The sequence below is a fragment of the Euphorbia lathyris genome, chromosome 5 (genome assembly GCF_963576675.1).
Source record: "Euphorbia lathyris chromosome 5, ddEupLath1.1, whole genome shotgun sequence".
Classification (NCBI taxonomy): Eukaryota; Viridiplantae; Streptophyta; class Magnoliopsida; order Malpighiales; family Euphorbiaceae; genus Euphorbia; species Euphorbia lathyris.
In genome coordinates, this window is record NC_088914.1 from 66,496,997 (window position 1) to 66,569,085 (window position 72,089).

The 72,089-nt window shown below is 34.8% G+C and overlaps 4 protein-coding genes across 7 annotated transcripts in view; all 4 read left to right on the forward strand.

Annotated features, from left to right (window-relative positions):
• Positions 1-5,053: 5,053 nt before the first annotated feature.
• On the forward strand, positions 5,054-6,807 carry LOC136230536 (transcription factor bHLH25-like). The gene is made up of 4 exons (XM_066019617.1): positions 5,054-5,166; positions 5,253-5,756; positions 5,829-6,203; positions 6,290-6,807. Exons 1-4 carry the CDS (start codon positions 5,131-5,133, stop codon positions 6,362-6,364), a joined length of 990 nt encoding a protein of 329 aa, XP_065875689.1. The 5' UTR covers positions 5,054-5,130; the 3' UTR covers positions 6,365-6,807.
• A 13,668-nt stretch (positions 6,808-20,475) lies between these two features.
• LOC136229857 (transcription factor bHLH25-like) lies at positions 20,476-25,910 on the forward strand. The gene is made up of 4 exons (XM_066018734.1): positions 20,476-20,511; positions 20,616-20,960; positions 25,376-25,750; positions 25,836-25,910. Exons 1-4 carry the CDS (start codon positions 20,476-20,478, stop codon positions 25,908-25,910), a joined length of 831 nt encoding a protein of 276 aa, XP_065874806.1.
• Positions 25,911-29,937: 4,027 nt separating this feature from the next.
• LOC136230691 (transcription factor bHLH25-like) lies at positions 29,938-33,653 on the forward strand. 4 transcript variants are annotated; one of them, XM_066019850.1, is made up of 4 exons: positions 29,938-30,044; positions 30,136-30,507; positions 33,146-33,493; positions 33,579-33,653. In XM_066019850.1, the coding sequence occupies exons 1-4, from the start codon at positions 30,009-30,011 to the stop codon at positions 33,651-33,653; spliced, it is 831 nt and encodes a 276-aa protein (XP_065875922.1). In that variant the 5' UTR covers positions 29,938-30,008. The 4 variants fall into 4 exon arrangements, 1 of the variants encoding a protein (XP_065875922.1); XR_010689493.1 differs by lacking the exons at positions 29,938-30,044; positions 30,136-30,507; positions 33,579-33,653 and adding exons at positions 31,136-31,495; positions 31,604-31,739; positions 31,890-32,071 and having other exon boundaries at positions 33,146-33,218; XR_010689494.1 differs by lacking the exons at positions 29,938-30,044; positions 30,136-30,507; positions 33,146-33,493; positions 33,579-33,653 and adding exons at positions 31,136-31,495; positions 31,604-31,739; positions 31,890-32,071; positions 32,269-32,283.
• Positions 33,654-71,432: 37,779 nt separating this feature from the next.
• LOC136228646 (transcription factor bHLH18-like) overlaps positions 71,433-72,089 on the forward strand; it is a 2,215-nt gene continuing 1,558 nt past the window's right edge. The window contains exons 1-2 of the mRNA XM_066017095.1: positions 71,433-71,570; positions 71,647-72,089. The exon at positions 71,647-72,089 is cut by the window's right edge and continues 64 nt beyond it. Of these exons, the coding sequence (XP_065873167.1) occupies positions 71,535-71,570; positions 71,647-72,089 (479 nt within the window). The 5' untranslated portion in view covers positions 71,433-71,534. The remainder of the gene's footprint in view (positions 71,571-71,646) is intronic.

Here is a 72,089-nt window from a genome sequence, read left to right on the forward strand (position 1 = left end):
GATGGATACAATGGTTTAAGTTCATTTGGATTATGTTTTCGGTTATGATTGATTTTGATATAAGGTTTTACGTTTGATTAAATACGAGTTGGTTTGATAAAACACTTATTTGATTACAATATTTTATAAAGTTTTGCACTCAAGAATGGATACAAGATTATATATATTTTTGGTTTTTGGTTTGATCCTTTGACTATATTATGAATTTAAGTTTTGAGTGGTTTTGATTAAATCCCTTTATAAATGTATATATGTAGCTATGTTAAGTAAAATTAGTTTTTAAAGCTGATAGTTTCTTACTGAGATTTTTGTCTCACGTTTTTAAATGTTTTAATGTTTTTAGGTGAGAAAGTACAGGCGTTTAGGCGGGGTTTGGAAGTTGGCTGCTTATTGTGAGAATTATGGTTAGAACTTTGGTAGTTCAATTGTAATATAATGCGTTGGATAATTTGGAGACTCTTAAGTAATGATTATGATCTTTTTATTTGACGTCCGATGCCGATTGAGGTCGTCTAGGGTCGGGTGTGACAGATTATGACTAGGATTGATTATAAGAACGAAGGATTATTGATTGGAATTGAATTGTAAGCTTGAAAGATCGAATTTGGGGATGAATTTGGAGTGAAAAAGGAACGAATTTGAGCTAGAAAAAGAATGAGTAGGCCGAAATATTTGAGAGAAAAGTGTTGATATGTGTTGTGTATTTTTTAGTTTAATTGGTTGGGGTTTGGAATAAAGATGGAAGGGGCTATTTATAGGTGAAAAAGACTTGGGGAACACTCACATTCATGTCCACTAAACATACACTTACCCACTAAATTTGTCATGTATTCACCTTGAAGAAAATCTGATTGTGCTTGTTTAATTATAGCCCTCAACTTGACTTGTTTTAGCTTTGACCTGAAATGTCTTTGTGCTTCTGCAGCTGACTTTGAAAAATTCATACTCTCTGTGCTTGTCCTGTGATGATGCTGAAGATAGATCCAAAAAGCTGGGGATGCCTATTTTCTGGATCCAAGCTTACTTCTGATGTTCTTGCATGTTTAGCTTCTCGAATAATTTAATCAAAAGCTGACAGTGGTCACTTGTGACTTTTTCTGCACACTTAGTTGGTTAAATGGCATGTTACCACTTTGTAACCCACTAATTCATGTCTTTCTTTTTCTTTTGACTATTTCTTTTTCTGATTTTATTATTATTTTTTTCTTTTATATTCTTTTATTTTTCTTTTGATTTTTTACAATAAAAATAATAAATATAACAAACTATAGGTTATAATTATAACTTATGGTAAAAATACGAATAAATGAAATAAAATTACATTTACCCCAAACAAGTATATTATTAAAATATACAGATTACACATCGAGTTAGGTAAAAATATAAGGACTAATAAATTATTTACCCTATTAAAAATTAGTAAAAACTTTTGATTAAGTGGTTGTAAAATATGACCATTGGAGAATGATAGTATAATGAAATAAAGTTTGAGGGATTGCTGATGTGGTATGACTACTGAGTGGTTGTGTAGTATAACCATTGGAGATGCTCTAAGCATCAGAGAGGGTTTGTTTGAACTCTGATCCCTTTTCTGACTGTTGTTGATCGTTTCAGGTCATCAAGGACGATTGGAGAGTGTATTTCAGAAAGGAAGACATCAGTTTGCAAATAAATGTCTATGATATGCTTTATTTAAAAAAAAAAAAAGAACATTTCAAATTATATTGTTAAGTTATGATTACAACAAAGAATATTTATCTTAAAACAATTACAGTAAAACCTCTATAAATTAATAATATTGAAACCGTGAAATTTTATTAATTTATACAGATATTAATTAATCAACAAATTATTAATTATTAATTTATAGAATGATTTTAAATTTTTTTAAAAATATTACTAATTTAAATAAAGTTTTTGTCTAAAATCAATGAACAAATAAAGTTTTTTTTTTTGTCTAAAATCAATGAACTATATTCATCATATTTTTACGTAATAAAATTAAATGTGCATTATTTAAGTTGATTAAATTTGAAAGTTCACTATAATTATGTTAAAGGTATTCAATGTATCATAGTTAAAAAATATTCTATATATACTTGGTATATGTATTTGAGAAATTATTAATTTATAGAGATAATAAAACAATATATTTACAAAGGGTTGTTCCAAAAAATTATTATCTTATTAATTTATTAAAATTGATTATTTTTTGAACTGGCCTAAGCCGGGACCATAAATTATTATTTTAAAGAGATTATTAATTTATCGAGTATTAATTTATGAAGACTTTACTGTATTTTTACATATTGACAAAACACAACTACCTAAACCGAAACCATAAATCATATAGTGGAAATTTTACATTTTATTTTACTATTTTGTAAATTTATGAACTAAATTGACATTAACTTCATTTTTACATAGTTGCAATTTCATTGTAGGATCTATGTTTTGTCAATATATAAATATAATTAAAAAAAATGATTTGGATTGTCATTAAAACTTAATTTCAAATACTTTAGTTTGTAAAAATGTATACCACTTATCTTTATTTATAAACTTTTAAACGATGGAGCTCTGTTTGCAAATAGGGCAAACCACATGTAATGTTTTTTGTACTTTGCCCTAAAAATTAAAAAGAAAAAAAACTATCGAGGCTCTTAATTTCTCGTTTTTTTTGTGGTGCATTGAGTCTTTAATATTTTATTTGGACACATTAGATCATCTCCGATATGGGCTGTAAATATATTTTTCATAATCCGACGGTTGAAACTAGTCTCGAAGCACCACCTTCATCCGAAACCAAGACTGAATCGGCTCCCTTCCCCATCTTCTTCTTTTTTCCCTCAATTGGTCCCACCATACTAAAGCTCCCCCTTTCAATCTGTAAGCTACTAATCGCACTTTCCACTCATCCAGAATATCGACATGTTCGAAGAACCTCTCCACCCTGGATAACCAATCTAAGAACCCCTCGATATCCAATTCACCCCTGAATGAAGGTCAATCAAGTTTAAGCTTGAAGGCATCATCACTATAGAAGTTTTCGGTGCATCCTCCCGTAGCATAATTATCATTGAAATCTTGGGTTTCCCCTAACAACATCCATATTTCTATTACCAATAAATCCAGTATTTCCAACACCATCAAAGTCATCACTATCACTATCTTCATTATCCATAATAATATAGTCCGATCTCATTACCTCATGAGCCCTTAGGCCTTCTTGACGTGGGTCTTGTTGTGCGTTCCTCCTTGGTAGAGGTGAACGTGGTGGTGTGGGTTGTCTTTGCGGTTAGGATATCAGAATCTTCTCATTTATCTGGTTAGGACCTCCGACGGGTTGGAGAATCATGTTTAGGACTTCTAGGTTGAAACTCCCCATGGATGCTCTCATTTGTTCTTCCAAGCGTCTTTGTTCTTCAATTTGAGCCCGAGTTTGTTCCCTGATTAGCTCCCTCATCTCGGTTTTGAAATCCTCCATCTTATTATCTACAACTTCCATTGATTCTTGTGGTAGTCTCGGTTGAACCATTGCTAAAGAAGCATAGGAAACGATCAACTCTTATACCAACTGATACATATTCGTGACTATAGTGATGATTTTAATTAACAAAGAATATTTCTTCACTAGCTAAACTAGTAGGAGTTAATCCCAAATAGGTTTGAAACCTTGCTTCCAAAGGAAAGTTGTCTTTGATTGATAAGAAATTAGTTCATCCTTACAAAGAGAAGCTTAAATACCCCTCTACAATAGGTAGGAAAAGACCAAAAAAAACCTTACTAGGGTTACAAACTAGTATTACATAATATGAGTGAGCTTGGAGAAATTAAACTAGTGGCAAAATAACAAGCCTAAATAGAAAGATAGTAAATATATGGTGGCAAAACAGTAAATAAGTTGTGACCGACTTAGGTAGGAATTGTAGAACTTTGTGGTTGATGCAGTCCACACGGTGTGTGGTCTATTTGACGCGCCATGTAGCCTACTTCGAACCATGTCCCTTATGAGTTGTGGGCTCAGACTTGCCGTGTGAAGATCTTCGACGACATGCCCTCGTATGTCTCATACGACGTGTTAAGACAGCCACACGTCATATGGATTAATAGAAAAACTCTAGGACTTCAGCAAAAATGTCACACAGTGTGTGAAGATCTGACATGCCATGTGGTTTCTTCCCTGTGCAATCCTCCTTCAACTGATTGGCTCACATGACGTGTGGTTAAAGTGACACCTCGTGTAAGCTCCCTTTCATGCTTGGCTTGGGAATTTATAGGAGATTCCCTCATCAGATAGTCTCCCGAAAACAATGTTTCATTAAATTATATTTATATCAGTTTTACCCTTTTCCTTTGTTCTAACATCATTTACTACATTTTTGTATATTTTTTATATGTTGGTGAAAAATACCACCAGAAGATCTGATAGTTTTCTTGGAAAGATCCAGTCTCAACGCTCTAATAAGATATAATTCCATTGGTAGGAGCTATCTATAGATTCCTAATTAGAGTAGAACTACCATCCTTTGATTAATTAGGACAGAAGGACGAATTGAATAATGGAGAGGATGGGTTAAACACCCTTTAAACCAGATTTGAAATGTAAACACTAAATTGACATATGATGATGAGGACAAAATCAAAATATTGTGAGGAAAAGACAAAATGGAATAATGATATGTGTAGGGTTTTGTGTTGGGAGAGACATTTATGATAATAAAATGTTTGTATATACAATAAAATCAAATAAAAAACTAAACCAAAATGCCAATAATTTTAAGATGAAATGTCCAACTCATGTCAACAAATAATTAAATAATTAAGCTGCTGCTATTTGAATAGTGGATGAACATGAAGACAAACTTTTCACACGTGAATACAAACTACTATATAACTTGTGTTTTCAAGACAAAACCCAATTCATTAAAACTCTATCAGGTACCTCTTAATTAATTTCTTCTCCTCATCTTTTTCCTTTCTTTTCAAGCCTTAATTTCTTATATAAAAGCATATAATTTGTTCAGATTTACTTAAAAATTGGTCAATTTTGCAGCTTCTTTGCTTGAAGTAAACGCAATCAGTAATCTCCTAAACTCTTGATTTTGAGTATACAATTGAGCTGCCCCAATGGAAATAGAATCAGCAAGATGGTTTGCAGAACAGGTATGTAATGTATAGCATAGATACATTTTACTATCTAATTATGTAGCTAATATCTAATTAGATGGATAATTAATTTTTATTTGTAGGATCTGAATGATTACAGTCTGATCCATGAATACCATTTAGAGTCTCTTGCTGAGTTGACCTCAGAAAACTTGGGAAATAGAAATACCCTAAAAAGAGAAAACCTTCAACAATCTTTCTCTTCTGAGAGCTACTCTTCCTATCCTTGTTTTATTGAAACTACCTCCGAGAAACCAACTAAACTTCACAAGACAAATAGCTGGAATTCAACCATCACTGCCGATCATCAATCCCTAAAACTTTCTTCATCTACACACCTTCTTTCTTTTGAGAACCTTGCAGTTTCCCCTAACTTTTACATGAAACCCAAAGATGAGGCTGCTTCTCCTACAGGAGATATCCAATTCCAGCCAAAGCCAAGTCAAGGTTCTAATAAGAGATCTAATTGCTCCATCACTAGAAATCCTTCACATGCTCAGGACCATATTCTTGCTGAAAGAAAGCGCAGAGAAAAGCTTAGCCAGCGATTTATAGCACTTTCTGCCATTGTTCCTGGCCTCAAAAAGGTATTAATTTTCTCCTTTTTCAAACTCTTTCATTCAATTTCTTAATATGTTTTGCTTTTGATACATATATAGATGGACAAAGCATCTGTGCTTGGTGATGCAATAAAGTATCTGAAACAACTTCAGGAAAGAGTACAAGTGCTTGAAGAACAGACAAAGAAGAGAAGTGTGGAATCTGTAATTCTTGTGAAGAAATCTCATGTTTCTATTGATGATGATTCTTCTTCATCTGATGAGAATTCTGCAGATGGAGGATCTGATTCGGTACTACCTGAGATTGAAGCAAGAGTTTCAGAAAAAGATATACTTGTTCGGATTCATTGTGATAAACAACAAGGAGTTATACCAAAAATATTGAACCAAATTGAGAATCTTCACTTGTCTATCATCAATACCAGTGTCTTGCCCTTTGGAAATTCTACACTCGACATTACCATTATTGCTCAGGTAAAATTTATTAAGAACAAACAGTTCAATTTTCATTGTTGACATATAATGGATTTAATTAACATATGCATATATTCTTTTCACAGATGGATGCTGAATTTTCGATGGCAGCCAAGGATCTTGTGAAAAATCTAAGACTTGCTATCCTCAAGTTTATGTGATCACAACTAAATCCAAGATCATGTATTGTAAAGTACATTATTTGCTAAAGTGAAAACTTTAGTTTCTGGAGGAGCATGGTAGAATTTCTCGTTTCTGCCGACATCTTGATCATTTGATAATGTTAATGTTTTAGTTTGATTAGGCACTTAATCTTAAGGAGTGTGGTAATTTTTGCGTGGTGTCTTGACCACCATGTTCCATTTATGATTTATTCTTTTTGTACATGCTGTAAAAGATTCCCTCTTTGCCATCAGTTATTAGGGTTTTTTAGGGGTTAATGTTTTTTCCCCTTATCTCTTTTTGGGTGATCTGTGATTAATTTGTTGATCACATGTCATGGCGATTTGTTATATGTATTTCCGTGTATTTGTTTCACTTTTTTCTCTGATGTAATAATAAACTTAACCTGCAATTTAGATGTGTAAGTGACAATAGTACAAATTATTATTGCATCTAATACACAAGTTTATGTTTATGAATGAAATGGTTTCTTGATAACGAATCAGGTGTTTTTACAATAAAAACTATTCGTCGATCTTGAGGTAATACTGTAATTACAAATAATCAACTTGGAATTAGTCTCGATATGTTTGAGTTCCACAATTTGTATCATCTTTATCTCAAGTTGTACTCCCACAAATTGTTGGACCTAAAACCACAAATTTAAATATATCATTCACATTAATCAGCAAGCAACAGCAACATAAGGGCACGAAATATGAATAATGAACGGTTAAGGTTTTTGGATAATAATTTTAAGGGAGATTAGAGGCTTCAATATTAGACTTAAGTGTGAAACATCCTATGCCACATTCTTTCTAGTACCTCTAGTCTGCTTGTTTTTCGCAACTTTGAGCAATTTATCTTTGTTGAATGACGTATAAAACTGAGAAGGGTCAAAAGCTCGAACCATATGAAGAAGTGACCATTGAGGTAAGAATTGCAAGAAATTTATGTGCATGTACATTGCTGGATGTGCCTCCTTTGAGAGGGACCGAGGCAAATTGCCGGAGTTTAGGTAGTTCAGTTAGCAGCAGTTCCTTAATGTTCTCACCTGTTCATTTGATTCGTGTTTAGAGATTGAATTTAGGGTATTTTGGAATTCAAACTACCACTTCATTCTTAATTTTCTTTTATTCTTTGTTACGTTGTTGCTGCTGAATCTGATCTCTACTCTTTAATTCTTAGCTTAATAGACATCGAGCCTCCTAAACTTGCAACTTTTTTTCACCTCACCCCCTCAACTTAGGAGACAACCTCTCAACCCCTTCAATTTTCTAAAAACATCACATATAGCCCCTTAACGCCTACGTGGCTCTGACATGGAATAAGTTGGGATTGCACTCATTATAAGGCGCGTGAAGGTTGGCTTTAGAAACTTAAACGGTAAAAAAAACCCCTTTCTTCTTAAATCACCAACGTTCTTCTCCTCAGAAATCCTTCCTTCCTCCCTCTTTTCGATTCCTTCGATTCACCTCTTTTCTGTCTCTGACCGGTCTCCGATTCAAGTTCAACAGTAAGTATTCATCTCCTTCATCTCCTTTATTCCTCCTCTACCTTCTTCTTCTGAGATAATTCTTTTTTTTTTTGTCAATTAGGTTAGGGCTTGTGTTGTTCTTGAAACCGATTTCATGGTGGGTACTCATGAATCATGTTTTTGTGGTGAATATGTTGTACTTAAGGTTTCATGAAAACCTGCGAATCAAGGAAGAAAATTCTACGAATGCCCAAATTATGGGGTAATTTACTGGATTTTTTTATATATATTGTTACCTAGGTTGGTTGAAATTCGTAATTAATGGTTAAAATGTTCAATTGCAGACACAAAAATAATGTTCAATGGAAAAATCAATCGTTCTTAGGGCAAAGGGTATGCATAAGGGCAATTTCGTCATTTTATATTTTTGCTGACATGGAAAAATTTAATGAAAAAAATGACACATAGCATTGGTGTGGTCAACAGTCAAGCGCGTTTTCTACACGGGTCAATATTTTGGCCGGACATAGGAATGTAAGGGGCTGTATGTGATGTTTTTGGAGAGTTGAGGGGGTTGAGAGGTTGTCCCCTAAGTTGAGGGGGCCAGGTAAAAAAAAGTTACAAGTTTAAGGGGTTGGGTGCCTATTAAGTCTTAATTCTTTTGTATTTTGCACCAAAAATACACTAACCTGTAGAAAGTTCTTATTCAAATTACAAACTTTTCTAATTTTTGTTTTAACTTTTAGAAATTTGTGATATTCAGAAATATGTTGAAACTTCTTATTCAAAATTTTCTAATTAAAATGTTTAGCTTTTGTAAATGGTAATATTTTTATGGGATAGATGTAAAAATACTCTAACGAGCAATTTTATCTCTAACGTCCAAAATGATGCACTTTTATTCATAACGCTGGAAGCTAAGAGTAATTTTATCTCTAACTTGACAAATTGGATCAATTTGAGAAATAATTCATCAAACTGTTTTATCGTTATAAATCTGTTCATCTAAAATATTTTATTAAAAATTCAGCATGCATTGTGGATTGAGATAATAACTTGTGGTAGATTTTTCTTCCTATATTGTACTTGTACATTAAAAAAATCAAATGAAATTTAAAATATAGGAAAGGAAAATCTAGGAACCTAAATCTCTTTAGTTTCCCCAATCACACGTGGTACATTAAATTCAATCGCACAAAAACTTTTATGAGTAAAATTTACAGTAAGAATTGAATAAAATTTGTGGAAATAATTACAAGAATATTATGAAAAATTCAAAACACATATAAAAATACAAGATGATAATATTAATACTGGCATATCTGTGAAGAGATCCTGTTACGTCCATAAAATAGCGTTATGGAATTCAATGATTAGTGTTAAAAACAAAAACTAATGATTAGTTGTATGATTTAATAGTCTATAATTGGATTTAATCACCAGATTTTATTGGATTTAAATATATGCTTTGAAGATTATGGAAATCGTGGTTAGTTGTAACCTCATACGAACATTAATTAGATATATTGCTAGAAAAAATTAATTGCATATTTTCACTACTATTATATATAATTTTCCTGAATAATAATTTAATAACAATGCCTCCTAAAAAGGAGGAAGTGATAATTTAAACATATGTGGAAAGATCACGTTTTGGATCTGTTACTTAGTTAATTAATTTTTCATCAATTAATTAATACTTAATTATGTTATTAACAAGTTGTATATTAATTAGAATATAAGGGTAGATTTAATAGTGATGATGCCTCTTAACCTCTAAAGTTGAAAATTGATTCCTCCAAAAAAGAGAGAAAGTGATCATTTAAACATGTTGAAAGATCAGGAAGTTTTTATTTTTTATTTTTCACAACAAACCCCGTATTTGGATATATTAAGTTTGGTAAAATACATGATTAAATTTTTATACTTCTACTATTTCAAAAATTAAATTCATAATTTATTCTCTACGCATTCATTAATCTATTGGAAAGTTTTTTTGGGTTACCTTCCTACTCATGAGAACTTGAGGAGTGGTTGCTTGATTGTTTCTAGATGTCCGTTATGTCTTTATCATAAGGAGACGACTGATTATATTCTGCTAACATGTGCTTTTTCGCAGGAGGTTTGGTGAAGTGTTTCTGCTTTGTTTGAGAGGCGTTTGGTTTTGGATGGTGATTTCCAAACACTAATTTTAGATGCTGGTAATAAGAGGTTTAGTTCATAAATTGCTGAACTTTGGTCTTCAGCTATTGTTAGCACTGTGTGGACTCTTTGGTTAACAAGGAACAATAAAAAATTTAAGAAACCGGTTATTTCTTTGGTTCTTTGGCGTATTTGGAGCGCTATTCGTGAAGAGGCAAAACAAGGTCGTGGTTTTACTTGGAATTCTTCTGTGGAATTACAGATTCTTACGGAATTGAGAATTGTTAGAAGATTTCCTAAGGGTCCTCGTATTATTCATATGGTTTGGCAGCATCCTCCGGTTGGTTGGATTAAGGTTAATACTGACGCTTTTGTTTTGGATAGTCCAGGTGCTGCGGGTTGTGGTGGTATTTACCGATCCTCAAATGGTACATTTCTTGGTGCTTTTGGTTTTTCGTTTGATGTTTCTTTTGCATTTTTAGCTGAGTTGAAGGCTGCAATTCATGCCATTCATACGACTTTTGACAAGGGTTGGCGTCACCTATGGTCGGAGAGTGACTCGACCTATGTGGTTCAGTTGTTGCGTAGTAAGTCGTATAGTGTTTCTTGGGTGGTTCGACACAGTTGGATTGATTGTTTGTAAAAAATTGATTCAATTCAACTTGTCATTTCTCACATTTATCGTGAACGAAATGCGGTTGCTGATTCTCTTGCCTCTTTTGGTCGTATGGTTGATAGTTTATATTGGTGGGATTTGATTCCAGATTTTTGTTGCTCAACTTTTTTGCATGATCTTGAGTGGCGTGGTTTTTTCCGCTTCTCTTGACATGGTTTTGTTTTGAGCTTTTGTATTTGGTTCTTTGTAAATTTTCTTTTTTATTTTAATAATATTGGTTTGAGTTTGCTGTGATTTTCAGAGGTGCCAGCACAGTTGGAACGTCTGACTTTTGCGCTTTCTCGTTAACCATCCTTTAATAAAAAAAAAATTAAATTCATGTCATCATTTATTTTTTCAATTTTTTTTTTCTGAAGAATATTTTCAAATTAAACATTTGATTTTTAAAGTTTTAAGCATACTAAACTCTTGATTTCAATTTTTACATACATGAACTTACTTAATAATGGCTTCGTTAGTTAAGTCGTTAGTGAAAGACTGAATGCGGGAATTAAAATTTATGTGCTTAATATTTAAAATTATGAAAGTTTAATAGCTTTGATCAAGAAAAATAAAAGAAGATTATAGGCTTACATATGCTTTATGCCTATATAATGATAATTTTTTTTTTATTAGAGTGACTCAATTTTTTATAGATAGGTTAGATAACCTAAAATCCTCAATTAGTATAATTAATATTACTTGTATAAAATATATTAGTCCCTTTATGTGTTAGCTTAAAAGTGGACTTCCTATTAGTTCAAATATATGAAACACAAAGTTATTTTTATGTCTTTTTTATATTTTATTTCATTTTCTTCCATCATTCGACATTGGACATGTATATGTATTCAAAATTTAATTATTTGTACTTTTTTAAAGATAATAAGATGATTAAGTACATAAATAATATTCTTCAAAAAAAAAGTACATAAATAATAAAGCGAATGATTAAGTATGTGAACTTTTATGAGGTGGTTCAACGGTATCGTTTTTTTTTTGGCTTATTATGGCGTGTTCTGATCTATATGACAGATATTGGGAGGTGCAGTTCGTTCATATTCTATAGGAAGAGAGCAGGACAGCTGATTGGATGACAAACTACACAAAGAGTTTGAGTTTAGGTCTTCACGAGTGTGATGCGTCTCCTACAGGCATCCAAGACATTCTTTTTTCTTCTTCTGATTTTTGTGGGTATGAGCTTTCCAGAATGATCCGTCTTTAAGGGTCGGTCTATTTTTGGTGTTTCCTCGGAGTTAGCCCCTCCATTGTAACCAAAAAAAAACATTTGAACTTTTAAAGTTGTAAGGATTGAACTTATTTTTAATTTTTACACAGATATAGCTCTTCATTAATTAATAGAGTTACTAAAGAGGATTCAATTGTTTCTTGTAGTTCTACAGAAGCATAATACAGGACACTGAGATATGCTTCCTATGAGGTTCATTGGCTCATGTACTTGTGCAGTGAGTTGGGTGTCCTTTATAACATGCAACTTTCATATATTGTAATAATTAAGGGTGTAAACGAGCCGAACCGAGATCGAATAGGGAGAGGTTTGGCTCAACTCAAGAAGTTCGTAGATCAGGCTCGGCTCGAGCTTAGAATTTCGAAGATTGGTTCGAATTCGATATAGGTTCAGCTTGAGCTCGAAGCTCGTCGAGTGGCTAAAGATGATGAGGACTTAATATGAGCTAAAGCTGACTCACCGTCTAAATGTCATAAATACAAATCTAATAAATGTTGTTATATATAGCAAATTATTAGAAGCACCCGGTTCTCAATGTCAAATGGAGGACCTTCATACATATTTTGACACGTGTAATATGGATCCACATATATTATAAGAGGTCCCACTATTTTAATTATTACGTGGGGTCACAATACATGTGTCCAAATGTGAATTGATGGTCCTCTGAGTGACATAGAAGACCAGATGCTTAATATAAGAACTCGTTATATATATGATCAAATCTAATAAGACTTCTTCTCTTCCCTTAGATGAATCATGAACACGTTAACCTTTTATATTTATTTTTTAAAAATAAAAAATACCTAATAGGATGACTTTTCTCCTTAGATACTAGAATCTTAATTCTAGTCCTTTGAAAATTTAAGATTTATAGTTATTAATTCATTGGATAAGGGCCAAATTTAACTCTAACATTTTAAGAGGGTGTTTGGTTCAAACTTCGGAATCGGAATTGGAATCGGAATCGGAATGCCTATTTATTTCTTTTGTTTGGTTTCACCCGGAATCGGAATTCAATTACTTTTACAAGTGTTTGGTTCGAATTTTAGAATCGGAATTAGAATACGATAAATTTAAAATTAATTAGATAATAATATATTTAACAGGTAATAAAAAATAAAAATATTAATAATTAACGAATCTAACTTGATTTGTATTATATAAAATATTAAAAAATAAATTAGTAATAAAATAATATTTCACAGTATATTATATAGTAATATAAATTTGTAGTGAATAGAAATAAAATCATAAATAAAAACCTAATTAACATATAAAATGAATTAAATTATAAAGAAAAAAACCTCAACACCATCACCACCATGTCTGATCGTGGAAGTGAGGAGATTATGGGGAAAATTTGTTTTTTAATTCATTTTTTTTAATCAATTTTGATTAAGGAGGGAATCAATTTTGATTAACATGTATTAAGGAGGGAATGAGTGATTCCATTGTTTAAGGGAATCACATTCCCATTCCATAATTAAATTTGGTCAATCAAATACTCTAAATGGGAATAAGTCATTCCCATTCCCATTCTTTGATGCTTTTTCACCCAACCAAACACTCCCTAAGAGATGTGCAAATTTAGCTCTAACGTAGGAAATGATCCAAATTTAACCATAATGTTTTCAAACAAGATCAATTTTAGTAACATGTTACTCTTGCGGGTGCGGATTTCAGCTGTTGGAATAAAGATCTATTAATTTTCAGACCCACCATAAAAAAGGTTAGATCTCTCGCTTAGATACACTGGTTTTACTATATTCATTATGAGACTCATTAATGAAAAGGGTGAGTCTTTATCTTACAAGTGGCAATATACTTCGTGAAGCTATTGTGGGTGGTGCTGAGATAGGTATATCTTACTCTTTTTATTTGAAAATATTATTAACATTAGGGATTATGTACTGATCTGATTCATTTTTTATTTGAAAATAATATTTGCAGAGATGGTAAGAATGTTTATGTACATAAGAAGATTGATTGAAAAGATAGTCAATCAGTTCATGCCTATAACATGGGAAGATTTCTTTAACTTATTGGATATATGTGATTGAATGTTATCTTATTGAGTGTGTGCATGAAGCTTGTATAAGCTTATATGAATATGTATGTGCATGAAGCTTGTATGTAAGTTTGTATATTGGTATGAACTGACTAGTAAAGAGTTGTGTATGAAGTCATATATACACAAGTTAGACAAACAAGTTAGCTGATTATTATGATCTGATTTCATTCACTTGAATAAGTATGCTGCAATTAAATAAATTGGTATGAAACTGGCTAACCTTGTATTTTTGCTGAACAATTTGGAATAGCTAAATCTTGCTGGAGCATGGCTGCCAGCGAGATTTTATCAGTTGATTCCCAGAAAGAGGGCCACAGTATCGAGAGTCCTTTGGCATTCGTGGTTCTTCAATAGTTATTAATACTTTTGATCTTCATTGATGACATATCGCATACTTAATCACAAAATTTGCTTGTTAGTGTCAACTACTTATTGGGCTACTCTGCTCACTGTAGAATCTAGGCTCAATCAATGTTTATTGATGTAATGGGGGGTATATATACAAACAGCCAACATGTATAATTACATATATAGACATAACATAATATCTTAATTATATACAGTCTATCATCCTCCCTCAAGTTAAGCCGGGGTAGAATAAAGGTTTAACTTGCGAGAAAAAAAGAGAAAATCGATCCTTGGAAAGAGGCTTTGTCAAAACATCAGCTACTTGATCATATGTAGGAACATGAAGAACACGAAGCAAACCCTTAGTAACTCGATCACGAAAAAAATAAAAATCAACTTCCAAATGCTTACTGCGTTGGTGATAAATAGGATTTAGAGTCATATAAGTAGCAGAAAGATTGTCACACCTTAATTGGGGAGCTGAAGGAACAGTGTAACCAATTTCACGAAGAAGAATTTGTAACAAACCAAATTAAGATGCACCAGTGGCTAAGGCACGATATTCAGCCTCAGTGGAAGATCTAGCAACATAACGTTGTTTCCGTGAGCTCCAAGAAACTAGGTTTCATCCCAAATAGATTGCAAAACCAGTAGTAGACTTCCGATCATCTAAACAGCCAGCCAAATCCGCATCAGTGTAACCATGAAGTAACAAGGTTGAGTCTTTGTGAAGAAATAATCCATGAGTACTTGTCCGAGAAAGATATCGTAATAGACGTTTGACAACACTCCAATGAATAGATGTAGGGGCATGCATGAATTGAGATAATTTATTCACTGCAAAGGAAATGTCAGGTCGTGTCAAGGAAAGATACTGAAGGCTGACAACAACACAACGATATTCCGTGGGATCAAGATGGGGATCACCACTTCCAAGAAACAATTTTTCCTTTGTGCACATAGGTGTGAAGACGCCGTTGCAACCTTCCATTTGAGTGCGATGAAGGAGATCAAGGATATATTTTTTCTGACTCAAGAATAAGCCTCGAGAGCACCACATGGTTTCCACACCAAGAAAATAAGAAAGCTTTCCCAAATTTCGTATAGCAAACTGCTTTTGTAATTCTGAAATAAGACCATTAATAACTTTGGTTATCATTACCAAGAACCAAAATATCATCCACATAAATGAGGCAAAAAATATGGAATGAATTTGTGCAGTAAAAAAATAGGGACGTGTCTGACTTTGAACCTATGAAACCCAAAGTGTGTAGCACATCCGTTAACCGTTTATGCCACATTCGAGGTGCCTGTTTGAGACCATAGATAGATTTTTTCAATAGACAAACATGGTCTGAGTGCTTAGTATCAATATAACCTGGAGGTTGTTGCATGAAAACTATTTCCTCTAAATTTCCATGGAGGAAAGCATTTGATACATCCAACTGAGAGACATCCCAATTTAGTGATACAGCCAATGATAAGAGGAGACGAACGGTGGTGGGTTTTACAACAGGACTATAGGTCTCAAAATAATCAACACCAGGTCGTTGGTTGAATCCTTTTGCCACTAATCGGGCCTTATAGCGGTCAACAGTCCCATCAGGTTTTTGTTAACACGAAAAACCCATTTGCAACCAACCAAGTTTTGTGTATGATGAGGAGGAACGAGGATCCATTGTACCAAAAACTTGGAAATAAATGGTAATTTTTTTGTTCTTATGAAACTATTAATTTGTCAAAGGGTACTGAAATGATGCAATATATTGATTTAATATATTTTTTCTTCAAATTGAACAACTGAATACAGAATAATGAAATGCAGGATATGAAAATTAAATTCTGGAAAAATAAATTAATTTATTTATAAATAAATTAATTATTTGCATCGGTCCTTAAGTATGGCCGATGCAAATGATATAATCATTTGCATCGGCCCTTAAATATGGCAGATGCAAATAAGGAATCATTTGCATCGGCTGTTGTAAGGGGCCGATGCAAATGATTGTGTCATTTAACATACCTCACATATCATTTGCATCGGCCCCTTATAAAGGGCCGATGCAATAGAGGTGGCATTTGCGTCGGCCCTTAAAGGGGCCGATGCAAATGACCACCTCATTTGCATCGGCCAGGGGCCGACGCAAATGCATTTGCGTCGAGGGCTTTTGCATCGCGCTGCGGCCGATGCAAAAGGCCTTAACGACCGATGCAAATGGTCCTTTTTCCACTAGTGCAAGTGTCATTATCAATGAATGCATTATATTCATTGGTCATGGCTTGACACCAAATTGAACATTTAGATGCTTCACGAAATGATGTAGGTTCTTTAACATGGTTAAGGGCTCGTGGTATTTTAGGTTTAAGGGAACCTGTTTGAGATCGAGTAATCATACGGGTAGAGGGAGTGGAAGACTTTTGTGGAGCAACATTATTGAGATTTGGCACAGGAAGTGAGGGTGTGCTGTTGGGAATTAATGGCAGTGAACCAAATGAAGTGAGGTCCACGTGAAGAGATGGGAAATTTGACATTACATGAGATGGTTGGTCAATGTGTAGGGTGTCCTTTTGTGAGGAGATAAGAGGCGTGGGAGTGTGTGGTAGAGGGTCAGGAGATAAAGTGGTATTTTGGAAAGGTGTAGGGGATGGTGGATCTTTAAGGAATTTGTCAGGTTGTGAGTAGGTTGGAGAAAGTGGAACATCACGTGGTGGAGATGAGCAAATAGATGAGACAAGATTTGGGTTGGTAGTATTAATGACCTGATTCAATAATTTTGAAGATGGAAAATTATTAACATAATCTTTATTATTAGAGATAAGATGGGTAGGGATATTATTGACGGGATTCAATAATTTGGAAGATGAGAAATTATGAACTGGTGGAAAATGAATAGGCAGCGGTGTGTTTGGCGTGGTGGATTGTCGGGACGTCGAGGACTGCTCATCAGAAAACTTTGAAAATGGGTATACCTGTTCATCAAATAAAACATGACGTGAGACAAAAAATTTGGACAAATAAGGATCAAAGCAAATATAACCTTTGTGGAGTCTGTCATAGCCCAAAAATACACATTGCCGAGACTTATAATCAAATTTATTTTTTGTGTTAGGTTTGAGCCAAGGATAGCACAGATATCCAAAAACCTCAAGAAAATAGTAGTCGGGTTTTATCCCAAATATTTTTTGGTATGGTGAAAGGAAATTAAGTTGGGCAGTAGTGGTTCGATTAATCAAATAAGTAGCACTGGCGAAGGCATACGTCCAAAACTGATTTGGAATATTAGCACGATGTAATAAGGCTAAACCGTGTTCAACAATGTTTCTATGTTTTCTCTCAGCACTGCCATTTTGCTATGGGGTGTAGGGACATGAAATACGATGGGAAATACCATTAACACGAAAATAATTTGATAAGGCCATAAATTCACCACCACCATCAGATTGAAATATTTTAATTGGGCGATGAAAAAATTTCTCCACAAGAGTACGAAATTGAATAAAAACATCAAATACATCAGATTTACGTTTCAGAAAATAAATCCAACAATATTTGCTATAATGATCAAGAAACACAACATAATATACATAATTATCAATTGACGGAGTGGGAGCTGGGGCCCCATACGTCTGCACAAATTAGGTCCAATGGACCAGTAGAGACTGAGTCAGACAATGCAAACGGTAACTTGTGGCTTTTACTAAAACAACAGGAAGAACACATTGTACGACAAGGGTTTGAAACTTTAATATTATTGAATTTAAGTAACCGTTGAACAATTGGAAAGGAGACATGTCCCAAACGATCATGCAAAATGGATAAAGAGGCTAAATTAGCTGAATTTGATTTAGACGAGTCTAAGCAAAGCCAATATAGCCCATTGTTACTCTGGCCGCGAAATTTAACCTTCCCCGTTGCCAATTCCTTAATAATAAAAGAATCAGAAAAAAATTCCACAGAAACAGGATTAGCATTAGTAAGAGCATAAACAGAGAATAAATTATTTACCGATTGTGGAACTAAAAGAACATCACGAAAGTTGTAATTACAAGAACCAATCGAAAAGGATGAATTACCAACTCTAGAGATAGAAAGTTTAGAACCATTTGGATGCCGTTAGGGTTAGGACCCACTTATCGCCCCTTTGTTCGGTCTATCGAAGTACGTCTTGAACCCGTAAAATTTGATGATTTATTTGGTCTCCTTCTCAGTGAGGAACGACAACTTGAAAGAGATAATTCAGAATTGATCCCTCCTACTGCCATGTTTAATTCGAGAAACTCTAATGCAAGGGGTATAGGTCGTGGACCTTGAGTTAATAGGGGAGGCCGAAATTCCACACAAAGTCGTGGAAATAACTTTGTTGTTGCTGATTAAACGAAGGTGTAATGCCGGGAGAGATAACACCGCTGGTTTGTGGGGAATAATTTGAAGGAATAAAAGGAATGCTGTTGATTATTGAATCTGTCATGGAAATTGAATTGAGGCCTGTAGTAGAGAGAGGAATAACAGCAGATGGAATTGCTATTGTTGACATAGTGCTTGATGTTGGTGGAAGAATACTGGTAGTGGCAATAGTGCTGCTGTTGGGAGAAGTTGACATGGTAGAGTTAGTGTTGTGTGTTTATTCGCTCTGATACCATGTAGAATCTAGACTCAATCAATGTTTATTGATATAATGGGGGGTATATACAAACAACCAACATGTATAATTGCATATATAGACATAACATAATATCTTAATTATATAGAGTCTATCACTCACAACTTGATTGGATTTTAGGGAAATATTATTGGGGTCTGATCGGTAGAAAATTGATATTATCATAGCTCCCTTCAATCCAAATTTTTATTTATAATTTTAGTTTAAATAATTATCATTAATGAGATGAAAAATCATTATACCCACTAAACACATTAATGAGAAGATTTTTACTCGTTTTAAACATTTTAACAGGATACTTTTTTATCATTATGAACTTTTTTTAAGGAGAATATTTTAAATCATTACAAATACTTTAATGAAAATATTTGCTTATAAAATACTTTACCCTCGTTAATACTTTTACTACCCGGCCTGTTGAACCTTTGGCTTTTGCGGCGATACGAACGTATTTAAGTAATTCTGTAAGACCATAATGAAAACGCAATTTTTGTTTTTCTTCTAAACGAATACGATATTGAGATTTTTTATCCGAGCGTGATTGATTTCTAAGATCGCTCCCAGATATAAGCTGGTTTTTTTTTGTCACTACTCATTAAGAAGATATTAAAAAGGATTGAAATCTATGTGACAAATTATTGTAATATTTATGGATCGAACGTACTAGTACACAAAGAATTAACTTGGAAATAGTTGGTAGGAGAGTTCAATGATTAGTTGTAGGGTGTTTAGACTATGGATTGTCGTTTTGTTGCCTTTGACTATGAATTAGATCTACTCACCAGATTTTATTCAGATTAAATACATGGTTTGAAGATTATGCCAATCTTTGTTGATTATATGAACATTTATTATATAGCAACTCCAAAATTTATCTACTATTGTATTTTCCTAAATAGCTCAGTGTTCATGCCTCTAATATATAATTGTTTCCTTTTTTTTTTTATGGAGATGTAATTTAAGCATATCCTTAGTGTTTTTTTTTTTTTTTAAATTACAGATATAACTAGATTTAATGTATCACTGAAGAAAACTCCTATGAATATGATATATATATATATATATATCTTCAATTGATAATTAATTAACTATGAGGTTGTATTTAATTAAACCATGACATGTTAATGATCATCAAAAAATGTGATTGCGTATATGATTAGTAATGTTACAAAATAGTATATACATTTCATTTCACACATCATCAGAACTGAAACAAAAAATAATACTTTTGCATATTTCGTCATCAGCAAATATGAATGTTTTAAAGAGAAATTGAGTTTTATATATTTCTAGAAGTTTTTTTTGGTAGAAATATATTTCTAGAAGTTGAATAGTGGATGAAGAAGAATAAGAAGAAAAGGTTTTCCCACTATTATAAAGCCTATTATTTTATTATTTTTTTAGCAAAAGTATAAACTTCATTTCTGGTTTTTGTTTTTGGTTGAAATTAGGGTTTATAGAGCCACCTAATTTAGTTGATTGATCTAAATCCGGCAGCTCCCTGATGGATATAGGATCACCGATATGGTTTCCACAGCAGGTATATATCTATGCATATTCTTTGATTAATAAATATCTAATTAATGTTCAACTAATCATCAATTTAATTAATTGTTGAAACTTATATAAGTTGTTGGTTTACAGGAACTGGAGGATTATAGTTTAATCCATGAATACAATATGAAGTTTCTTGCTGATTTGGCCGTAGAAAGTAGTTTAGAGAGAGATGACAAAAAGCTTGATCAATCTTTGTCCTACCCTAGTTTCAGCCTGCACAAACTTTCTTCTGATTCACAGATTCTATCTTTCGAGGCCCCTTCGGCTTCTCCTACAGTCCAGACTTTATTTTCAAAGCCAAGTCATATTAAAAAACCTTATCACCCTATCAATTCACATGCTCAAAATCACATACTTGCTGAAAGGAGGCGGAGAGAAAATCTTAGCCAGCAATTCAAAGCTCTTTCTGCCATGCTTCCCACACTAAACAAGGTATATATTCTAACCTTATCTTCTTCCTTTTTCCATAAGGCTGCCAATCATTATAAATAGTACGATTTTAGTTCTTATCACTCCCTTCCCAAGTGTTAGGGAATTAGTTTTGTTAGAGTTGTTGTTAGGGTTGGCGCAATGGTAAAAGTTGTTGTCGTATGACCAAGAGATCAGGGTTCGAGTCTTAGGAACCGCTTCTTACCAAATAAATTGGCAGGGTAAGGCTTGCTCCCAGTACACCCTTGTGCTGGGACCCCTCCCCGGACCCTCGCTCAGCGGGGACGCGTAGTGCACCGGACCGCCCTTAAAGTTGTTGTTAGGGTTGGAGTCAATTGCATAGGGTCAGCCATAAAATTCTGTCAAAGGAACTATTTTGAACCAAAAGGTTAAGGTGTAATGGAGAATACAGTTCCTATTGGATTAGGAATTATCAACAGTTCGGTTGGACTAACAGCCCCTATTGATTTAGGAATTGTTTATGGTACTAGCAGGCCGTATTGGATTAGGACTGAGTTTTGGATTAACAGCCCCTTTGAGCTTTGGATTCCTAGTTAATTTAGGTTTGTGCTTCATGAGTTAACAAAGTTTGTCTTCTACTACTTTATGTATATGCATATTAATTAATGTTAAAATAAAGTGTCTGAATATTTCAGATATATTCTTGTTATATGTGCTAACTAGTTTTTGGCCCGTACGATGCACGGATTCATCTTAATATATAAATATTAATAAAAATACAATCTAATAATTACAATTAATGACATAAATGTGTTATATAAATTAAATATTATTATTTGATTTTCACATTTACTTTAAATAATATTTTTATAGATAAATATAATAATAAAATAAAAACTAATATATTATATATTATATTATATTTTTTATCAGTAAAAAATGAGGAAGTGACACGTCAGTTCCATCGTTACTGTTTTATATTATATATAGATATATATAGAATTGGAGAGATTTTAGGGATTAATTTAAATTCTGTAGTACTCTTAGATATATAGGATAAAATAATCTTTTTATAGATAAATATACATAATAAAATTAAAATTAATATATTAAATTTTTTATCACTAAAAAAAAGGAGGAAGTGACACCTCAGTTCCATCGTTACTGTTTTATATTATATATAGATGATAGCCTCAATGGTTTAAAAACTAAAGATGCTAATCTATGACTTCTTTCTTTCTTGGTTTTCGTTTTCCTTTTTGAATTAAAATTCTTCTAAAAGAGCATTATGCCGCGAATGTGTTTCAAGGGTTTTATGTAATGGCAGAAGAAAGGTCTTATGCGAAATTGGGGTATTGTTTCTCTTCAATATTTTGTGTTTAAAAATATATTCTTCACATTATTCAAAAAAAAAAAATATATATTCTTCACTACAACAAACAACAACAATAAAACCTTAGTTCCAAAATGATTAGCATCGCCTAACATGAACCATCATATAAAACCGTGAAATCAAGTCGTGTTAGCGATATAAATTCTCTCCCTCCACTCCGTCCTATCCACTACTATATTTTCCTCAATCCCCAATAAACTCATATCACTGTGGATCGCCCACTTCCAAGTTTACTTACGTCTTCCCCTACCCCTCACCATTACGTTTTTCCTTATTTTATTTTCAATAGATGTAACCCCTACTTTTGTCCTAATTATTTCATTACTCACCCGATCCTTTCTCGTATGCCCACACATCCATCTCAACATATACGCATCTCCGCCACCGACGTCTTATGAATGTGACAGTGTTTCACTGCCCAACATTCCGTACCGTATAACAATTCAGGTCTACTTGTCGTGCGGTAGAATTTTCTCTTCAATCTATTAAGCATGCCGGATCACAAAAGAAACCCGTAGCACTCTTCCACTTCGACCAACCACATTTAATCCTATGAGCATTGTCTCCATCTTCTTCACTGTTGTAAATAATTGGAGGTTTTCGACTTATGGATTCTTCATTTAAAGCTCCTGATTTAAGATAATATCAGAGTGATTCAACATGCAAAAACCACGTATGAAAAATTATATAGCTATGGAAGTTAATTTCTTGGGTTGTTTTGCTTAGGAAATCTAAGGAAGAAAAGCTTAGTAGAAAAGGGTTGATTAGTGTTTCCTTCTGTTGATAAACGGAGTGGAATTCATTTTTTTCTCTTTTGGTAATGGTAAATATACTAGCTTTTTCTATATATTTCTTCTATCCCATTTTAGATTCAATTTTCTTTCTCTGGTTCTCTGATATTTCGACGATCTTTTTTTCCTCCAATCTTCTTAGTTATGTTATGTTCAATTTGTTTGTTTGCCTCGGCAAATGTATGGTTGATGTTTTGGTAGATGAAATTACGCACTAGATGTGTGTTAGAAGGTATACGGTTTTGATCACTGGATCTTAATATAAAGTGTGAATATTTTAAATATTTTTTTTTTGTTACAAGATGATAGTTAAGATTCAAGAATAACTTTTATTATTGTATCACATATCATGTAGATTCCAACCGTCGCTCATTTGGTCTAAAAAGCTCCAACATTTTAAGAAACTAATTGAATCAAAAGGTGAAACTGATAGTTAAAGCTCAAAAATAGCGTTTATTATTATCTCAGACAAACTCTTACTTAGATTCTAAGTGTAGTTTGGTATTCCTTGACCTATGAATTTTGGATTTCATATAGTATAAATCGAAAAATATTTTATCATACAAATGTATATATGTATGTGTTTATTCAATGAATAATAGAAGTGGAGTTTATTTTCACACCAAGTTGAATGAAGAATATTCATTTAATCTTAAAGCAAGAGAAAACAGAAGACGATATCATCTTAATAGGCTTAATACATCATTTGACCTCTGAACTTGTCCAAAAAAACTTGATTGACTTCCTAAACTTTCAAAATATCCTGATAGCACCATCATCATGCATAAAATGTTTAGTTAGCCCTTTGAACTTGAATAAAATATAATAAATTGATCACTCCGTTATAAAAAAAGGTAAGTTAAATACAGAAGATATATTCTACGCATCTTAGAATGTTATTAAATAATTTAAAAATAGATTAAAAATGAAGTTATTACTTGCTAAACTATAAAATTTGTCTTCTCGAATATTAGAACCGCACACCCTGATCTTGGTCGTTTTAATTTTTTAAGACACGTGGAGGCATTTAACTTAATTTTTTTGCAATCGAATAATCAATTTATTACATTTTATGCAAGTTTAGGGGCTAACTGAACATTTTATGTAAATTAAGGGGCTATCAGGACAATTAGAAAGTTCAGGAGACCAATCAAACTCTTTGGACAAGTTCAGGGACAAATGATGTATTAAGCCCATCTTAATATCATGGGATGGGGAAGTTGAACTTTTTCACTAAGAAGTAGTCCTTATATGCTATCAAATTTTATAAGCTATAAACAAGCTTCCAAAGCTAAAAAAGAAAAAAGAAAATAGAATGGTATGTTGTGAAACACATTTAACTAGGCCTTTTTCTAGTATATAGGAATTTGTAGGGAGGTCAAAGTAGTTGATATAAACTATCAAAACATATAGGTTCCAATCAAGTTTTCAAAGGATAGTATGTTGTCTATTAGCCTACCAAGACACATACTACAAAGTCTTTCTTCGTCCGAGGTCTTTTAGGAAGTTAAAATAATTCATAGGAGGTATCAAAACTTAAAGGCTTCAATCCAGCTTTAGAAGCTAAAAGAACAGACAGTGCCGGAATAATAACATGTTTTGATATTAGGTTAAGGAACCATAGTTAAAATTCAATAGTAATTTTTATATTAATCCTGAAATAAACAATCATTACTTTTTACAAATACACAGTTCACCCTTTTGGGTTAGGAAAAGTTAAAATAATTTATTTTTCCCAATTAAATCTCATATTTTTCTCACGAAGATATATGAATGAGTTTTCTCCTCCTCCTAGACTGTCTCTTTTGTGATATTATCATAAATAAATAAATAAATAGCTTCGAACAACAAATAAAACTATTGAAGGAAAAAGTTTAATCTAACATTTGTCTAGAAAATAACTACAAGCATAGTTTTTCTTATTGACTAACCAACACACCAAATTCAAGTTTTAGGAGTTTGAAAAGTTGAATCTTTGAAAAGCTCGAGCTAATAGTTAAGGCCAATCCCGCTATGTGTTTTTAATTTCACACATTAATGAGGTTGCTAGGACTCGAATCCTCGACCGTTTGGTCCTGGAGGCTCTGATACCATGTCATGGAGCCGATTGAACTAAAAACTTGAATATATCTTATATTAATCTCTAACATTAATTAATTCATTTCGGTGTCTCCAAGTATTCTATTTTTTTCCCTATTTTTTTCCGACTATAATATCATGAAACTAATTGATTCAAACTCAAAAAACATGTTTTTTTTTTTGTGTGTGCATAGAAGGATAAAGCTTCTGTGCTTGGTGATGCAATAAAGTATGTGAAACAGCTTGAAGAAAAAGTGCAAGTTCTAGAACAACAGACAAAAAAGAGAAGTGTGGAATCAGTAGTTCTTGTCCAGAAATCTCATGTGTCTAATGATGATGATTTTTCTTCATGTGATGAGAAATCTACACATGGAGGTTCCTTTTCGGCACTTCCAGAGATTGAAGCAAGAGTTTCAGAAAAAGATATACTTGTTCGGATTCATTGCCATAAAAAACAAGGGGTTGTAGCTAAAATATTAAATGAAATTGAGAATCTTCACTTGTCTATCATCAATACCATTGTCTTACCATTTGGAAATTCCACACTCGACATTACCATTATTGCTCAGGTAATTTTTAGAAACATCTTAATTAATTATTATTATTGTACAATATAGTTGAATTAATTAAAATATGTATATAATGTTTTCACAGATGGATGCTGAATTCTCCATGGCGCTGAAGGATCTTGTGAAAAGCCTAAGACTTGCTTTCCTCAAGTTTATGTGATCACTAACTTCAGTTTCTTTGTGCTAATACTTTGCCAGTAAATTCGTAAATGTAAACCTCTTTATCTGCCGAAGTTAAAACACTAGTTTCTGAATTTTTTTTTCTGTAAATATGTCCGATTAGTACTAAGTGATATTTAGTATTCCTACAGAAAAAAAAATAGGGTTGTGTTGGTGTTGTATCCTTTACTTATTAGTATTCTTGGTTATAACTGTATATATATTCTGTTGCTTTAAACATGGATTGTTCACTGCTTTATCGTATCAAATTTTCTGCTATGAAAAATGCAGCTCATGTTGCTTGGAGACGTCATAGGATACTCTATTAAATTAATTTTGCACAAATAACAACAAAACAGATTATTGTAATGATAAAATTACAGAAACAATGTCTTGAAAGTAGCACATAAACAAACACATATGTCCAACCTAAGTATTGTATTAATTTTAATGGGCCTAACGTAACCCATAGTGTCAAAAAACTTTTTTGGGAAAATTACACGTAAATTCATATTCTGAAAACTATTTATAACTATGTCAAGTCATAATTTTGAATAATGTCAAACTAGTAAAATCAGTATTTTTAATATATTTTAAGAATTAAAATTTATAAATTAGAAATCTAGAATATATTTTCTAAGGTTTATGATTTATGAATTGGAGTCTAGATTTTTTAAATTATGGTGTAAATCATAATATATAGAGAATAATAACATATTAAAAATTAAGTTTGGTGATAGGATTTAGTTGTAATTTTGTATTTAATTATGATATTCATGTATTTGACTCTTTCTTTAGGAAATAGTGGTAAGGAGAATTCAATGATTAGTTGTAGGGTGTTTAGACTATGGCTAGCTCTTACTCTTTGTTATAAACCTTTTTAATGTAAAATTAATGATTTAAGTTATTTTAGAGGTTTAAAAAAAAAATATTTGAGAGGTTCTTACTAGTCAAAACTTAATAGTGGAGCTTTGAAAGAGTTTATTGTTCCAAAAAGTTAATTTTGAAAAAACGAATCTTTTCAATTAACTTATTAGTCAATCTCTTTTGAATGACATTTCTATCATTAATGATTACACTTTAACCCCAAAGAAAGGTTTACAAGTCTTTAGTTATCATTTTATACAAACAGATATTAACAAACAGTTAAGTTTTACTAAACAAGTTTACATAATCAGCAAGTCAAATCAGCTAACTAAAATGGTAATCAGCTAACTGCTAATGGCCTTGTATGGCAAAGAACGGTTAGCTGATTATATTAGCTGTTAGCTAATTACCTTTTTTGTTACCTTATTTGACTTGTTGATTGTATAAATTTTTTTAGTAAAACTTAGTTGATTGCTAATAGCTATTTGTATAAAATGACAAATAAAAACATTCCTATTTTATTTTTTGTATTTCTTTTCGGTCAGTGTTTATTTATTTTATTGGATTTCTTTATCCATTTGAATTGTATTTGTTCTCCATTATTCTACTATTTATATTTTTTTCGGATTTAGCAAGAGCGGAAATGATTTATTTTATACATGGATCAATATATCTACGTGGTTGCAATAAAAGAAATGACTCAGATCAAATGTTCGGAAGGGTCTAAATGATGAAGATTGGATTACAATTGTTTTTCTGTGGATTTGGATTTCAATGAAGTATATGTTTTATTGTTTTTCTGTGTTACCTTTTATAACTTTTTATACTCTTTGTAGTCATTTTCGTTCCATTGTAGAATTTGTAAGGTTTTTTACTTTTCCTGTTTCTTATTATACTTGTTCTTTTCATAGATAACGAAGATATATGCATTTTCATGAAAAGAAAAAAAAAGAATGGTTTCCTCCTAAAGATGAGGAACTAGTGTAATTTAAACATATCATTAATTTATTTTTAGTGTTCTAATTTCAAATATCAGTATTTAATTAGAATGTTAGTATATTTTAATAATGTTCATCAAAAGTGTAATTGCGTATGTTAGTTGTAATATTACATTTTAGTTTTATAATATTGGATTTTCATTTCACACGTGATCACATCTGAAACTAAAAATAATAATTTTGCATATTTTAATCATTACATCAGCAATTAAGAAGGTTTGAGAGAGAAATTGAGTTTTTATATATGCTCTTCTAACTTCTAACAAAAAAAAAAATATATGTTTGGATCAACCATAATCCTACAAATTTATCAAAGTGTTTTGATACTCATCTCAACTAGTTTAAAATATAGTATATTAATTCTTCAAATTTAAAGAAAAAAGTTGCATAAAGAAAGTGTATTGTACGTGTCTTACAAAGTACGAGGTTCTAATAATAGAGGGGTTAAATATATCATTGGTCACTGAATTTATACAATTGTCTTATAATAGTCACTTAACTTCAATTTGTCTCAATAAAATAACTCAACTTTGAGTTTTGTCTCAATTAGGTCACTCTGACGATTTTAGTAATTATAAAGCTTCATAATGATGACATAGGTGACACATCAGCACTAGTCAACTCAACTTTTGACCGAAACGAAACATGATATCTACGTATTCGTCATCTGGCTATCACTTGTCGGTTATTTTTATGAAGAAAAACAAAATTTAGTTTTTTTTCATAAAAATAATCGACACGTAGCTGTCACATTTTCTTTTAGTCAGAGATCTGAGATGACTCATGTTGACGTGTCACCTATATGATTATTTCGATGCCTTTTAACCACAAAAATCGGCAGAGTGACCTAATTGAGATAAATTTCAAAGTTGAGTGATTTTATTGAGACAAATTAAAGTTGAGTGACCATTTTGAAACAACCATATAAGTTCAGTGACCAATGATGCATTTAGCCCAATAATAGAGATGATAAGTTTTATAATTGAACAAGTAAGAACTTTATTTTTAATATTGTTAGCAATATTTTCGTAATATTACCAATTTCAACATTATTACATGTGGATTGAATGCGTGCGTGATAGGAAAATTAATTCCCAATTAATTTGGACGGTTAAAGTGACTAAAAATGCAGGCAAAAACTTGATTTCTAAACGAAACGATTGACGAATGACGTAAAAATTGAAAAAGTTCCTATTGGATTCCTAGTGGCGTTGTACAAGCTTTACTAGCATTATAATGACTACCAAAAATTAAATAAAAAAAACTTAAATGCGAAATTCACATAATGATTCAAGAAAAAAGTCAATTTTATTAATATGATAGGTTATTTACATAGTTGTTCATAGTGTTGATGAGATATATAAGCGATTACAATCAAATTTATATCTATTACAAAATAGCTAAATCGATTGTGATGCAAATTTAAAACAAAATACGAACAACAATGGAAATTGGAATACAGAATTGAAGAACAAAATTGAAATGCTTAAATAAAATTGAAACGAATGGTCAATTGAAGTGATGTTGGTACGACAGGCACGTACTTTAATTTCCAGAATTTATTTCTTCCTTTATATAGATCCGAATTAGGCCCACGAACACATCCCTGATTCCTCGAGATGTCTAGTTTCTGGAATATTCGATGAAAAAATTCGTTTGCTTAATAAACCCAAATGGTCAATTAAAGTAACATGGTGCTGCTTAAAAAAAAAAAATTCCTTGCGGCCTCCACCTTTTCTCTTCCCTTTCTTTGAATTGGAAGCCAGAAGGACCCTCGCGAAACACTCCTAAACTTGAGCATGTACAATACATTTATATCTTACTAAAATTTTAATCAACAAATTGTCTTGCAGTCAAATATAGTAAAGTACGGTACCAATTACTTTAACAATTATATTTTCTAGAAGAATAAAAATATATTTATTTTTTATATTATCCAATTTTAAAAAGAAAAGATGCTCCATCATACTTAATTTAGTAATTCGATGAGCAGCTGAAATTTGAATAGTCGATGAAGATGAAGAAAAAGTTATCCACTATTACAAAACCTATTATTTTTATTATTATTATTATTCAATTCCCCTCTCAGTGTAAACTGGAGGACTTCATTTCTGGGTTGAAATTAGGGTTTATATAGCCACCTAAATTAGTTGATTGATCTAAATTTGGCAGCGCCTTCATTGATTATGCAAACGCAATCAGCATTAGTATATATTATTAATTAAGCTTCCCTGATGGATATAGGATCATCAACATGGTTTCCAGAACAGGTACATATCTATGCATATTCATTGATTAACAAATATCCAACTAATTCAATTTAATTGTTGAAACTTAATCCAACTTGTTTTTGGTTTACAGGAATTGGAGGATTACAGTTTAATCCATGAATTCAATATGAAGTCTCTTGCTGATTTGACCGTAGAAACTAGTCTAGAGAAAAAGCTTGATCAATCTTTGTCCTACCCAAGTTTCAGCCTGCACAAACTTTCTTTTAATTCACAGATTCTATCTTTCGATGCCAAACCACGAATGTCCGAGCCTAAGGATCACGAGGTTGCTTCTCCTACGGGAAGTATGCATTTCCAGAGATTGATGAACTCAAAGCCAAGTGAAGGATCTATAAGAAATCCTTCACATGCTCAAAATCACACACTTGCTGAAAGAAAACGGAGACAAAAGCTTAGCCACCAATTCATAGCTCTTTCGGCCATTCTTCCTACCCTAAACAAGGTATTCTACTTATTACATTTACACAAATGCTATTATTAAGTCTTCATTATCAGCTTAACCTTTTAGGTTTGATTCAAATGGTTCCTTCATACGTTTTTTAAATCAAATGGTCGAGGCATCAAACCCGAAAAGCACTCTCATTTATATTGTCAAAATTTCAATCCGTAGATTCTATGTTGTATATGTGCGTATATGTGCAAGACATGAATGTAAGATATATGATTGAACTTAACTATCACTTTGGATTTTTAGTTTAATTGATTTCATGACATGGTATCAGAGCTTCTTAGACCAAACAGTCTAGAGTTCTAGTCCTCACAACCTTATTAATTTGTGGAATTGAAAACACATGGCGAGATCTGTGTTGTATACGCTGCAAGCCCATTGGGCATTTGCGAGTGGGATTTATGGAATTGATCAATGAACTTGCAAGACAATTCTTCAATCGGATCACAAACTCAACATTATTGAATGTTACAAGTATATGTTGTACAAAAGGAGATTTTATACCGTGCTATTGTAGTTCCATGTAGGATATCCAAATGGAACTTATATCCAATACAATGAATACACGTTTATTCATTAATACATTTCAGCTGGGCCCACGTTAAATTAGAAAATAAAAAATTAAAATTAAAACTTGCATTGTTTCCTGTGTTTGGTACGTGTTTAACTCAATCGGATTCTACCTTTTTCCACCCTACCTCCGGCAACTGTCGTTGCAACCTTTTTCTGCCTTTTTACCTCCGGTGACTGCAACTGTCGTTGCAACCTTTTTACCTCCGGTTCGTTGCTATCTATGGCGACTTCGTTGCGTACTTCTGATTCTTCTAAACCAGCCCAATTTTCGAATCTAATGGCCGAGGTAGAATCGACCGGAGGAGTCAATCCGTGGCCAACCGAAGTTTGACTGTTCTGAAGAGGTTCATCTCCGATCATTTTGATTTCCAGAGTGCTTACACAATTGAAATCAGGCTTGAAATTAAGGGTATATCGTTTTTCAGTTTTTAAATTAAGGGTTTCTACCCTTTCAGGATTTCTCAATTTCTTTCTTCATGTATGTGTATTCAAGAATCTTGTTGTTTTGTTTTTACAGGGTTCTGTTTTGAGCGGTGCATTAAATTACCTCCTTAGACAACTGGAAGACGAATATGGAGTACATACGTTCTGGCCTTCTAGTTGGAAGTAAAGTGGGCACCTGTTGATTTTCCAAAAGAAATTGAAAGAAATTGGTATGGTTACTGTTTTTAACATGTTGAGTTGCATTTTTGTGTCAAGAAATCTTATGAACTATGAAGATTTAGAAAATGGAGATATGAAGTGGCTTTTGAGTAGAATATTAGAGGTTGCTTCAACTCCTAATTTGTCTGATTTGTATCCAGTTTTTGGTAGGTTTGATTTGCAAGGTTTGCAGAAGAAAATTAAGGAATTACATGAGAGATGTTTTGAGATTTTTGAAGGTATTGTTGAAGAAAGAAGAGTATGCAAAGGAAAAGATAGAGATTTTCTTGATACTCTCATCACCAATGATTCATCCAATGATCAGATCAATGTGCTACTTATGGTTTGTTTTCTCTCCTTACTGAAGATCATGCCCAAACTCACAAAACAGTTTGATTAACTATTACTTATGCTTTCCTTTCATTAGGTGATGCTTGAGAGCCATTGATATATAATATTGAATATTTTTATATATAATTTGTGCCAAATTTTGTGAATATGGGAAAAGCTTTACATATAACAGCAACATTAAAATTGCAGTGGCAATCAATGGTAGATTGATAACTCATGCTCTTTTTCACATTGGAATTGAAATGTCTTGTCTTGTGTTTCCAGTGGAGTAGCGAAGAAAACATACATGCTCACAATAAAACAAAAACAAGATCGACTTATAAACACTTATCAAGCATCTATATAATAAGTAGACAAATCAACGAGCTTCATAAACAACGAAATTTATTCTCCTTCTCTCACTGTTTGTCACCGAGTTCGATTGTAATTTTGATAATACCTCAAACTCGGATGAACGTGCAGTTGTGGACTGCTAGAAACAGAAAAAAAATCAAAAGTTTAATTCTAATTGAGATAATACCTGGAAGCCGGATGAAGGTGCAGTCGTTGGCAGCCGGAAACAGAAAAAATCGAAGAAAGCAGGGAAAGTCGGATTGAAGGTGCAGTGTTTGGCGGCCAGAAACTGAAAAAATCGAAGAAAGAGGTGAAGTCTTTGGCTGCCAGAAAAAAATCGTAAAAAACAGATGAAGAGATTGTTTTGCAGTTAAACACAGGGAGTGGTGGGAGGAATCGGAAATTCTGTTCATAATAGAGTAAATAATGTAAAATTAAAATTTAATTTTTTTATTTTCTAATTTAATGTGGGTCCAGCTGAAGTGTATTAATGAATACACATGGATGCATTGTATTGGATATAAGTTCCAATTAGGTATCCTATATGGAACTATCATAGCACCATATAAAATCTCGTACAGAAAATAGATAGTAATTATAACAAAAGTAATAATTTCTTATAACTAAAAAATATACAATGATTTGTAATCCAAATCTTTATCACTAAGTTTCAATTGATGTTTTAAAATACATGCTATTCTTTCTTTATTTTTATTTTTTAAATTTTTTATAGAAGGACAAAGCTTCTGTTCTTGGTGATGCAATAAAGTATGTGAAACAACTTGAAGAAAGAGTGCAAGTGCTAGAAAAACAGACAAAGAAGAGAAGTGTGGAATCAGTAGCCCTCGTGAAGAAGTCTCATCTGTCAATTGATGATGATTTTTCATCATCTGATGAGAAATCTATTGAGATTGAAGCAAGAGTTTCTGAAAAAGATATACTTGTTCGGATTCATTGCGATAAACAACAAGGAGTTATACCAAAAATATTGAACCAAATTGAGAATCTTAACTTGTCTATAATCAATACCAGTGTCTTGCCCTTTGGAAATTCCACTCTCCACATTACCATTATTGCTCAGGTAAATTTTTAGAACAAACAGTGTTAAAAAATTATTATTGGTTGTTAATGGAATTAATTAAAATATGCATATAATGTTTTTGCAGATGGATGCTGAATTCTCCATGGCAGTCAATGATCTTGTGAAAAACCTAAGACTTGCTTTCCTCAAGTTTATGTGATCATAAACTTCAGTTTCTTCATGGTGTAATACTTTTTCTAGTAAATCCGTAAATGTAAACTTGTTTATTTGCCAAAGTGAAAACACTAGTTTTTGATTTTTTTTAGTATGTAAAAATACATCTGATTAGCCAATTAATACATGAATGTGTCGAGCCCTTGGATACAAAACCTACTCCAACTCTTGCTTCTTGAACCGTGTGACCAAGGAAAGACTCTTATGCAAGTAATACTTCTACATATTGATAATACTCTATGAAGCACCGATATTTCTCGGAGGTCAACGTACGCGTATCTGATGGTCCGAGTACGGGGACATGATTAGGAAGTATCCTTTTTTCTTTTTTCTTTTAAATTAGGGGATACGCCGGGATATTTTAGGGGTTTTTTTCAAAAAAAAAAAAACTTTGAAAGTATAGAGTTTTCTTTAAAATTTAGAAAGTGTGAGGATTAAAATTAAATAATCTCACCCCACTAGTATATACATGCACAAAATTGAGATTGAACCCTAAAAAACTGAAATTGAGAATCTCTTTGTGCGAGCGATACAATACCCTAAAAAATTGAAATTCCTAAATCAGTTGTCTTCTTCCCTCATCTAGTCGACTTGACTGTCGATTTCTTTTGTTCTTGGCGATTTTTTTTGTGTTTTTATAATGACCTTATGAATATGAGTGATTTATATATTTATGTATCTTTTGAATTTTTCATTATAAATAATATATATTATTAATTATATAATTTACCATATCCCCGCCGTACATGTATCTTATATTTTTTAGAAATATGGTTTATCGTAACTGTATGTATACGTATTGGTGAACCTTATATATACTTATCACCCCCTCCTAGTACAAGTTGTACAGGGCGAGAATGAACTCTATGTTTTTCATGTAAACATTGAAAACATCCCCGGACTAAAGGCTTGATAAACACATCAATTGTTTGAAGATATAACACGCCACAAGCACCTTGGAGCAAACCTGAATCCCGTACAAAATAAAAATATATCTCCAGGTGCTTATTAGAATTATGAAAAATAGGGTTAATGATAAGATACATATTACCAAAGGTATCACAGCACAAAATATGAGGAGAAGACAACGAAAAGTGAATCTATCTCACCAACATTTAAAGCCAGCTAATCCCAGCGGTAGTAGAGGCGATGGATCAGTACTCAGTTTCAATACATGACTAGGAAACAATCTTCTACTTACATGAATACCAAGATAACAACGAGCCTTATGTATGCTAAAGTATGTACACATCTAGATATTACGTTCATAGTTGGAATGCTGGGTAGATATTTGAGCAATCCTGGTCATGACCATTGGAAAGTAGCGAAAAGGGTATTGCGTTACTTATAGAGAACAAAGGACTGCATTCTCACATACAGAAAAATCAGATCAACGGGAGATCATTAGGTACATAATTCTAATCATATTGGATGTCAAAATACCTTCAATCCACTTTTGGTTAGATTTATCTATTGCATTGAGGAGTTTTTTTTCAAAAGTGCTTAGAAAAAAAGCTCATTACTTCCTCCACAATGGATTGTGGTTGCGAAAATTGTGGTTGCAAAAATTATCACCTGGCCGTATATTCTAAATGGTATAGAAACACCACTTAAGATATATTGTGACGCTAAATCGATAAAAATGCCGTCGTGCTTTCGCAAGCTAAGGAGCAAGGTGCCGGAAGAAATTCTACCAATACTAAATCATATAATATCTAGTTATTAGTGAAAGAATTCAGATTAGTCAACTATCAATAGAGCACATTTGGACTAATTTCATGATAGCATCCACTCACTAAAAAATTACTGCCTAAGGTCTTTTTCATATGGTATTATGGGTCTAACCCATTTTTGTGGCCCATTTATTATTATTTTTGGCTTTTTTGAGAATGTTAGGTTAAAATGTATTTAAGTGAATGAGTTGCCATTATTGAGACAAGTGAAAGAAGAAGAAAAGACACACAAAAGAGAGAAATTTGTTTTGTTTTCCCTTACATCAAGTCAGTTCACATTTTTGTGGATTCCCGGAGATTGAACCGTCGAATCTTCATGATTTGTGGCTAGGAGCTTCTAGATATAATGTTCATTGTTTTCACCGTTGTGATTGTCATTTGGAAGTTTGGAAAGTCTATTATTAATATACGTATTCCTTCTCTTTTATGGTATTTGTGTACATAAATATAATTCAAGTTATGAATTAACATAAATACATTTTATTTATAATAAAATTACAATATTAATGCTATTCAACAAGTTATGAATTAACATAAATACATTTTATTTATAATAAAATTACAATATTAATGATATTCCCAAGTTGTACATCATTACTTTATTATAAGTTTTCACAAAGTTCAACTTTTCGACTACTTTTCTTTTCTTTTTTACTAATTGTGTAATTTTGTGATGACATTTGTTGATTCTGTTATTGAGAGAGCGAGATAATCCAAACTCAATTGATTCAGAGATGTATAAGATAAAGATTATAACTTTATTTTAATATTATAGGAATGTTAAGTGTGTTGAAAATTAAGAGAGCAATGATGAATATGTTAGTAAATCATATTTTAATCCTCATGATTTGGGTGATCAATAGTGTTTATATATGTGTGTTTCTAATGACTTGGTCCGAAGTGGGTGGTGCCGGGTGTAAGGGGGGGTTATCTTTGTAATCACACTATGTAATAATGGGGAGAGAGTGACTCTAGTATGTCATGTGGAACTTTGTAATAGCCATTTTTCGTAGAACTGGACTTGGTATAAGAAACACTATAGGAGGGAGTGACCTGTCACACTGGACTGTCACTGGGTTGTCGGTATTCTACCATCTCTAGTAGTTGCCCCCTACTACTACGGGATGGGACCTTTGGTGTAACACTGATGCTTATCTATGAATAACATCATCTATGTATTGTTCCTTCTTTAGTGTCCTATATGTTATCCATGTGTGTATATGATTGAGATGGTTGCCCTTATGTTGATATCGTATGTATGCTATTATATTCACTATATGTGGTTCCTATCTAACCCTTGTGTGCGATTCTTGCAGCTAGAGTGATTTAGTTCCATTGGCTGGCTTACTTCGAGGAAGATAAGTAAGCACCACACGGGCCCAAACAATTGGCCCCGTGACATTTGGTATCAGAGCTAAGTGTAACGATACTTGGGAGGAACCAGGATGATTGCAAATTCTAAATCCATGGATGCCATCGAAAGGCTAATTGAGGATCTCGAGCTTGATAATCTCACTGCAGCAGTGGTAGAGAATTGTAGGCAGATCGAGAGTGTTGAAGAGGCAATTCTAAGACTCGAAAGTGAAATTGGAGAAGGCCGGGGGGCCAGTACTGAAGAAATTTTTCTACGTATTGATAGCCTTGAAGAGGCAATGTCGAAAATCCAATACGGAGATGGAAATAAAAATTCGGCAGGGGCCGAGGCCTTGAGGGCTAATATAAATCCGACAGAAGCCGAGGCCTTGAGGGCTAATATAAATCCGACAGAAGCCAAGGCCTTGAGGGCTAATATAAATCCGGCAGGGGCCGAGGCCTTGAGGGCTAATATAAATCCGGCAGGAGCCGAGACCTTGAGGGCTAATGAAAATCCGGTAGGAGCCGAGGCCATGGGGGCTAATATCAAACTATTCCAAGCCGTTATGGTTAATGCTGATATCTTTAGGGCAATGATAGCCCGAATAGAAATTTTTGAATTCGTGATGACGAATGCCAAGGCTATTCGAGAAGTAATAGCGAAAAATAATCCCCATACCGGCCAACCACCTGAGAGTGGTATGGCTCGAGGAAAAGGGAGAAACACAATTAATGAGAATGCTCATTTTGCAGGAAAAGAAGAGATAAATAAGCTCAAAACGGCCATGGGCCACGTCGAAGCAGATCATAAAAAGTTATTCGAGGCAGTGGAGAAAACTCGAGATCAAACAGGGATGGGTTTGATGCCCTCAGACAGGAGTTGAACGAAATGCAGAGGAAGGTGGAATCTATGTCCCCAAATGCGGGAAGTCATCAAAGGTCCGCAAAAATCAAAATTCGAGACCCAAAACCTTTTGTAGGAATTCGGGACTCCAAGGAAGTGGACAACTTTTTTGTTCGACGTGGAAAGTTATTTTGCAGCTACAAAGACAAGCCTAGATTCGGATCGACTAGCAGTCGTACCGATGTACTTAGAGGGCAACGCCAAACTTTGGTGGAGACACAAGACCAGTTCAGGGTCAGTAAACACGTGGGAAGACTTCAAACGAGAGTTAAAGCCTCAGTTCTCTCCTGTAAATGTACAGTTCTCAACTAGATATAGGCTAAGCGAACTACGACAGATTGGCAGTATCCGAGAATACGTTTGAAGTTTCCAAGCTATTACCTTAGAAATTCCAGAGATGCAAAAGGAAAAAAAGTTCTTTAGCTTCACGAAAGGATTGAAACCTTGGGTTCAAAGTGAGGTGATCATAAGGGGAGCCACAGATCATTCATCAGCAATTGCAGCAGCTGAAAGCATAGAGGATTTTAGTAGTAACATGAAGAGGAAGTTCCCTTTTGGGGCAGACTCAGACTCTAGAACTAATAAATGGAGCAGACCGTGGAATGGAGGAGGTGACAGAAACTACTTCTCACCCAGAAGTGAAAGGCGACCGTGAAACGCCAACAACTCTGAGCGTCGACCCTACCTAGGAAACTACTTAGAAAGGAGAAATCTTCCACCAAGGACGACAAGTCCCTACACACAAACCCAAGGAAACCTTCCACAAAGGAATCAGTCATACACGCCGAGGCTGATGACATGCTTCCTTTGCACATGATCGCACAAGGCAGCGGATTGCCCAAAGAGATCATCTCTAGCCACACTACTTACGACATGGGAAGAAGAGAGTGTCGTAAGGGAAAGAGAACGTGAACCTTCAGAACCCTCAGTAATGGGATCCCTTCGATTCATGGGAGCTCTGGCAAAAAAAATAAAGGAGACAGGAGACAGTTCAGAGAAGGGACTCATGTATGTAGAGATAGTTATCAATGGCAAGAACACGAGAGCCTTGATCGACATCGGAGCAACTGATAACTTCATAACAGACACTGAAGCCTCCTACTTAGGACTCCATGTGTTAAGGGAGACAGGGATGATTAAGGCTGTGAACTCATCAGCTCAGTCGATTAGTGGAACGGCCCAATATGTACCTTGCAAATTGGGACCCTGGACGGGCACGATAGGGTTCACAATAGTACCTATGGACGACTTTGATGTCGTGTTGGGGTTGGAGTTTCTGAAACAAAGTTTTGCAGTACCCATAGCGTCAGCAAGTTGCCTTCTTTTCATGAACCAAGATCCGTGTGTCATACTGGTAACGATGAGCACAATCCGAGAGAAGAAGTGCATCTCGGCAATACAGTTCAAGAAAGGTATAAAAAGGGGGGAACAGTCATATAAAATTGTCCCTAAAGGTGACGACTCAGAAGGTAATGTCATCGTTCCCCGAATACTGGAAGGAGTGATGAGGGAGTTCCAAGACGTCATGCCAGAGACGTTACCACAAACATTACCTCCACAACAACATGTTGATCATACTATAGATCTATTGCCAGGTATGAAGGTCCCAACAAAAGCCCCATATCAAATGGCTCCCCCTGAATTAGCAGAGTTGAGGAAACAGTTAGATGAATTGTTGAAGGCAAGTTTCATCCGACCATCAAAGGCCCCATATAGCGCCACAGTACTATTCCAGAAGAAAGCAGATGGAAGTCTGCATTTATGTGTTGATTATCAAGCACTCAATAAGATTACTGTGCGCAACAAATATCCAATTCCTGTAATATTGGACCTGTTCGATTAGCTCAGTGGAGCCAAATACTTCACTAAGCTGGATCTACGTTCCGGGTATTACCAAGTCCGAGTGAAGGATGAGGATGTACCAAAAACTACTTGTGTAACTCGGTATGGATCCTTCGAATATCTTGTTATGACTTTTGGACTAACGAATGCTCTGGCAACTTTTTGTACTCTAATGAATCAGGTATTCAGGGACTATCTTGACAAGTTTGTGGTGATCTACCTAGATGACATAGTCATATACAGTTCCACCCTCAATGAACATCAGGAACACTTGCGACTAGTTTTTCAAAAACTACGGGAGAATCAACTCTTCATCAAGTTATCCAAATGTGCATTTGGTCAGACGACTATCAAGTTCCTTGGCCACGTCATAGAGGAAGGGCGGATATTCATGGACAAGGGCAAAGTACGAGCTATAATTGACTGGAAAACTCCTACGAATGCAACAGAATTGAGATCCTTCTTAGGACTGGCTAACTATTATCGGAATTTCATTAAAAATTACTCAGAGACAGTTGTCAACCTTACAGATCTGCTGAAGAAAGACAACAAGTGGGAGTGGACGAACCAGTGTCAAAAAGCCTTCGAAAACTTAAAACAAGCCGTAAGTGCAGACCCTGTGTTAGCCATCCCGGACATGAGCAAGCCATTCGAAGTTCGCACTGATGCATCAGATTTTGCCTTAGGAAGGGTCATAATACAAGAGGGTCGAGCGATAGCTTTTGAAAGTAGGAAGCTCAACAATGCAGAACGATGATATTCTACACATGAGAGAGAGCTACTAGCAGTCGTGCATTGTCTGCGAGTCTAGCGCCACTATTTATTGGGATCCAGGTTCATGGTGAAGACAGACAACATAGTGGTTAGTCACTTCCTGACTCAATAGGGATTGACATCTAAATAAGCACGATGGCAAAGTTTGTTAGCAGAATTTGACTTTGTACTAGAGTATCATTCAGGGAAAATAAACTAGGTTGCAGATGCATTAAGTCGAAAGTCAGAACTAGCAGAGTTGACAAGAATATCATCTCTATCTAGAAGTCAACTATCATCCCCACTACGACAACAGATCCGAGAAAACCTACAGAAAGATCCACATGCAACTATTATCATCAACCTAGCAAAGCAAGGGAAAACCAGACAGTTATGGATGGGCGATGACTTGTTAATAACAAGCAATGAAAGGGTTTATGTACCAACCGCTGAAAATATGAGGAAGACACTGATGAAGGAATGTAGTCCCGGTAAAGCCCCCAGACGGCGTATGACACACTATGGGCAGGCCATCCAAGGTGGCATCGCATGCTAGCTCTCCTCCAGCGAAATTATTACTGGCCAAGGATGGAAGATGATGTGAGAGAATATATAAAAACCTGCCTCATTTCTCAGCATGATAAGGCCGAAAGAAAGAAACTTGCAGGACTGTTGCAGCCTCTACTAGTACCAGGCCGACCGTGGGAAAGTGTCTCTCTCGACTTCATCTCCAGCCTCCCTCGAGTGGGCGACCTCGACTCCATCTTAGTGGTGGTTGACAGGTTTTCCACATATGCAACTTTCATTCCGATGCCAAAGTACTCGACCGCGGAAGTGACGGCACAGGCTTTCTTCAAGCAGTTAGTCAAATATTGGAGAATCCCAAAGAGTATTGTCAGCGACAAAGACGGTCGGTCTGTGGGAAGTTTTTGGGCTGAATTATTTCGAATCTTAGGATCGAGCCTCGATATGTCCACTAGTTATCATCCTCAAACTGATGTTCAAACAGAGCGATTTAACAGCATGCTGGAAGAGTACCTTCGCCACTTTGTTAATGCCAGTCAACGAAATTGGCCTTCCTTGTTGGATGTGGTGCAATTCTGCTTTAATAGCCAGAAAAGTTCTGCTAATAATAAATCACCTTTTGAAATTGTTACAGGTCAACAGTCGTTGGTGCCTCATTTAGTTGACTTCCCATATACAGGAAAAAATCCAAAAGCATACTTATTCACCAAGGAGTGGAAACAGAACGAGGAGATTACTAAGGCGCATTTGACGAAAGCATCAAGGAGGATGAAGAAATGGGCGGATACAAGCTGACGTCCACATGAGTTCTAAGTGGGAGACATAGTCTTGCTCAAACTTTAACCTGAACAACTTCACTGCCTACGTAACATAGATAGAAGACTTGTCAGGAAGTACGAGGGACCTCTACCGGTCCTAGCTAAAGTGGGACCTGTAGCCTACAAACTGGATCTCCCACAGTGGATGTTATTCCACCCAGTGCTCCACGTCGGCAATTTGAAACAGTACCATCCAGATACAGTAAATGATCAGCGCAACAAATCAAAATGACCCCCGATCATAAAGAAAGCACCTGCCAGCAAAGAAGTGGAAGAAATCCTTGCAGAACGCACAGCAACGGCATGTCATCGACGCCCTCACACAGAATACCTTGTCAAATGGAGAGCTCAAGGAATAGAAGAAACAAGTTGGGAGAAAGCAACCAACCTCCAACCTTTCCAGAACAAGATTGAAGACTTCATCAAAACTCGTTCGACAGGGATGTCGAACCTTTGAGTGGGGGAGAGTGTAAGGGGGGATCATCTTTGTAATCATACTATGTAATAATGGGGAGAGAGTGACTCTAGTATGTCATGTGGAACTTTGTAATAGCCATTGTCCGTAGAACTGGACTTGGTATAAGAAACACTATAGGGGGGAGTGACCTGTCACACTGGACTGTCACTGGATTGTCGATATTCTACCATCTCAAGTAGTTTCCCCCCTACTACTATGGGATGGGACCTTTGGTGTAACACTGCTGCTTATCTATGAATAACATCATTCGTGTATTGTTCCTTCTTGAGTGTCCTATATGTTATCCATGTGTGTGTGTGATTGAGATGATTGCCCTTATGTTGGTATCGTATGTATGCTATTATATTCACTATATGTGGTTCCTATCTAACCCTTGTGTGCGATTCTTGCAGCTAGAGTGGTCTAGTTCTCTTGGCTGGCTTGCTTCGAGGAAGATAAGTAAGCGCCACACGGGCCCCGACCATTGGCCCTCTGACACCGGGTAGAAGGTCTTAGCAAGGAACGCCCCTAAGAGATGGTGATGGGGCCAGGAATGAACTAAATCTCACATCGAAATTCGAGAGAGAGTGAATGTGGGTTGTTAGTGATGTGTGTATTCAATATATATATAGGCATCCTGTCAACTAAACATGAGCAGACGAGTGGTGGAAGAAGTCGGATCAAAGGGGCAACACACCGAAACAAAGAAAAGACCATTTATGTGAAAGTAGATCCCACACGCGTGTGGAATGGTGAAAGAACATAAGAGAGTTCAGAACCAATCCCACACACTATGTGGGAATTCCACACGCCGTGTGGACTACTAAATCACCGGCTAAATTTCGACTTAAAAAAAGCCCACACGTCGTATAGCTATTCCCACATGTCGTGTGGACTTTTAAAAGAGCCTTGCAAACCAGTCTTGCCCCACACTTTAGCTTCCTTCTAATTATAACTTTTCCACCCCTTATTTAGAACACATGTCACTCCTTATTTACAACTCATGCCACCCATTTACCTCTACACCATTTTACTGTTTTAAGGTTTATATATTTAGTTATGTATTTACCTTTTATTGTAATCTCATTTTTAGGTTTTGAGATGATATCTATTTCTTTGTAATCAACTAACTTTTATCAATCGAACTTATATTTCTCTTTGAGAGCTTGTGTTAGGGTTCATCCCTTCTACAATGGGGATCATTGATTCCTAACGGTTTAGCTCGTGAATATTGAGATTCACTCTTTCTAGTTTAGCTAGAGAATAACCTTTTTGTTGATTTACGATTAAAATCAACTCGTTCATCACTTATCCATATCATGTAGACGTGTTTTAAAGCCGTGAGACCCAAGGTGTTTGGTTTGGACCAAAGCGGACAATATTTACATGGTATTTGACCAGGTTATTACAATTGGTATCAGAGTTGTCTCTCCATGTATGATATGTAGTTCATGAATGGACCAGGTGAAAGCTGGTGGGGCCCGCAGCTTAAAAACACATCTATATATAATAAATACACACATTCCTAATAAGTTGCAGTCACTCTCTCTATTTTTGATGTGAGATTCGGCTCATTTCCATCCCTATCACAATCCCTTAGGGCCGCTATTATGTTAATCATTCTGCAAGAGTCATTCATAATTTTGCTAAAGCTACCTATTTTAGGTGGACTTATGGAGAGATCTTGTACACCTCCAAATTTTATTGTTCAGTCTTATATTCTGATTCCGTTTAATATACGGGTTTTTTAAAAAATAAAATAAAATATATAAATACTTCTAAAAAGAAAAACCAAAAATGTCATTTTAGATCATTTCTTTATTAATATCCCATACGTATGAGTTGTGGCTCAATTGATAATGAAAACTAAATATATTAAAAAAAGCTTTGAGGTTCAATCTCTAATTAATTTTGTAGAAAAAAAAAAGCAAAGTCTTAATAATTGTAACAAATCCTTGGACACGTATGTTCAAAAACAGAATTATATATTTAGTTGAACATTTAACCATGTGAATCATGTGATCCAATATTAATTGAATCAGGTCAACCGTTTGTGTCTTATTAGAAACGGTATATTACACCCTTGGCCACTAAACCATAACAATTTTAATAATATGACTACTGAATTTTAAAATTTAATAGAAAAATTATCGAATTTTACACTTTATTACATACATGACTACTAAATTTTAATCAACGCCTCAAAGTGATTGTTGACGGTCTCAAAATAGAACAATACCAAGAATTATTGATATAATACCAATGATATTCTAAAAACTTTAATTTTTGAAAATTTTCGTTTTAAGGTCATTTACGAGTTGTTTAGTTAGGAAGAGAAAGCGAACCTTAGAGAAAAAGCTCCAAAAATGATAGTTTTGGAAAATAAAAAATATACCTTCATGATAAATTTTGTTCTGAACAATTTAATTCTTGAATATTTTCATTTTATGATCGTTAAGAGTGATTTTGGGGAATTAGTTAAAGTTGGTCACGGCTGTAATAAAATTTAAATTTCAATGGCTTTTTATTATATTTTAAAATTCAGTGGCCATATCGTAAAAATAGGTAGAGTTCAATAGCTATGAGTCTAATTTACCCTATTAGAACTTATAAAATGCACTAAAAAAAAGTATAAAATGTATTAAAAAATGCATAGAGATCGTGGGAACATATCAAACGTGATTTTGGACCAAATTATTATATTATCTTACATTAAGTCATCAAACTTTCTAAATTTGGAGAAACATATTTCCTTATTATTTGTCCTTTTCTCTATTTCCTCTCAAATTATTTTATCCCATCATTTGCAAAACCTTGACATAAGATGGATTATATTATATGAATTTGGTGTCACATTAATGTCATCTTCCTTCCTTCCTATAAAAAGATAAAATTCAATAAAAATCAACCTATGCGATATTCTTCTTTCGTCTAACATTTGACATTCATCACTTAGCATTCAGATCTCTGTTGTCTTCTAATTAATCATTATATTTCATTAAATATTTATAAAAATCATAAATTAGAAGTATATATACTTCATATATGCTTTGAAATTTTATTTGAGATCTCAATTATATTAAGTCCTTAAATGTTTAGAACAATGTATGCATTTTCACCTAATGTATCTTTCGAAATTAAATATATCAAAGAACCGATTGAATTAAAAGTTTATGTTGACAGTTAAAATTCAATAATAGTTTTTAAATTACTCTCTGATTTATCCTTTTATATGAATGTCTCCTAAATTTGAAGCATGCACAATAGAAGCTTATTTAACCGTGTGTTTTTTTAATTCAACCAATTAATGAGGTTACCAAGATTCGGGCCCTCGATAATTCGGTGTAAAATGCTCTAATACTATGTCAAGTAACCGTTTAAAGCAAAAGGTTAAAGTGATAGTTAAGGTTCATAGTTTTTATATTAATCTATCACACATTAAAACCTTGTTTTGTACCTATTATTTGTCAATCCTTCCAAAAAAAAAATTCTAATTAAAAATAATTTAATTTCTAAACCACAAAGAGTTTTGATGCCATAAAACAACATCATAAACTTTAAATAGCTTCTTTTAGGAACAACTTGCAGTTTCTGCCCCCCAACAAATTTTGAGGAAGAACTCTCTAGTTATAACGACAAGATAATCGAAGTTAAGAAGTGTCGATCTTGTTCAATCCAAACTCGAAAACGTGAACACTATTGCTGTCAATGTGACAACCAAGATGGTTCCCTCGAGGAGAGGGAACATCTGTGTTTCCAAAAAAAAAATTGGTGGGAGTTAATTTTAGAGTATATATTTCAAAAAATCTTATGTGCTTTCACGGATTGTCAAATTAGTATTTAAAAAAGTTTGTTTGAAAGGTAATTGAGCTTTTTGTTTTGCTAAAAACAATGATCTTTTAGTTTGACACTATAAAAATGAATGTTAACGACCTCAAAATGAAAAATTACAAGAATTAAAATTGTTTAGTACCACATTTACTATATGATAACTGGTCACCTTATTCTGATTACGTGTCCAAAGTGCCTTGGTAATCCGACGTCGTAGGTAATCTACAAAACAGTAACGTAAGTCAGACAGGACCTGATTGGCAAACCCACTCCAATGTCTAAGTCAGTTTGTGATTAGGACCGAATTGAAGGGTATGAACTAGTTTAGAGATGGTAGTTAACGTACCGTACCATCTATTAGTACTTGTCTATTTATAGGATTTTTTATGTTAAAGTTGTCGCCTCTGTAAGAATCCTTATGAGCTTAGGATTTCGTATCCTTCAAGGATTCCAAAATCTTAGGACGAATCCTTTATCTCATAGGATTCTGGAGGCTTCCTTTTTAACAGAAAGCTGAAGCTCTAGTCACTTGTACTTAGGTCGCTACGTTTGTATTGTGGGCTGATGTATTAGAATCATGGGTTGTTGTGGTGTACATGCTTTTGCGCTTTAAGAAGGGTGGAGCTGACATCATGCATGTGATGTGATTTTGTATTATATCAAATGTCTCTCTCCCCCTTTAGCCTTTAGAAATTCTTTCATGATTTAGTTGGTAAAAGTGGCTTTGCATGACCTTTTTAGATATTTTATCCTCGTGTCTTTGAAGTTGTGATAATTCCGCCTATCTCAGGATTTTATTATGCTGATGTGTCTGACTGGGACTGGGACTAGAATCTTGTATTTGCGACTCATTTGTGAGAACACTTTTTTGAATAATGAGAAACTTTTCCCTTTTCTTCGAGTCTTTTCATGTTCTTTTTCAAACGTTTTAGATATCCTTCATCTTTTTCTTCATTTTATTCTTTTTGTCGTTTTCCACCTTCTTCATTTTTGCCTATTTTTTTAAGAGTTTACAAACCTTTGATTTTCTTGCTTCTGCATCACCCTTTCTAGGCCAGAAGGCAGCTGCTTCCCCCCAATTAAGTAAGGTCTTCTTTCTTTTTCATTTTCTCTCAATCTCCTCTTTTGCATAATGGTTTGAGTGAGTTCGTCTAGTGGTAAGGGGGAAAAAGCCTCAGCTAGTTAAGAAGAGCCAATTTCACTCATATTCAAACTAAAAGTCATCACCTCTATATAAAGGGGTCCAACTCTGATCATAACTCATGATCTCTTTAAGATTTCTTCTTCTTTTCTCTCTAGATAAGAACTGGCTTGATCATCGAAATATCCCTCGTTAGGGATCCGACCAAATATTCTTTTGTCTTGCAGGGAAAAATATCATATTAGATCAGAGCCCCAACCATTTACATCAGTTCATAACACAAACATCTAGATCTTCTCAAACTAACATCAAGATCTCTAGACAAACATAATTTCGTAGCAATATACAAATTTTAGTTGTTATGAGACGATAGTTTCGTAGCAATATCATACGACATTTTTTATTATCGTTTCTGTCATTGTAGATAAGTTAAGACGATAGTTTTCCTCTTTGTTACTGTCGTTTGAAGGTTTTTCAGATGACGTTCTCTTTAATTTTTTTTGTCTTGTGTATGGATTTCACATGACATTTTCATTTAATCAATTGTCACAAAAATTAATCAAATTTGACTACGTTAATTGTAAGACGACATTCTTATTTTTTGTTTATGTCATCTTAACGTTTTAGTCATGACAGTATTTCATTAACCTGGTATCGTGTCACGCGTCATAATATGACATTTTTTTTAATTTAGCGCTCATTCAATATTGCATTAGACGCCAGATTTTTTTTTTTTTTTTGCCAATTGTGTCGCATAACCTGTAACCCTTTCATGCACCTGTACATACTACCATTAAAATTACATGATAGTACTACTCCAATTATAACAAAGCTATAAACTTCATACATAACTTAACGTATCCACTATTTACATAATATATACACCTGTTGTGCACAATATATACACATAGAACCAGTGGGATATCATTGTACGAAAATGTGCACCAAAAAATACCCAAAATATGCACAACAACTGTACCACAAACTGATAATCATATTGTACGAAAACAGTATTACAACACAATCCATTGTCACTTCAAGTGAAGCACATGATCTGCCCATTCTTTGCGGAGTTCATCCAAATCCGAATGGTTGTAACTCAATCCACACTTGTTTATCCACTACAAAATATAAATGTTTTACTATTAGGAATTTGCTTTATAAGTGATAGCTAGAACAACTGCATAGATCTCAACACAAAATTATGGTAATAAATTATGGTACCTTTGCAACAAACTTTAAGTCCTTATTCATGACGATCTCTCTCATGTACATCATGACCCAAAAACCACATGTTTTATCATCTCATTGCTCAGGTATGCCCTGTGGCACGAAATATGGTTAGACCCCAAAAAAGACAATATACACTTGCTCGTGTAACTATAAAACTCACTAGAAGCGGTGTCATCTTCAGCTTGGTCTTCGTCACCTTCATTGGGTCTTTATGAGTATAGTATAACTTCATCGCACTGCAACAAATGTGACAACATGTATGTATATTAGGAACTATTTGAATGCGTACACATTAGAGCCATTTTGTAACTTACTTGCTGACAACATCCGTCCATTCTGTTGAATTTGGCAATCTCCTTTTTAATGGATCTAACCAATATGATCTTTTCTTCTTAATGTCAACATCGGTCAGAGTCCAATGTGATATGCAAACAATAGCCATTTCAGCTGTATCAATATTAGATAATCAACTGATAAACACACAGTACAAAGTATTCATAGTTACCCTGAGTTGAAAGGAATAAGGAATAAAGAATTAGCACCACCCTTTTTGAACTGATCCATCAACTCCTTCGATCGGTCCGTTGGAGTTTGCTTAGTTCCAATTTTAAAAGTGGTACATGGATAAACAAATAACACCTTTTATTCCATTCGTGCTTTTTTCAGTACCTGGTATAGATGACTAGGCAAATACATGTATAAGTGTTGATGAAATAGATATCCAAATAATACATTTGTGTATTTCATTCATGTACCTCATGTAATATGTAATTGTTCCCGCGGTCAGCTCAAGTAGGTGTGCCATTGCATATAAATTTGTAGGCATCAATGCTTGCAATCGTTCTGCGCCGAACAACTCAGGTCCAAACGTATTGTTTATACATTTAGCTCCATCCATATTGCTTATTGCTTAATTGCACAACTTCATCAATGGGCGTGGTAAATTTGGTGGCAGCTTAACGAAATCAACCGCATCAGCCTGACTGTTTACTTTCTTCAATGCCTTCTCAAAAACTTTTGCCGCCTTGTTCGACTCTTGATTGCAATAATTAAACAAGCATAATACAACCAACAAAATAATCGGAACACAGAATACAACCAACGAAATAAACGAATATTATCTCAAAAGATTTGACACTACATAGCACCTTTGGCCATGCTACAATACACCCCATTACCTCCCTAACAACTTCTATTTCACCTTTTATCGCGTATGGCGGACATGCAGCTCCATCATCAAATGACACAATCTCCACTCTATAATTGTCTTTTCCCAGTGGTCGCCCATAGATTGTCTGCTTTTCTGGGTCAATGTCTGATTATAGCAATCTGCCATGGGAAACAATCTTCCCACTCTCTTCCATTGACAATGCAACCTCTATGTCAAGTACATTGTCCTGATTCAACAATTTCAAATACAACTAATTAACTAAGTATAAGTAATAAATTCAACAAACTGACAATCATTTTAACCGTTTACCTCTGAGATCATTGGATTCTCATATCTTGTGCCTTCACCAACAACTCCCTCTTCTATGGTATTAGAGACCTCTAATACCAACTTCTTCTTCGCGACAACTTAATAATTCCCTAATATCTCCTCTCTATTGACATCATCTCAATTACAACTACCTTCTCCTGATTTGGCATTGTAAGTTGTTGGTGCAGCTGTTGGGGATTCCTCAGTCGTAATCCCCTTGGACACAATTGATGCTCGTAAAGTATATAGCAATAAATAGGACAAGTGAATCCTATCGCAACAAGTAATATAGTGCTTAAGCACAAGATCGAACCACAAGGACTATTTATCACAACTAGTCGACCTAAGGTAGGAAACGTAATTGTTCGGAAGGTTGAATAAGTTGTGGAGTGATTAAGGAGATAAATTTCTAAAATAAAAGATAAAAGCCTTTGACAGGGGAGGATTCGAATTAATTGATGAAACAATCTAAGATGGGGACTCACTTAATTGGATTCCATGTATGATTTACTGGGATTCAGGTTTATATCCTAATGATAATTGACGGTAATCACCTAATTAACCACGTGAAGATGGCCAATCTCATGTAGTCTATTCACATGCATTTGGTTGACGGCTTGATTAGGCATATAACCTAGGTCATGCAAAGCATTAGGTTCATTAGTGATTAAGGCTAAAGCCGTAGCCCAGCCACTAGACCGCACTCCTAGTGGTCTCTAGCGAGGTCAGATTATGCTAATTCGGATGAGTTAGTTCCTTGGTCAGGTAACTATCTATCTGTAATCCTATATTTGTCAGACTCAAGGCATTAGGTTCAGCATTGTCAGGCTAGTTGATCATCATCGAATCTCATTCTAGCAAAGATCCTATTTTTGATAAATCTAGGACATTAAGCTTGCCTAATCTAATCAATTGGAAACAAACCCATAAACCTGAATCCCTAATCATACAAGGTTACGCAATCAATCTCATCCCCATCCCAGATTTAGATGGGGATTAGTTCATAATTAAACCAACCAAATAATTAAAGCGCACATTATCAACATGAATCATCATTAATATAAATAAGCACAGAGTAAGAGACAGATTAAGGAATTAGAAATCTAAAACCCGGCTTGTCTGATTCTGATTACAACATGGGGATAAAACTTTCCTCTCCCAATCTTCAAGAAGCTCCAAGTAATTACAAATCAAAAATATAAAAATATCCAATAGCAAAAACTGATACAAGTAAAAAGGAAAAAGGGGAAAAAAGTAGGAACCCTAACAAAGATGACATAATGTTCTATTTATAGTGCAGGCTTAGTTAGGGGCAGTTTGGGCATTTTCCAGGTCAAAATTCGCGCCTTGGGAGTGAGGAGACGCAGGGAAATTGCTTCCCAGCGTCTCGTCTCATCGAGACAAAAGGTGTCTCGACGAGACAAAAGGGTGTCTCGTCGAGACACCACGCGATGGTTGATAGGGGTATTTTACCCCTATCTTTTAGCGTGATTTACGGTTCAATTTTAGAAGAAATAAATAAGTTTAATTACAAAAATAGAGTGTTTTAATAAATTAACGAAATAAAAATAAATTCCGTACTCTCGGTTAATTTTCCGTTTTCCGTTTTTTTTATTAATATTAGTAAATAAAATGTCAAGCTAACTCGGCTCCCGAGAATTGTATTTCAGGTACGAGCAAGAAGTGAAAATCCACCCATACACGCGAGGCGTGAAACATTGGATCAGAAATAATTGACTTATCCACAGGCACCACGTGGGATCCAGTCATCAATACGCGAGGAGTGTACCACCATACGCGGGGCGTGGAACATGTGTCAGAAATGATTAACCTAATCCTGAAAGTCAGACTGCACGGTCTCCCTGAGTCAACTATCCATACGCAGGGCGTGTTTCAGCTACGCATGGCGTAAAAGACTCAATTCAAGCAATAAAAACTCAGAAACTCAAACACGCGAGGCGCATCCCAGACTACGCGGGGCGTGTTTGAGACAACAAGATCTAGAATTGGTCCACATGCAGGAGATTTCTGACGGAATGGGCAAACACGCGGGGCGTTCCACACCCTACGCGAGGCGTATTATGGGATTTCTGCACAAAATCATGTTCCTCCATGCTGCACTTTGTGAAATTACAAATCTACCCTAGCTTGATGTGTATAAATAGGAGTGACTAGCACTCATTTCACATCATCTTTTAGACCTTACACCTTAGACATCTTGTAATATACACCTTCTTGAGATTAAATTCTTGTCATTTGTAGTTTAGATTTTGTTTTTAGGCTTTATATAGCCAAACTCTTCCACCTTGAGAGCTTGTTCGTTGATTCCTGCATCCCATCAAAGTTCCGCTCCATCTCCGTGCACCAAGCTCGAAAGCTCCACCATCCAAGTCCTTAGAGACGGCTTTGAGTCCGGTTAGCTAGTTCCGAGGGTGGATTCTTCCCTTTACACTTGCTAATTAGCTTGCACTCATCCTATGTACTAGGCTTGGTTGTAATTCATATTTACATTCTCCATATTTATAATTTATGGTTCATAATCTTCTTTTCTATATATGTGTTGATGTTTGTTACTTGTTTTGATATTCATAATTGATTATTGTGTAGGAGAACGCGATTTTCGACGCCATTCGGGCTATCCTTAGGGATTCATATAGGTGTTGCCTCACCAGAAGTGACAAACCGGAAACCGTAGGAATTGACAAGCCACGGAACTTACGTGCCCTGATTTCTGGTCCCAAGCATTAGACACGCCTTGACTAGGAACCACGTAGTCTAAGTACTTCACGGGTCGGTTACACTACACGTAGTCGTCTTTGCAAGAGCAAAACATCAACCGTATATGAATTAGGAGTCGTTATTTGTCATATTTATATCTTATCGCATCCACATCATTTCATAGAGTTTTGTTATATAAATTCGCCTCACCCGTAGTTAGGAGTAGTTTGTAGTTGGTCCCCACATCAACCTCAAAGTATTCACCGCTTAAATAACGTATAAAACCGAGTCGTTTAATACTTGCAGTTATAAATCCCGCGGATTCGATACCCGGTCTTAACCGGATTATTACTTGATACGACGGGGTACACTTGCCCCTAAATAGTGACGTCTAGTAAAGATAGAGCATTTAGAAAGATCACATCCATAATCGTAACACACTTATCATCATACATATTTCGTCGTTAAAGAAAAACACTACACTAGCCGTCTCCGCATCAATGGTTCCCTTTGGGAACCATCGGCCTGCCTCGTCTCGTCGAGACAGGCTGTGTCTCGACGATACGAGGGCCTGTCTCGATGAGACAGGCACTGTCTCAGCGAGACAGGCACTAAATTGGGAATAAGTCCGGTTTTTCTTCGCTTTGGTCCATGGGCTTCTGAAATTTGCTCTAATAGTCCCTGACGAATCCCAAAAGTACTCCGACGGTCCCTGAATTGTCCAAAAGTGCTCCAAAAGGCACGGGTCTGGTTCAAAAATGCTCAAACAGTTCCAAAAACACCTAAAAACATAGAAAATGCCATAAATAACGAGAATTGCCAATTTTAACTAAAAGATAACAAAACGATACTAAAATTAAATGGAAATAAAGCAAAAACAAACTAAAACGATCCTAAAAACAATATATAAATGGGAGCTATCAACAATTTTCTCCATTCGATCTAGTTTTTGGACCATTTTCTCTTCAGACTTCTTTAACTCCTCTTGATACATCTCATGCAGCTTCTTCAATTCTTCATCATGTTTCCTTATTGACTCTTCCTCCCACTTTTACCTTTCTTTTGCAAGCAATTCTTGCAACTCCTCAGCTTGCTTCTTTCTTCCCCTCTTCTGACCTGGTAGCTTGAAGAATACTACCGGCTTCACAACACCCACTCCTCTAACCCTGCCACTGTGTTTTGGATTCCCTAGTACCTCGGTTAGCACATCATTACTACCATTGGCTTTAAACACACCTTCAGCCTCCTCCTTTTCCAACTTCAACTATGCAAATAAACATATATACATCAGTTATATATGCGTTTTTTTGAATTACATTGTGTATTTGAATAAATGCTACTTACAAATTTTTTAACAGCCTCCTCTACTTCAGTGTCCTTAAAATTTCCCAGTTTGTCTTGCCTTATCTTTATCCAGTATGTCTGCCTGCTGATTTTTTCGACTTCCTCCTTTGATAACTCTGAGGTCTGCCACATAGTACAAATAATATCAATAATCATACAAATCCGAATTCTGAAAAATACACAATAAACGACCATACCATTTCAACCCGGATTCCTCTATACCCCCTGCGAGACAGGCGGTGGTTATACTTGTTCTTTTGCCGTTTGGATATCTGCACTTCACGGATTTCCTAAACAATACAATCATATATGTGTATTTGTAAGCACAGCAGATAAAAACTAACAAATTCAGATTAAAGCATATACGTAAATCAAATGGCAAACCATGTGCTGATTTGTAAGCCGAACAGATACAAACTGATGTCATTACTCCTTATTCAGGAACTGGTAGTCATCAGGAACCTTTTGCAAGACTTCAACATCGTCCTTGTATGGCATGATATACTTGGACGTAAGTAAAGACTTGAAGTTCCTCCATTTGGTTGCAGCAGAAACCAGGACCTCCTTCTTTTGACTCGGTGATAGCACAAATAACGACTAAAGAACAACATACAAATAACCTATAAAGAACAACATACAAGTAACATCTAAAGAACAATATAAAAATAACGTCTAAAGAACAGCATACAAGTAACGTCTAAAGAACATCATACAAATAACGTCTAAATAACAGCATACAAGTATGGGTATACCGTAACAGATTTCTAAAGTTGTCCCTTTGCATCAAACGACACTTGTCTCCAGTCTTTGTACGCGATGGATATCCTCGTGCATGCCAACACTCCTATATAGGATTGCATCCACCCAAACTCTTTCCCAATCGGATCTCCATAGCAATTATACTTAATGTTCATCTTCTTCACATGAATCATGGCTTGAGTCAGCCACCCCATAGTCACGGTCTCATGTTTCAGCAGTTTTAACCCACGAGTCACATTTGTGACTTCAGGTTCATCGATTACAGCTGACGGTTCAGAGGCAGATGATGTCGATTGACGCTTACTGAGGGTTGTGATCGTTGTATCGTTATTATTGGGTGACCCTTTACGTTTTCTCCCACGCGGATTTCCACTCTTTCGTTCCAATGACCTCTGAGCAGCTTCTTTTATTTTTATTTTTTGCAACAAGTTGTGCACGCATTTTTTATGGTGCTCCTCTCGTATTAGAGTTGGGTGCCATGATGATATTCCTGAAGTTGCATCAATTAAACATATATGAAGGAAACTTGTAGGTACATGACATTAGAAGTATGCACAATAACTCAAATCAATCACATTATAACCAAAGCAAGTAAACACACAATAACTCAAGTAAATCACATTGATTTCATCAAACATCATTTATTTCAAAGTGTACAAGTAAATCCAGATTGACATACATGGTATAAGAACAAGCACACAAACAATTTCATCATAATTTCACTTATTTGAAGGAAAATTAGGCTAAGGTATAGCAGCGGAAATATAAAAATTTTAGCCTACTTCCTTTTAACCATAGGATCCGTTAATCGTTATTTCATATAAAGAGGGATAAGAAGAAATACCTTTTGAAGAACAATCTACCGTTGTTAATGAAGCGCCCACAACTCTTCTCCGAGTTCCCAAGCACGAAGTAAAACATGGTGAGGTTAAGTTAGAATCAACCGTATGAGATGCAACCAAAATAGATTGCCTCTAATTAACCAACACAAGATCAAAGAAAAAGGAGATAGATGAAATTAATCGATCGATGGAAGCCGTATGAATTCTTGTCCACGAACTAAGGGAGTCGAATTCTCTTTCTCTCTCTTACTTGCAAATTTCGAAAATCACAAAGGGGAGTGGTATATGGCTTAGTCGAAATTCATGTAGTAGGGGGGTATATATAATCACTTGTATCTAAACCCTAGTTAGATAGGAATAGGTTACTTAATAGGAATTCAATTCGGAATAGGATTCCCAATTATTATCTCATTATATATCTAATATATCTAGGATAATAATAAATAACCTAATTGATAATAATAGGAGTATATTAATCTAATTAAAACTCCTAACTTAATTATCTCTTAATTAATTTAATTCATATTCCTAATCAAATTAAGATTAATGGAATTAAAATAATTCCTTACTAATTATATATAAATTTCGGCCCCCCTTAATTAAATGGGCCTTACTGGGCTCAATTGGGCTTCCATCTATTAATGACATCCATCTCTCTTTTGGTTCCAAGTCTTATGTGTGATCCATTAGGTTCTTACTACTTCTGGCCGTATGCAACTATTAAATTAATTTCTTCAAGAATTATATTTAATCTTTGTATAACGGAATGATGTACTGAGTATGTTATTGGCAAGTCTGTAATCATTCCCCCAGAGTCCGTTAAGAAGACAGGTTGATTCTGTCGTTAACCTTTCCGTATTAGTTACAGTATAATTCGATCCTTTATCAACTACATCCTTGAACTGAATCTTATGACTATGGGTGATGTCAAGTCACATATAGCGAGACGTTCGTTTTACTTGTATAGGCCGAGTCAACTCAAATAGATAGGTTAAGTGAAATCTGTATTTCTTACTCTTAAGATATCACCTTGCAAGGATTTAGAGTCGAGTCTTCCACAAGCGATCCTTGGATGTATCTCCCATTAATCGAGAGTGATAAATGCTCAATCCAATGTATAACTACCCTGATATTACCTCCTGTGACACCCAACCTTTGCTGTTCACACCCCAGAGTCATCTCTGTTAAGGATCGTGAGACAGCAGGATCAAAGTCTCACATTCAGTAATTCAGGATGACCAATTAACATTCCTTTGAGTCTGAGGATTAGTTATACCTATTAATACCAATGAGATGAACAGGTGACAAGGATGAATCTACCCATCCTATTATCTCAAATCGGATCCCCAATCCTAATGAACGACGTTTCATCGAATCTATGTAACTGTCCAGATATCTATATATATGAAGCTTGTGAGATCAACTTTCTGTCGGACAGAAGACATTGTTACATACAAGTCTCAACAGTGATATATCAATCCTAAACACATCACTTGACTTGGGGTGGTTTTAAGTTTATTAGTTTATTATAAAGTTTTGTCTCACTTCATGCTTGTATGAACACTTTATAATCACTTTAAACAAACTTACGGATTTCCTTTTATTAGACTTTATTTAGTGCTTAAAAGGGATTGCCTTTATATAGTTATAAAACATATATCTCATTAAAATAAATGATATAAAGAACAATTCATTTACATTAAGTTTGTATCCTAGAACAATTGTCTATAGGGCACTAAACCCCAACATACTCCCACTTGGACTAAAGCCAATTGTTTCTAAAACTTATCCCAGTAGAAGTTAAATGACGATCATGTACTTTCTGGGTTAAAGGCTTTTTCAACAGATCTGCAACGTTGTCCTCTGTAGGTACTCTTTCTATTCTCACATCTCCTCTAGCCACAATCTCTCTTATGATGTGGTATCGCTTTAGGTAGTGCTTGGATGCATTATGAGACCGTGGTTCCTTTGCTTGCGCAATGGCTCCATTGTTATCACAGTACAGAGTAATGGGATTGACAATGTCAGGCACCACACCTAGTTCTGTAATGAACTTTCTAATCCAAACTGCTTCCTTTGCTGCTTCCGCAGCAGCGATGTACTCTGACTCGGTCGTAGAGAAAGCTACGCTTCACTGCTTGGAACTCTTCCAACTGACCGCGCCCCCATTCAAGATAAACAAGTATCCTGATTGGGATTTAAAATCATTCTCATCTGTGAGATGACTAGCGTCTGAAAATCCTTCAATTTTCAGATCTCCTTCTCCATACACTAGGAACATATCTTTAGTCCTTTTCAAGTACTTAAGAATGTTCTTGACGGCAATCCAATGCTTGTCTCCCGGATTCCCTTGGTAACTACTCGTTACAGATAACGCGAACGCTACGTCAGGTCTAGTGCATAGCATAGCATACATAATCGAACCGATCATGCTGGCGTACGGGACTACAGCCATGCGTCGTTTGTCATCATCAATTTTAGGACATTGATGATTGTTTAACTTTACTCCATGTAGCATGGGTAAGTTACCTAGTTTCGATTCAAGCATGCTAAACCGATTTAGCACATTTTCAATGTATGTAGCCTGTGAAAGACCAAGCAGTCTTCTCGATCTATCTCTATAGATCTTTATACCAAGTATATAAGCTGCTTCACCAAGGTCTTTCATTGAGAAGTTACCGGATAACCATACCTTTACCGACTATAATAGAGCAATGTCATTTCCCATTAACAGTATATCGTCCACATATAGTATGAGAAATGCTATAGAGCTCCCACTTGCTTTCTTGTAAATGCAAGCTTCTTCGCAATTTTGTTCGAAACCAAATTGTTTTATGGTTTCATCAAAACGCTTATTCCAGCTTCTAGATGCCTGCTTGAGTCCATAAATGGATCTCTGAAGTTTGCAAACTTTATTTGCATCCTTCGATATGAAACCTTTAGGCTGCATCATGTATACATCCTCAAGCAGGTTTCCATTTAGGAAAGCTGTTTTCACATCCATTTGCCAAATCTCATAATCGTAGTGAGCGACAATAACAAGCATGATTCTGATTGATTTGGACATAGCTACAGGAGAGAAGGTTTCGTCATAATCAACACCTTGTTTCTGACGATATCCTTTCGCTACCAACCTAGCCTTGTAGGTGCTAACCTTTCCGTCCATGTCAGTCTTCTTTTTGAAGATTCATCTGCACCCGATGGGTTTTATCCTTTCGGGTGGATCAACCAAAGTCCACACTTGGTTAGTATACATGGAATCCATTTCAGAATCCATGGCCTCAATCCATGCTTTAGAATCTGGACTAGTAAGAGCCTCTTCGTAGTTTTTGGGTTCGTCGTCTAACACGGGAACCTCATTATCATCTCCCACTAGAAAACCATATCTAACTGGGAGTTCACGAACTCTTCGTGATCTACGAATAGGTGCCATTGGAGTCTCATCTAATGGGACTACTTCGGGTACCTCAACCGCTTCTGTTGTTTCAGTCGGTGTTTCTTCCTCTTGAACTTCGTCGAGTTCAATCACGCTTCCCTTTTGTGTTTCTTCGAGAAACTCTTTCTCTAAGAAGGTTGCGTGCTTGGATACTATTACTTTCTGATCATCTGGATGATAGAAGTAATACCCTATGGTTTCCCTAGGATATCCAATGAAGAAACATTTATCAGATTTAGAATCTAGTTTGTCGGACGCAATGCGTTTGACATACGCTGAACAACCCCATACTCTCATAAACGAGAACACGGGTTTCCTACCAATGAACAATTCATATGGTGTGGAACTAGCGGATTTAGTTGGTACTCGGTTCAGGGTGAAGAGGGCAGTTTCTAAGGCATAGCCCCAGAACGTCTTTGGAAGTAAGGCCATGCTCATCATGGATCGTACCATATCTAATAGGGTACGGTTCCTCCTCTCGGATACACCATTGTGTTGTGGTGTATAGGGAGGTTTCCATTATGAGCATATCCCACATTCAGTTAGATAATTCAGAAAATCATCCGAAAGATATTCGCCACCTCGATCGGATCGAAGCGTCTTTATTTTCTTTCCTAATTGATTTTCCACTTCATTCTTGAAGCATTTGAACTTGTCAAAAGCTTCTGATTTGTGCCTCATCAAGTAGATGTAACCATATCGAGTATGGTCATCTATGAAGCTTATGAAGTATCTGAATCCTCCTCTTGCTTGGACCGACATAGGACCGCATACATCTGAATGAATGAGTCCTAGAGTGTCTGATACACGCTCACCTTTATTGCTAAAGGGTGTCTTTGTCATTTTACCTTTTAAACATGATTCGCATGTTTCCAATGATTCGGAATCGATTGGATCTATAAGCCCATCTGAATGTAGCTTTAGCATGTGTCTCTTGTTTATATGGCCTAAACGACAATGCCACAAGTAAGTTGAATTATCTAGCTTATGTCTTTTGGTATCAATTGCAAAAGCAAGAATTTTGTTATCTAACACATAAATCCCATTTTGTGAAATTCCTGAAAAATAAAAGATCGAATCTTTATAAAAATTGCAACTCTTGTCTTTTATTGAAATATGAAAACCGTCGTCAACAAGACGGCTAATAGAAATAATGTTACGAGACATCTCAGGAACGTATAAACAATTCCTTAATTCTATTACAAGCCCAGAGGGCAAAGTTAAAACATAATCTCCAATTGCGAGGGCGACAACTCTTGCTCCATTTCCTACTCGCAAGTTTATGCTTCCTTTCTTTAGTTCCTTAGTCTGATTTAGCTCCTGCATATTTGTACAAATATGAGATCCACATCCGGTATCAAGTACCCAAGATTCAGACTGTGAAACTGTATTTATTTCAATATAAAACATACCAGATGCTGAAGCACCGTTATTTTCCTTCTCGTGGAAGGTTAGGTACTCCATGCAGTTCCTCTTCCAATGCCCCAAGTCACCATAATAGTGGCACTTTCCTTTGGACTTCTTTGGTTCCTTTCCCTTCGTTTCGGTGAGCACAGCCCCCTTGCTTTTATCAAGATGGTTTGGATTGGGAGAGACCCCTTTCCTTTTTCTCGATCCTTCAATAGAAAGGGCCAGTATCTCCTCGTTTTCTTTTATAATGGGCTCGGCTGACTCGAGCATATGTGCAAGCTCTACAAGAGAGGTTTGCAAGCCACTCATTTGGTAGTTCATTATAAACTGTGAGTAACTCTCGGGGAGGGACTGAAGAAGTAAGTTTTCACTTAGTTCATGGTCCATCGCATCTCCAATACTAGAAAACTTGGTGATAAGGCTGATCATCTTTGCACAATATGCCATTACAGATGTGCCCACCTGCATCTTGCTTTTATATAACTCCTTGGTTATTTCGAAGCGTTCGCACCGAGTTTCATTCACAAATAACTCTTTGAGGTGCTTGACCATGGAATAGGCATCCATATCTGAATGTAGTTGCCTTTTAACTTCCGGTGTCAGAGATGCAAGTATGATGTCTCCCGTTTGATCATCATCAGATTTATGCTTCAAGTAAGCATAGAATTCTTGGTAGGAGCATCATCAGTTGGGTAAGGGGGTATCGGTGTATCAAGTACATACCCTTTCCTCTCGAACTTTAAAACAATTTTGAGGTTACGAAACCAGTCGGTGAAGTTTGAACCATTCAATTTGTTATCGGTAAGGGTGTAACGCAGATCGTGTTAGTCATGATTTTAAGAGTGTGTGTTTAAACAAAACCTGAGAGTGAGAAAGAGTAAACGTATGTCATTCATTTGCTTTAAAGTATACCAATCTAAAATTATAGGCCTTTTAATTTATTTCAGATTGCTCTCACTATTTTGCCAAATTAATAGCCCTCCATATTAATTCGAAGAATTTCACAAATCCTTTAGTGAGCTAGGATCCTAACTCCTGAGATTTCGCCTTGAGTTTGCTCAACAAGCTAGTCTCATTTGTTAGGTAGATTCATGTAATCAATCACATCTCGAATGTGACTCCTAGGTTATTGGGTTACTAACCACATTAGTAACTAATATGCTATTCACATTAATCCCAACTATATTGCCCATTAGTTTATGACAACATGAGTTTGCTCATCCAATTATCATAATCTAATTTAAGTATTACCCCATATTCATGAAAGAATGACTTTCGATAATTCAGGTGTTACCATAAGACCCCGAGCTTGAGTTTGCTCAACAACCCAAAGGCCCCCAGTACTGCCGGCTGAATTATAATATTAGGGAGGGGCAGCCGATTTTAATAACTTGCTTATTTACTTAACTTTTTAACGAGGGATTTTATTTAGGTCTCATAATCTAACTTAGTCTTGATTTGCTTTAGCATACATCAGACACATACATTCACATACATTGGCGTTATGGACATATCATCTAAATTATTCCGTCGAGCCAGAGACGGAATAAAAGGGCAAACCTATGGAAATACTAACTATTACATATTTCTCTTTAGGTCCTCCGTCTTCTCCATGGCGCCTTGAAAGTACATATTAATTTCTATACTACTATAAGAAAACTTCAATTGAATTGAAGGGAATCAGATGAGAGGAGAAATTACAATAGATAGTAGAAAGGCAGGACGCGCAGGCCCTATTTCAAAAATACCAAAAGACTAAAAGAGGGTCCAAATATGTCCATAACTCCAAACATGCATAGACTCAATTAAATAAATTTAATTGGTTGATTACATAACCGGCTTATGTAATATTTAGGTTAATCACATTAACTCGTCAAATTAACTTTCATCCAATTTTACTTCTAATCGTTTTGTATCTTTATATTAATTCTTAGATTAATATAACCATATAAAACGTCGATTATGCATGTCCCAATTATTTTGATTTCAATTCATTTAACACTTTGATTTACAACTTGGTAAAAACAAACTTTTAAACGAATTTTCATTCGATAATCAAAACAGAAAACTATTAATTTCCGAAACATATATTTATATATACAAATTATATTCAAGCTGATTTTAACGATTAAAATCAAGTGGTATTCGGGCCGGGGGCCCGAAACCGGGCTGCTGCCGCGAGGCAGCAGCCGCGCGACAGCGGCTGGTCGCGCCGTGAGGCGCGACCCGAGCCGTTGTCGTATTTATATTTTTTTTTATTAAAACATATATATATATCAGATTTTAAAACGGTTTTAAAAACGATTTTCAGAAATAGGAAAAAGTATAATAGATTTCCGTTTTATCTTTTAGAATTAATAAAACTAATTTTATTAACCTAACTATAAAACTAATAGATTTTGTTATAATGATTATCAACCGAAATAATTAGGAACATACGCATAATCTATTTTAATTAACAATTAACTAAAATTTATTTATCTTTAGAATTAATTAATCAAACAATTTGTTAATTAATCCTAACCATAAATATTTATTCAATCCTATTGAAAAACTTCTAAATTTTCATATATGAAATAACGGATTTAACGATGGCTCTGATACCACTGAAGGAAAATTAGGCTAAGGTATAGCAGCGGAAATATAAAATTTTAGCCTACTTCCTTTTAACCATAAGATCCGTTAATCGTTATTTCATATAAAGAGGGATAAGAAGAAATACCTTTTGAAGAACAATCTACCGTTGTTAATGAAGCGCCCACAACTCTTCTCCGACTTTCCAAGCACGAAGTAAAACACGGTGAGGTTAAGTTAGAATCAACCGTATGAGATGCAACCAAAATAGATTGCCTCTAATTAACCAACACAAGATCAAAGAAAAAGGAGATAGATGAAATTAATCGATCGATGGAAGCCGTATGAATTCTTGTCCACGAACTAGGGGAGTCGAATTCTCTTTCTCTCTCTTACTTGCAAATTTCGAAAATCACAAAGGGGAGTGGTATATGTCTTAGTCGAAATTCATGTAGTAGGGGGGTATATATAATCACTTGTATCTAAACCCTAGTTAGATAGGAATAGGTTACTTAATAGGAATTCAATTCGGAATAGGATTCCCAATTATTATCTCATTATATATCTAATATATCTAGGATAATAATAAATAACCTAATTGGATAATAATAGGAGTATATTAATCTAATTAAAACTCCTAACTTAATTATCTCTTAATTAATTTAATTCATATTCCTAATCAACTTAGGATTAATGGAATTAAAATAATTCCTTACTAATTATATATAAATTTCGGCCCCCCTTAATTAAATGGGCCTTACTGGGCTCAATTGGGCTTCCATCTATTAATGACATCCATCTCTCTTTTGGTTCCAAGTCTTATGTGTGATCCATTAGGTTCTTACTACTTCTGGCCGTATGCAACTATTAAATTAATTTCTTCAAGAATTATATTTAATCTTTGCATAACGGAATGATGTACTGAGTATGTTATTGGCAAGTCTGTAATCATTCCCCCAGAGTCCGTTAAGAAGACAGGTTGATTCTGTCGTTAACCTTTCCGTATTAGTTACAGTATAATTCGATCCTTTATCAACTACATCCTTGAACTGAATCTTATGACTATGGGTGATGTCAAGTCACATATAGCGAGACGTTCGTTTTACTTGTATAGGCCGAGTCAACTCAAATAGATAGGTTAAGTGAAATCTGTATTTCTTACTCTTAAGCTATCACCTTGCAAGGATTTAGAGTCGAGTCTTCCACAAGCGATCCTTGGATGTATCTCCCATTAATCGGGAGTGATAAATGCTCAATCCAATGTATAACTACCCTGATATTACCTCCTGTGACACCCAACCTTTGTCGTTCACACCCTAGAGTCATCTCTGTTAAGGATCGTGGGACAGCAGGATCAAAGTCTCACATTCAGTAATTCAGGATGACCAATTAACATTCCTTTGAGTCTGAGGATTAGTTATTCCTATTAATACCAATGAGATGAACAGGTGACAAGGATGAATCTACCCATCCTGTTATCTCAAATCGGATCCCCAATCCTAATGAACGACGTTTCATCGGATCTATGTAACTGTCTAGATATCTATATATATGAAGCTTGTGAGATCAGCTTTCTGTCGGACAGAAGACATTGTTACATACAAGTCTCAACAGTGATATATCAATCCTAAACACATCACTTGACTTGGGGTGGTTTTAAATTTATTAGTTTATTATAAAGTTTTGTCTCACTTCATGCTTGTATGAACACTTTATAATCACTTTAAACAAACTTACGGATTTCCTTTTATTAGACTTTATTTAGTGCTTAAAAGGGATTGTCTTTATATAGTTATAAAATATATATCTCATTAAAACAAATGATATAAAGAACAATTCATTTACATTAAGTTTGTATCCTAGAACAATTGTCTATAGGACACTAAACCCCAACACTCCTGGTCTGCATATGGAACTGTACAATCGGCGTCAACATCATCGGAGGTAGGCACATTCAGTGGTTGTTCATCAAATATCATGTTGTTCTCATCATCATAATAATCATCATCAACCATATCAGCTTCATCTTCGTCATCACATTTGAAATATTTATCCGGGCACGTCACGACAACCGACCATGCAGGATCCAATAGGTCCTCAATGTAAAATATTTGCTTTACATGGGTAGCCAACACGAATGGATCATTCAAATGACCAATTCTATCCAGGTTGACCAAAGCAAAGCCTAGCTCATCTACTTTGACCCCTCTAGCTGACTCAACCCAATCACACAGGAATACTGGAATCCTAAAGTGGTAGTAGTCCAACTCCCAAATCTCATTGATACGGTCATAAAATCCATAGTATTAGGCCTTTTATCCTTTGCGCTTGCAAACTGTATAGCATCAGCAACTAAGAAGACACCACTGTTTTTGAACTGATCTAGTAACGTCCCGTGCTTTTGTGTTGAAATCAACGTCGTTGACATGATAACCCTGATATGTAAGAACGTGACTATTCGGTCCAGAAGCAAGCCACCTCAAAGTCTCAAAAACAGCAGACTTGTCAACTCTTATTTCATTTGAAACCTGACAAATGAAATCATTTATAGTTAGTACGCAACAACCCATTACTTCAACCAGAGATGCATAAATATCAGCAATTGAATTCATGTATAAATTACCCTGTTTTTAAGCCAATCGGGAAATGTCTTGTTTTCTTTATCTCTCATCCACTTAGGAGTATTTTTTTGGCCGGGATAACTAAACTCTAAGAACTTCATATGTTCCCTGCAATTCATACATATTTCATAGATAAGCAATAATTACTTATTCTACAAACAAAAAAAAAGCAACTTGACAACACGATAATCCTTACAGAAAATAAGGTTGTACATCTTCATGTTGGGGTTTAATGTCCTATAGTCAATTATTCTAGGATATAAACCAGCTGTAAATGAATTGTTCTTTTATATCATTTGTTTTAATAAGATATGGTTTAGGCAATTACTTTGAAGAACTAAATAAGTCAAATAAAAGATAAATACTTAAGTTTATTTAAAGTGATTATAAAGTGTTCATACAAGCATGAAGTGAGACAAAACATTATAATAAACTAATAAACTTAAAACCACCCGAAGTCAAGTAATATGTTTGAATAGGGATTGACATAATACTGTTGAGACTTGCATGTGACAATGTCTTCTGTTGTGAATAGAGAGCTGATCTCACAAGCTTCAGATATGTAGATATATGGGCAGTTACATGGATCCGGTGAATGACTTCATTAGGATTGGGGACCCGACTTGAGATAACAAGATGGATGGATTTATCCTATGTCACATGTTCATCACTTTGGTATTAAAAGGTATGAGTAATCCTCAGACTCAAAGGAATATTAATTAGTGATTCTGGATTATGGAATGTGATACTTTGACTCTGTTCAAACACGATCCATAACAGGGATGACTCTGGGGTGTGTGCGGGCAAGCGTTGGGTATCATAGGAAGTAATTATGGAATAGTTAATATTGGATTGAGCATTTGTCACTCCTTATAAATGGGAGATATGTCCAGGGATCACTTATGGAAGACTTAACTCCAAATCCTTGCAAGGTGATTGATTAAGGGTTGAAATAAAGATTTAACTTAATCTATCTATTCAGAGTTAACTCGGCCTGTATAAGTAAAAGGAACGTCTCGCTATATATGACTTGACGTAATCCATAGTCATAAGATTCAGTTCAAGGATGTAGTTGATAAAGGATCAAATTATACTCTACTTAATACGGAAAGATCAATGACGGAATCAACTTGTCTTCTTATAGCTCTGGAGGAATGTTTACGGTTCTGCTATTCACAGTTCGCGCACTCATTCCGTTATACAAAGATTAAATATAATTTTGGAAAAGTAATTTAATGGTTGTATACGACTAGTAGCAATAACAACCTAATTGGTCACACATAAGACTTAGAGCCAAAAAGAGGAATGAATTGTAATTGATAGATGGAAGCCCAAAATAGTTTTCAAGGCTCAATAAGCAAATAGGGGGGGGGGGGGGCGAATTGTGCATGGGTTTTGCACATGTGAGAATTAATTTATTTTAGACAATTATGATTAGATTATAATTGTGGTTAAATTAATTATAGGATAATTAAATTAGAAGATTTAATGTGATTATGTTTCTTCTAATTATTATTCTATCAAACAACTAAATATTATCTTTATATTTAGATATAATTATAGATAATATTAATAGAGTATTATTTAGAATAAAACTCTAAATAAGTAACCTAATTCTATCTAACTAGGGTTTAGATACAAGAGGCTATTTATACCCCCTTATAGGAGAATTTCGGCCAACCCTAATCCACCGGAGAGATTGAATTTCGACCCCCTACCGTAGAGGAAGAAATTGCTCCGCTTGCTTCCATCTGATTAATTCTACCTCTTCCTTTTTCTCTTTGATCTTGTGTTGATTTGTTAGAGACAATCTTTACTGATTGTTTTCTTTTGGTTGAGACTCTGACTGATCTGTTCTTGTGTTTTTCTTTGTGCTCGTGAACTCGGAACTAGAGTTGAGGGCACTTCGTTAGCAACGGTAGATAGTACGTCACATAAGGTATTTTTTTCTATCCTTCTTTGTATGAAATAATGATTAACAGATCTTGGTTTAAGGAAATAGGTAAAAAAAATTGTATTTCCGCTGCCCCATGATTGCCTATTTCCCTTCACTTCACAGTTTTGCAAAACTGTTAAATGAGCCTTATGCAGTTGTTTTGTGTCCACCTGTACAATGGTCGGGGCAGATAAAGACTTGCATCCATTTACTAGTCCCTTCATGTTTCTTCTAGGAAGCCCCATAGTTGCAACATCTCCATTACTCATATGCTCTTGAACAAATTCTACGGCTTCTTCAACAATGTAGCACTCCGTAATGCAACCCTCAGGAAATTGTCGATTATGAACCATTCCTTTAAACACTACCTCTCAAAGGGGTACATCCATCTATAAAATACCGGACCACACAACTCGACTTCTCTTACAAGGTGTAGGGGTTAAGTGAATTATTATGTCAAAAAAAGATGGTGGGAAAAACTTTTCAAGCAAACAAAGGGTATTGACAAGCTCACTTTAGACTTTGTAAAGGATTGAAATGTCGATTACTTTAGTGGAAACAGATTTAAAGAATAAGCAGAATCGAATGATGGCAATTCTAACAGGTTTGTCCAACACTGAACGCAATGCAATGGGCAGGAGCAACTGCATTATAACATGGCAATCATGAGATTTTAAATTGCCTATTCTGGAATCTTTTAACGAAACTAGGTTATGCACATTAGATGAAAAGCGAGAGGGAGTCTTCATATTGACAAATGAATTACAGATAGTCTTTCGTTCTTCCGTATACAAGTTGATCTGACTCATAGGCAGCTTGTCTCTCTTTTCACTAGATAGGGTCTCAAGTCAGTACAAATTCCCATATCAATCATATCATTTCTAGCTGCAACTCCATCCTTTGTTTTACCCGGTATGTTCACTACTGTCCCAAGAATAGACTCGCAACAATTCTTTTCAATATGCATTACATCTAGATTATGTCTGAATGGAAGGAATTTCCAATATTCTAGTTCGTAGAATATAAACTTCTTCTTCCAACATGGTCTAGACTCAAGGTCACCCTTATACGGAACAAATTTCTCTCCCTTCCCACTAGCTTTGGGCAAGTATTGAGCTCTTTCATATAACTCCTCTCTAGTTAATGGTTTAGGAGGATCATCCTTTTGTACAGTGTTATCAAAAGCAGAAGCTTGCTTCCTATAAGGATGGTTTCTTGCAGTCCACCTATGAGTCCTTGTATAAGCCATATTTTTATAATACTTCAACCTTATCGGTTTGGTCTGGAAATGCATATAGGACATGCATTGTACCCTTTAACAATGCTCCCTGATAAGTTCCCATAAGCGGGAAAATCGTTAATAGTCCATAACAAGACCCCTCTCAACCTAAAGTATTCTCCTCTCACTACATCATACACCCGATTAATTACATCATCCCACAAGACTTTTAGGTCATCTATTAAAGGCTGAAAGTACACATCAATATCATTTCCAGGCTGCTTGGGTCCGAAAATTAAAAAAGTTAACATCATGTACTTTCATTTCATGCATAGCCATGGCAGAAGGTTATAAACAACCATTATGACTGGCCAATAAGAGTAGGTGCTACTAAGATTGCCAAATGGGTTAAAACCATCTGAAGATAGTCATATCCTAAGGTTCCTAGGTTCGCTACCAAAATTTGGTCACTTAGTGTCAATCATTTGCCAAGTTGGGGAATCAACTGGATGTGTCATCAATCCATGTTTTTTTCCTACCAGTCGAGTGCCAAGTAAGTTCCTTAGCAGTAACTATAGACTGAAACATTCTTCTAAACCTTAGGATTAGTGGAAAATACAATAAAGTCTTAGCTGCTACCCCTACCTTCTCTGTATTATCCCTAGCTAGTTTCCACCTAGAGACATTACAAGATAGACATCGTGTACACCCTCATTAACATCTCTATACAAAATGCAGTCATTAGGACATACGTCAATCTTCTCATATTTCATCCCTAAAGCATGAAGAGTTTTTTTTTGCCTCATTGGCAGACATTGGCATTTCATTTCCATCAGGCAGAAGGGTGTGAAACAACAATAAAATGTCGGTATAATAAGACTCGGTCATACCATATTTAACTTTCAGATTAAAGGTCTGTATTAAACCATTCATCTTGGTGGATTTAGTACAACCGGGATACAAAGGCTTGTCTCCATCATGAACGAAATGTATAAATTCATCTGACTCTACTGAGCACTCATCTTCTTCTAAATCTTTCCCTATGTCATGGTTCATTTCAACTGTTTCAGAACCCTCACTTATATGATTTGTGTCTGCAATAGAACACTCACCGTGCCATACCCAAGTTGTATATGTTTTCATAATTCCATTACAGATTAAATGATCATTAATGAAGTCAATACTACCACCTATGAGGTTACAACATTTGACACAAGGACAAAAAATATAGTTTGGGTTTGTAGCATTATCATTTGCAAACTTCAAAAACTCTTGTAAACCTATCCTAAACTGTAGTGATCTCCTATCAGCTACCATCCATGATTTATCCATCTTGAACAAGCATAATCTATAATCAGTTTTATTCTAACTAATAACAATAAACACATACATTGACAAACAACAAACAACAAACAACAAAGAAACCCAATATGTAAATGTATATGCAAGACTATAAACCCAGCATCAAAAGTACATGAAAGAATCGTCCAATGCAAAAACAACATTGTCAAAAAAACCAGCTAAACATAAAAAATAAACAGATATACTAAAACGAGATAAAAAAAACCTTATTTCAGAATGTAGATACCTAATGTTAAGCAAACAAACTTCGAATTATAGAATGAATATGCAGTGGATTAGGTCACAACTAACATGCAAATACTATAATAATTTCAAGAACTAATCGTTTGCACACAGCATAATGACTTAAATAAACCCTAATAAAAACCTTACCGAGATGAAGAATTCATGAGGTCGAAGACGATTCACCCGATTGACAGAACTAAAACAGGAAAACAAAAACTAGCTGCCAAGACTTCTTAGAAGCGCTCTGCCGCTACGGTCCGTAACGAGAACATTCTGAAGGTCGGCAGGATGCACACCACACTCATGATGACTCAAAGAAACGGTGTCTGTGAAATTCTCCATCTAGTCAGCTGCTTGATGATAACCTCAAATTAAAAAATTCCAAGAATTAAAATATGTTCACATTATATATTTTACATACTAACGGTAACAGTTCATTATAATTTTATCAAATACTAATAATTAATCAGCTAATAACAAACAGTTTACCACAACAAATAGCTAACTACAATCACTAACTGCTAACAGCAATAATAACAACAACTATATTAATTGTGGAACCAAACCGACCCTTAATACAAGAGAATAAGACTCTTACTTACTGTTCCCTCTCTATTGTGGTAAAGATAAAAGAATTTAAATTAAGAACTAAATTAAGAACCAAACCAATCATATATATTTTCTTTTTGAATCAAGAACTAAATAATTCATCATTTTTAAACACATTAAACGAGTAAATAGGCAGCACATTGGAATAATTAAAACTCAATACACCTTTCATTGAGAAAATTAATAATATTTCCTCCTTAAACAACAAGCAAAACAAATTAAGTAGTTATAATTTGATTGAATATATTGATTAAAACTTATACGAAAGAACAACGTTCATCTCTAATCATGTATCTATAAATGGTCCTCACCTTTACCAAAAAATTTGTATGTATAAATTGTGCATTCAAAGGAAAAAAAAAAAAAAAGTGAAGTGTTAAATCAAACATAGTATATTCTCTACAGCTTTGACTTTAGGTGAGGTAAGCAATTAAGATAGTCATGGCCCTGATGGAAACCATATAAAATACTGAACTGTAATTGGCCAAAACTGAAAAGGGTCAAAAAACGAAGGCCACCAAATGAACAGTAGATGATTTTATTTGAAGAAAAAGGACAATCCATTTTCACACGTGGTCCTAATAAGTCGGAATTCTCTCATTCTTCTTCAGTCGCCAAACCGCGTACCGTACCCTCTCTATAAAAATCTCTTCTCTTCTAGACTTTCAGAAAGCTTCCATCTTTATCTCTTCTGGATACAAACTTCCATTAATTTCAAAAGCTTCTATCTTTAGTTGCTCCAATGGAAATCACATCGGCTTTATGGTTATCTGAATTGGTAAGGATAATCAAATTGTTATCTTTAACCTAATTCTGGGGCTTTTTTTCTAATGATTTTGTTTCTATGATTATAGGGAATGGAGGATCCTTCTTTTAATTACTATCCACACCAATTTACCCCTCTTGATTACCCAATTGATGATCTTGATTTCGAGTCATTTATGAATTGTCCAGCTATTCAAACATCTCAAACCGTTCTTGAAAGGCCAAAGAAGCAGCAAAAGACTAATAGTTGGAACTCTTGCACATCTGATCCAGTCACTTCACAGGCTGCTACTCCATCTTCTCACATTATCTCTTTCGAGAAATCGTTGAAAACATCTCCAGCTACCCATCAACAACACTATGGTTTAAAGCCCAAGAGTGAAATTGAATCTAACAATTTGTTTGCTGATAATAGTCCATTGGATGGGAAGTTTGCTTTAGCCTATTATGGACAAGGTTCCAAGAAAATAGCAGCAGCTGGATCTGGTAGGACTCCTTCGCATGCACAAGATCATGTTATAGCTGAAAGAAA

Excerpts from the sequence above, each read along its gene's own strand:
- LOC136230536 (XM_066019617.1), top strand. The coding sequence starts at position 5,131 with ATGGAAATAGAATCAGCAAGATGGTTTGCAGAACAG. Across the intron at positions 5,757-5,828 it reads TTGTTCCTGGCCTCAAAAAG|ATGGACAAAGCATCTGTGCT; the intron begins GTATTAATTTTC and ends ATACATATATAG. Across the intron at positions 6,204-6,289 it reads ACATTACCATTATTGCTCAG|ATGGATGCTGAATTTTCGAT; the intron begins GTAAAATTTATT and ends TTCTTTTCACAG.
- LOC136229857 (XM_066018734.1), top strand. The coding sequence starts at position 20,476 with ATGGATATAGGATCACCGATATGGTTTCCACAGCAG. Across the intron at positions 20,961-25,375 it reads TGCTTCCCACACTAAACAAG|AAGGATAAAGCTTCTGTGCT; the intron begins GTATATATTCTA and ends GTGTGTGCATAG. Across the intron at positions 25,751-25,835 it reads ACATTACCATTATTGCTCAG|ATGGATGCTGAATTCTCCAT; the intron begins GTAATTTTTAGA and ends ATGTTTTCACAG.
- LOC136230691 (XM_066019850.1), top strand. The coding sequence starts at position 30,009 with ATGGATATAGGATCATCAACATGGTTTCCAGAACAG. Across the intron at positions 30,508-33,145 it reads TTCTTCCTACCCTAAACAAG|AAGGACAAAGCTTCTGTTCT; the intron begins GTATTCTACTTA and ends AATTTTTTATAG. Across the intron at positions 33,494-33,578 it reads ACATTACCATTATTGCTCAG|ATGGATGCTGAATTCTCCAT; the intron begins GTAAATTTTTAG and ends ATGTTTTTGCAG.